The sequence below is a fragment of the Triticum aestivum genome, chromosome 1D (assembly GCF_018294505.1).
Source record: "Triticum aestivum cultivar Chinese Spring chromosome 1D, IWGSC CS RefSeq v2.1, whole genome shotgun sequence".
Classification (NCBI taxonomy): Eukaryota; Viridiplantae; Streptophyta; class Magnoliopsida; order Poales; family Poaceae; genus Triticum; species Triticum aestivum.
Genome location: NC_057796.1, coordinates 74,840,962 through 74,913,050, shown reverse-complemented (window position 1 = coordinate 74,913,050; position 72,089 = coordinate 74,840,962). Strand labels below are relative to the sequence as shown.

The 72,089-nt window shown below is 45.1% G+C and overlaps 1 pseudogene; it reads right to left on the bottom strand.

Moving 5' to 3' along the window:
- Positions 1-39,142: 39,142 nt before the first annotated feature.
- On the bottom strand, positions 39,143-69,628 carry LOC123157930 (protein FAR1-RELATED SEQUENCE 5-like; annotated as a pseudogene).
- Positions 69,629-72,089: the final 2,461 nt, after the last annotated feature.

Here is a 72,089-nt window from a genome sequence, read left to right as displayed (position 1 = left end):
ATATATACAGTAAAATAACTGCAGCATCGTGAATAAGAAAAAACCTAGACTATACAATAAAGAAATTACGGCATATTACATCCACTGGGCATCAAAGTTCGCCACTATGATAATAAAGCACAAGCAGACAGCAGATTACATACACTGGGCATCAAAGATCGCCACCAGTGCAAATAAACACGCCGACAAAATAATATACAAAACCGACAGCACTTCAATAGAGTTCAAGAAAGGTTAGCCCTGCTGGGGAGCTGCAGCGCAAGCAGCTGAGCAAGATGATGAGACTGCGCTTGTTCAACACTTATATCTTCCTCACTCTGAAAGATAAACAAGCAGACAGATGACAGGTTTTGCACATAAAAGTATCAGTGCTGACAATTCATCACATTTCTTACTGACGAATAAAGTGACACAGTTTAAAATTGCATTAACACAATATGGTATTGTTCAGGTCAAGACATGGCAGGAAATGACATTGTGAAGGAGTTGGCAGCTTCACGACACCACTGGATTACAGATCAAGAACTCATAAGTATCAATGGTTAGTGTGCTGTCAATTTATACCATTTCAGATTGGCAAATAAAGAGACGGTTTAAATAATAGTAGAATGATATGACATTGTTCATAGTTAAGACATTGCAGAATATGACATTGTGCTGTAGTGGGTAGGTTCACCACACCACTGGATTACGGATGAAGAACAGAAGCATACATGCAGTGCAAAAGAAGATCACTTGCTCTGTATAGTTTAATTTACATGGTATGAAGAAGGAACTTGGTTGTACAACTGAAAACTTAAATTGAGAAAGGACAAACTTTTGTTTATGAACTACATAATAAACTTTAAACAAGCAATTTGATGCAAACACCAAAAATAAACAGCTGTTGCAGTCATGCCTAACCAAATATATACAACAAAGTTTGAAGGCTTGAGATGGACAAACTTACATTATTGGTGAAGACAGGCTCTATAAAGGCCTTGTCCATGCTGATGGGGGGGGCAATTCAAGAAGTTTACCACAGAATCTTCTTCAAAAGCATTGCCTTTATTCTACATTTTGTTAAGAGTAAATATAGATGTGATAATATACGAAAAAATGGAGAATATTTAAGATAAGATGAAGAGTGATGCTACATAACCAAGTAGCTATAAATGTAAGTGCAGCGATACAGGCAAAAGGTACAGCCAAGAGCAATGCACAGCTAAACTTCTTCAGTACCAACCTTATGGTAAGAGTAAATATAGATCTGATGTGTAGAAAATGGAGGGCAAAGGAAAATAAGCTGCAGAGTGATGGTACATGAACAACTACCTGTCATTATAAGTACACTGATAAAGGACAACATGTACTTACAAGAACAATGCAGAGCTAAAAAAACATTGGCATTGGATATATTCTACACTAATGTAACCATTCATACAGATCAGATAATTTGGAGCGAACAATTGATAAGCAAGCTATCATGCATACTGCTGTCACATAATGAACCAGGTATGTATGCAAGTACAGTGATACAGGACAACAGGTACTAACAAGAGCAAAGCAGCGGGCAGCATATTTGCGATATCCTGTCGTTCTTGTCAAACCGGAATTCTTCTTCGAGCAGATTTCCTGCAAAAAAGATCCGTAAGGCACATGCGGAAAAGTAGAAGTTCAAATTGTCATGTGATTTCATAGACAGTACCTCATCCTGGGAACGAGACCAGTGCATAACAAGGTTTTTCCATTCAATGTCTTCTAAATTTAGCACAGGAGACTTCACCGGAAATTCGTTTATAGACTTGCCATCAAAGTGTGATTTCCTCAGGTAACACCGATACTGCTGCAATGCTTCCTTGAAAAGCACAAGCAAGCTTTGCTCGTCATGACTATCCAGATTGACCCTCGCCTAGTTACAACAATGTAATGTAAATCATTGATGTGTTCAATCAGCAGAAAACAGGAAAATAATAACCATGAATAATAGCACTTACACGTAAGTTGGACAGGAAGATGTGAAAATGGTGTTTGTCTTCACAATAATCTTCCCATGATGGGAATATATGCACGTAGTCCCTAACAACATTGAAAGCATTGTCTTTTAAACTGGGAATAAATGGAATGGGGTTCCAATCTGCAGGAATTGGCCGTCTCTGCAGTTGGGATAGGTCTTCGGCCGGTGGACTTGCTGTACTTTTTGCTGGAGTGGGATTTTTCTGTGGTACAGCTGGTGCTATGGCAAATGAAATCGGTATACCTTTTGCTGGAGTGCAGGTCCTGTGTGGTGGGGCTAGTGGTGTGGCCAGTGAAGTATGGGTACAGTCTGCTGGAGTCGGTCCTACGTTTTGTGTCACTGGTTGTACAGCCAATATAAGTGGGGTGCTGTCTGATTTCTCCGGCACCACCACGTTTTTCAAGGACTTTGCTGGTGCTCCTTCAGGTTCGGCAATCACCCTCTTCCTTTTTGATGTCTGATGCACAAGAACAGCATTTGAGTGGAAAAACATGGTATGATGACAGATGGAATATGTATTGATAATGGATGGGCATGGCATCTCGACATATATGATGAGTAAACTAAGCAGATGGCGGTGCAACAAAGTAGAAGAAATGCAAGACAACATATGCAAGATACCCGCAATCAATAAAACATTGCCAAATTAGAACAGGCACCTTGATGGGTGAACAGGACAGGCCATCTGCCTTTGACTCCTCGAGGTTAGAATAGTCATTAGGATCATATTCTGAACAAGAATCAACAGGTGGGGAGCGTATGAGTTTCATTGCATCCAGAATGGCACTCAATGCCTTGGTGCCAATTTTGTAAGTCATTGCAGTGTTTAGCTTCAAGAGTGGACTGCTGCTAGTGCGACACAAAGCAGCTACACAGATCATAGTGTAGATATAACGGGAAAACCTTAAGCATCAGAGTAAAATCAGCAAAGTGGAACTTGCTGGAATATATGTGCTAGTATTGCCGGTACGGCTAGAAAGGCTTCGGATACCAGCTCTCTTCAAGTGAAGGTGCGGTACTGTTAATATCAGTGTAACTCTCAAAGGCGACACAGCTCCCCGCATTTCCTTGCTATTCTTATAGGATTCAAGTGGGCAGGCCACTACAAATCCTATTCCTATGTTTACAAGATCCTACGAATCAAAGAGGCTCAAAGTGTCCATCACAACCGACCGTATAGACCTCTACACTGCAAATGTCCCTGCTCATCTTCAGTACAAGGAACATACTGTACTACTATCATACTCCCTCCGTTCCAAAATATAAGTCTTGGTAGAGATTTCCACTATGGATCACATACAGATGTATCCAGATACATTTTAGAGTGTAGATTCACTCATTTTGCTCCATATGTAGTCCATGGTGGAATCTATACAAAGACTTGTATTTAGGAACGGAGAGAGTACATATTAAAGAAGAACGGAAGAGGAACATGGTAAAGAAGAGCAAGCAGATTTTGGATAATAAAATGTTGGTTGCGCAGTGCCCACACATGATGAACCAGAGCGCATTAAGAATGCAACTCCCAGCTGTCTCTCGACCATTTCAGGCGGTTGGATGAAGATCCTACGTCTCCTAACCCTTCTTCTTCCTCGTCTCTGATTCTTCCCATACAGAACACCGCACGGGCCGCCGGCCGGACCACCGGCCCCCACCGCCTGTGTTCCTCCGCCACCCCACCCCCACCCCCGCCCCAACCCCCACCCGCGTCGAGTTTTCTTCGTTCGGCGAGGCCCCACAACCACCCGAGCCCCTTCGATCGCACCGGCGAACTCCGGCGAGCTCTGAAAAATCGACTGACCCAATTTTGAAATTTAGTCTACTGTGATTTAACTAGTGTGGAATATAAAAGGGGAAAACCATAAGCATTGGGAGTATAGTGTTGAGCGTGCCATGGCGGATCTGAAGGTGCAAACCGGACAAAGGCAACTTCGCAACCAAGACAAGAAATCAGAGTAAAGCAGTGGCGATCTATTTTCTTGCTGCGATAAATAAGTTGAGCAGATACGAAAGAGTACCGCCTCTGGTGCGGCGCCGTGTACGCATCTGCTGAGAATTTGACGGTGCTGCGGTAGCGATGGCTGTCGGCGGCGTGGAAGCAGATCTAGGAGGGTAGACGGTGGCGGCGGGGCGCGGTGGACGAGACGGTCGTAGGAGCGGCGCCGGCAAGGTGGACGACGGCGGGGATGAAGCGAGAGGACGGGATGCAAGGATCCCGGTCCGAAGCCGTGGATGAGAGAGGTCGATCTCTTGTAATGGACGGCGGCGTCGGGGTATCAGCTCCGGCATGGTGGAGGAGGACGGCGGTGGATGGGGTGGCGGACGGCGGCGGACGGAGGAGGGTGGGGTGGAGAGGGTGTTTTGGCGCCCACGGAGTACGAATGGGGAAAAGGGAGGTAGAGAGGAAGGGGGGAACCATGTATTCAGGGCGCGCTTGTCTCAAATGCGAGGAAATTTACAAACTTAGCCCCCGTTTCAAATTTCTACTACATCACAGCAACATTAGTCGGTTGGGGATAGGACGGTAATCTCGCATACACCGAATATTTGCCGACGAGAGTTTGTTTTTGGCGCCCACCGTGTATGAATATGAATCGGGGAGGGAGTCGATTTCGGCCGAGGACACACTGTGTTTTGGCGCCCACCGTGTATGAATCCGGGTGAGAGGCGGTTACGTCACGTTTGGGTGAAATTACAAACCTACCCCTATCGAAACCTATAGAAATCCAGCAGATAGGCTTTGCGTGGCAGGGATAGGCAGTAGTGATTTCCATCTCGCAGATTTTGGTTTCGGGCGGTTACTGCGACTTTCCCCGCTTCGTTCAAATTTTGCAGAGTGCACGTTTACCGTGCCAACTCAATTCGAATCCCGTTTGTATTCTATTTTTTTCGGGCGGGATCCATTTTCAATTGGAATTACATTCTATATACATCATTTTTTATATATACTTTCAAAAGCACAACAAAGAATTCTGCTCCTTTATATGTATAATATGATTTACAAATACAACGATCTCGAAATCTTAAGGTTGAATTCGAAAAATTTAACCAAATTATGTTCTACTAAAATGTATGGATCAGTAATATCTACATATTAAATAACATAGATGTGCGTGAATTCATATGAGTATGCATGTTTGATAGATCAATTTTGGTTCGAGTATGGATTACATGTATCATCATCTCGAATTCAAATATTTGAATCCCTTTTTTGTTCACTCCTTTCACGCCCATCTCTCTCGCATGCATGCTCCTTCAGGTAGCTATCACTCTCTTTTCTCCAGCTCACCCGCACGCTCACTTCATGTTTCTCCTATCCTCGCAAACATGGTCTCTCGACGTCTCCCTTGAGAAGTGTCACACTCTCCCTATCATTATACATTACACGGTTTTCATTATCTCTCACGTCTCTACTGTTCTCTGGTATCACTCGGTACCTAAGCTTTCTTTTTCACCGCCACACACACAGTCTCCACTCGTCTTTCACTTTGTCTTTCTCTCTATGGGATTCTCTCACACACCCTATATGTCTCTACATATGACTCATACCACTAAAATTACTCTCTCTCTCTCCTGTAGACACAACATTTGTTGCGGTCTCCTTTTCGTCTCCATCCCAGACTGACATTATTCATTTGTTTACCGATCAGACAACCCCGACTACCGTCTCCTCTCTCTCTCTCACAGACACACACACACAACTCCTGCTTCCACTCCCCTTCCCGACTACCGTCTCTCTCTCACACACACAAAACTCTCGCTTTCGCACCCCGACTCGTATTTCTCTCACAAACATTTATCGACTAGCTAGCCTCTAGATAGGTTTATACACCCGCACACTCGTGCTTCCACCATCGCATACATGTCTCTCTCCCGCTCCTTGTATCTATGTAGATTTTTCTTCCCTTCTTGAGACACGCCCTCTCGATCGTGCACACACACACTATCGCCTCATTTTAAGCTGATACCTATCGCACACACACTCCTTGTGTCTTTGTCACACATGCACTCCGTCCTCCTCCACTCTCCCTCTCTCTCACACACACATGGGCTTTTTGCAACAACTAGCAAGATGCCCATGCGTTGCACGGAACATCAAGATGCATTTGTATGAGTAGTTTATCTTGTGGGGGAAAAGGATGAACGAGGGAAGGCCTTATTTGCAAATGTGGAGAGGGGTGTGGGTATCTTTTTGCAAAATTGCCATAGTTTCCTTCCTATCCGTCAGATATAGATCGGACGGCCTATATTGCAGGATGGCAGGCACACGATCATCACCGACAATGCTTTTTATAAGAGTAGGGATAAAAAATAGAGTTGGTGATGATGGTGGGCCTGCCATCCTGCAATGTAGGTCGTCCGATTTATATCTGACGGATAGGAAGGAAAATATGGCAATTTACCCGCACTCTTCACCACATTTGCAGATAAGGCCTTCCCTCGTTCATCCTTTTCTCCCACAAGATCTTGATGTTCCGTGCAACGCACGGGCATCTTGCTAGTAAGAGTAGAAATTAGACATATACCACTTCTCGAATCTTGAAACCAACAACATTCCTCCCTTATCTCATCAAAACCGCCAAAGGAATATATTTTGAGTGAAACATAACATATTTTTAGTGATATACGTATTTCAAAACTAGACTTTTTTTCTATCAAATCGGTGAATATGTATTAATCTACTTTGATCGTGTGGCAACGCATTGGCACATTGCTAGTAGTTATTATAATTTTTTGGACACCAGACAAACGGTGGAGTACATATACGAAGAGAAGAGGCGCACGCACGCAGTCGGCCTCTCGCTGTCTCGCACACATGAGTGTTACGTAAAGGCGACGTTAACAAATAAACCCTAAAACCCTAGGTGCACGATTGCTGCATTCGCGGGTACCGGGTACGTGGTGGAGCACCTTTGTAGGAATAGTCAGCTCGCGTGATAATTTGATCCGTAGGAGTTGATGGTCGGGACCACAGGTGAACGACTTGGAGCGCGGTGGCTCGCCAGTTGCCACAGATCGAGTAGCCACGTTTAAAATATCGTTTTTTAGCGGGGTTAAGAGTTCCGATTTTCAATGGCGCGTTATAAGTAGTAAGTAGTTTTTAGAACGATTGGTATGGAGCGAAAATGGAATTCATAGTACTACGTACCTCCTTGGCGTATGGTTGTATGGTTTTTTTGCGATGGAGGTTGTATGGGTTTATGTTGCGAGATGTTGAACCTGGTAGTTCTAGGGCAAATACTATGGTTTAGATTTAGATGCTGGTTTTCAGTAATGAAAATCGGAAGGGGAAACCCTTCTTTGATTAAAAAAACTACTACCTCCATTCTGGTTTACTAGTCCCCATCGTACTTTGGGTCAAAGTTTGTCCACGAATTTTACTTGTAAAATGTGAATGGAAAACGAGATTTTGTTATACCCAAACAAAAAAGGACTGGAGGGAGTGATTGCTCTGACACGGACGCGACCTCTCATAGCGCAGGCATTGAACCGGCGCGCCGGCCAAGAGGGCCGCACTCGCTGCAGGCCCGGCTGAGCACGCCTCCTCGCCGCGTGCAACCAGCTTAAGACTGCCCCGCCTGCCTTCATTGAATCCGCGCGTGTGCCGGCAACACGTCCTTCCGCGAGCCGGCAGGCATTTTAGAACACAAAAAATGACTAAAATATAATTAATTTACGCATGGTCTTGACTTGTTGTGCTCGCACTGGTAGCAGGAACTAGTAGAGGATTTTCTTTATTTATAACTCTCCTCACATTTTTTTGGCTTTGAAGTGAATCATGGTTGTGGACATTATGTATGAATGTGCAGATATCTGTGAACATGAGTTTGATGTGGAAGTTGAACTTGGAATGTCGGGCTTGCGCGTGAACTATACCATGTCCAATGCTTCGTCTGTTATTGTTTGGAAAGTAATTGCTGTTATTAAATGACCCGAAAAAAACATTTTGTGCCACATCAGTAGATGCACGGACATCACAACAGGCATGCTGACTAGATAAACATTTGAACCTAGCTATTATGAAGGAAATTTTGTATTGACAATAGTTTTAGATAGCAGGAGACGCCTAGCCTGCTCTGCCTCTGCTAGCTTATTTTTGGCTTCTTCCATCTCTTCTTTGGCTTGGGTGAAGAGAGCATCTGATTGCTCTTTTCGCTTCTTCAGGAACTCAGCTACATTCTCAAGGGCTGCTGCACGCTTTCTTTCAGCCTTTACTAATGCCACGAGGACATGAACAGCTGACAACTCCACCTGGCTTGTGTGTAATCCAGCATCATCTGGGAATTTGCACCTTGTGTCTAATCCAGCATCATTAGGGAACTGGCACCTTGTGTGTAATCCAGCCTCATTTTGGAAACATGATCTCGAGGTTGACCATACTTCCCTCCTCATAGGAACTGCATCCTACCGAAGAATGCGTTTAACATGATTATAGTGAGGAACCCGGGGATAATGCATATAGAGACATGCTTGTTGAACAGCAAAAGAGATTTCAGGACAAGTAATGGTGAGATATTGGAGAGCACCTGTTAGGCTACGATAGAGAGTAGGATCGGAAAAGGGTTCACCGGTAGCCGAAAGTTTAAAACTAGTATCGACAGGAGTGCAAGATGATTGACAGTCAAGCATACCAGCACGATTAAGAAGATCAAGAATATACTGGCGTTGGGAAAGAAAAAGGCTGGAGGAATCTCGAACAACAGCAATGCCTAAGAAATGATGAAGGAGTCCTAGGTCAGTCATAGAAAATTCAGATCTAAGAAGAGAGACAATATGATCTAAGAACTTTTGAGAGGAGGCGGTAAGAATGATATCATCTACATAGAGAAGTAAATAGGCAGTGTCAGAAGTTTGATGATACACAAAAAGAGAGGTGTCGGAGAGAGATGGAGTGAAGCCTATTGTTTGAATGAAGGAGGAGAAGCGTTGAAACCAAGCTCGTGGGGCCTGTTTAAGACCGTAGAGAGATTTTTGAAGAAGACATACATGAGTTGGAAAGGATGGATTTTCAAAACCCAGAGGTTGCTGGCAGTAGACAGTTTCGTGAAGGGAACCATGGAGGAAAGCATTTTTAACATCAAGTTGGTGAATGGGCCATGAAGAGGAGACAGCAACACTAAGAACGGTGCGAATGGTGCTAGGTTTAACAACAGGAGAGAAGATTTCTTCGTAATCAATTCCTTGTTGCTGAGAAAAGCCACGACAAACCCACCTGGCTTTATATCGTGAGAGGCTCCCATCGGAGTGGAACTTTTGGCGAAAAATCCATTTGCCAGAAACAATATTTGTATTGGGAGGACGAGGAACAAGTTGCCAGGTGTTGTTTTGAAGTAAAGCATTATATTCTTCTTGCATGGCAGCGGCCCAATTGGGATCAAGTAGAGCAGTTTTGTAATTCTTTGAAAGAGAAGTGAGAGATACGGAGATATGAAGGTTTAGGCGGTCTTGGGGTTGATGAAATCCTGATTTGGCCCTAGTACGCATGCGATGATCATTAATCGGGGCTGCTGTAGGAATAGCACGAGAGGGTAAGGTGGGTACTGGTGAGTCCGGCGCAGCGGAAGAGTCGGACGAAGGAGTAGGGCTGGGTGGTGGAGTGGGAGCAGGGCTGGGTGGTGGAGTGGGAGTAGGGGCCGGGGGTGTTGGGGAGGAAGCAGGGGTCGGGGGTGTTGGAGACGTCTCGGGTGATTGCGGAGCTAGGGGAGACGTCTCGGGTGGGGTGAGTGTATGGTTGGGATTGGCTATGGTGGGTGTTAATGGTGGTGGTGATAAGTTGTGTTCGGCAGGTAGGGGAGTATATAGTTGGAAAGGACAGGGAGAGGGGGTGGTTGCGGAGCTAGGGGTGTTGGATGGTGTAGTAGTGCGTTGTGAGAAAGGAAAAATGTGCTCAGCAAACGTGACATGACGAGAGACATGAACGTGTCCGGTGTGAAGGTCGAGATAGCGATAGCCTTTGTGCTCGTCAGAGAAGCCGAGAAAAGCACATGGGATAGAGCGTGGTGACAATTTATTTGCAGAAGTGGCGTAGGCATTGGGAAAACAGAGACAGCCGAAAACACGAACTGCGGAGTAGTCGGGGTGGGAAAGAAAGAGGGAATAATAGGGAGTAGTGTTGGGTTTAGTTTTAGAAGGTCGAATATTTAGAAGGAAGGTGGCCATGTGTAGGGCTTCAGCCCAAAACTTGGGAGGCATAGATGATTGAATGAGGAGAGTGCGAACAATATCATTGAGGGTGCGAAGAGAGCGTTCTGCTTTACCATTTTGAGGGGAGGTGTAGGGACATGAGAACCTAAGCAGGATGCCATGTTGTAAGAAGAAAGTATGATTTTTAATGTTATCAAACTCGCGACCATTGTCACATTGGATAAAGCGAATTGGGAGGAAGAAGTGAACAGACACATAGCGTTGAAAATTAAGGAAAAGAGAATGGACCTCGGATTTGTTGCGTAGAGGAAAAGTCCAGACAAAGTGGTTGAAATCATCTAGGATAACAAGGTAGTATTTAAAACCTGAAACACTTGCAATGGGAGAGGTCCATAAATCACAATGTATTAATTCAAAGGGATAAGTGCTACAAGAACTAGAGGAACTAAAGGGAAGACGCACATGTTTGCCTAATTGACAAGACTCGCAAAACACAGAATTATGAGAGTCCCTATTACATGGTATGGTAAATTCACTAAGCATAGAAGCTAAGACGGCGGGGTTGGGATGGCCCAAGCGACGATGCCAGAGATCGACGGAGGCCAGCATGGATGTTGGAGGGGTGGCGGCAGGAACTCCATTAAGATAATAAAGATCACCGGAGCTATTGAAGCGAGCGATCTCGGCCTTGGTCAGGTAATCCCTCACAGATAAACCAAAAGGGTCAAATTCAGCCGAAACTAGATTGTCGCAAGTAAATTGGCGAACAGAGATAAGATTTTTAATGAGGGCGGGTGCAACTAGAACATCGCGAAGTAAAAGAGGTTTGGTGGAAGAGGGAAGTTGAGCCTGACCAACACAATATATAGTGATAGATGATCCATCTCCAAGGATAATGGAAGGGAAAGGAGATTTAGTGCAAGAAGATAACCAATTACTAGATGCAGACATATGACTGGAGGCCCCTGAATCAAAGATCCAATCCGTACCTGAGTTTCCTTGTGCAGCAAAGTTATTCATGGCCTGGAAAAAGGCAGCTTGATCCCAGCTCGGCGTCGCAGGTGAGGGTGGTGTCGGAAGCGGTGCCGGCGGATACGATGGTGAAGGCAGTAGGGCCGGCTGGGGAGTGTAGTAGGCATTGGCCGGCTGTGGTGGGGGTGGCGTCGGGAGCAGGGCCGGCTGAGGTGTGTAGTAGGCGCCGTTGTCGGTGCTGTAATGACCATAAGGAGCATACGTCGGGGCGGCGTGATAGGCATTGGCCGGCTGTCGGGGGTTGAGAACCCCGGGAGCACCAGTAGGCGGCCGAAGGCCGGGTTGCCAGGCACCTGAGTATGCCGGCGGAGCACCGAGGGTGGACGGAGCGGACCAGGGCATGGGCCATGCTTGAACAAGCCCCGTCCAAGGATCATGAGGAGGCCGCCATGCAACCGCAGATGGAGCACTGGTGGGTGGTGCAGGACTCGGTGCTGGTGATGTCGTAGGCGGAACCGAACGAGTCGACGGCGGCCTGTAGATAGGGCTTTTGCCGCGGTAGTTCGGACTAGGACGCCAGCCTGGGGGCGGTTCAACAGATGACGATGCGGACGGCCCGGCGGCAGGAGCCGGCCTGGAAGGCGGCGCTGGTGTAGATGACAGAGGAGGACGAGCCGCAGCATGAAAGACCTTGGGGCGAGAGTCCTTGCGAGCTTGTGTTTCCGCCGCGAGTTGTAGCAAGGAACGAACTTCAGCGGAGGTAGGAGGGGGTCGTATCATCGGTATGAACGAGGCTTGCTTGTCAAAGTCTTCGCTGAGGCCGACGATGACGATATTGATTAGCTGTGAGTCGCTAACTGTATCGCCGAGTTCGCGGAGCTCATCACCAATGGTCTTAACGTGCTGGCAGAACAGGTTCACCGGGGCGTCTCCTTGCACCATATTGCGAAGCTCGGTGTGGAGAGTGTTTTTCCAAGCGTCGGTGTTGCTTTGGAAGAGCTGACGGAGGGAGTGCCAGATGTTGGCAGCGGTGGCGCCGTCGTGATCGAGCATATTGAAGATCTCAGTGGTGATGCGGGTGTAGAACCACTGGACGATCGCAAGATCGTCTTTCAACCATTGCGGATCATCGGGGCGGGGAAGACAGTTGGCGGCGACATGCGAGCGCAGGTTGCAGCGGCCGAGGTGGAGATCGAAGAGATGTCTCCAATGGTAGTAGTTGTGGGCGGCGAGATCAAGAACTATGGGGATGTAGGGGCTGACGTCGGAGATTGTGTCAGCAAGAGATATTGGTGCGGCGAGGATGGGTGCAGGGTAGTTTTGTGGAGCTATGGTGAGGGCCGAGAGAGAAGCGGCCGCAGCGTTGGCAGCCTTGGCGATGAGCGCGGCCCGGCGCTCGAAGTAGCCGGGCGGCGGCGGTGGCGTTGGCGGAGCCATACCCTAAACCTTGGGACCGGTATCTGATACCATGAAAGCTGAATAAAACTGTTGCTTATTGATGATTTGGTGCGGCATACAAGAGTATATAAGAGGGTACAAACCGACTTGGGGTAGGGGTACAAAACTGACTTGGACTAGAAGTCGTATACCATAATGACTACTCTAACAATGATGAAACTCGTGATGAGGTTTCTTCAGTTTAGCGTATGAAGGATCAATCATGGCTGTTGCCAGGGTCAGCATTGAAGGTTGAGAGGAGGACACCAGGCTTGCCTTCTGGAGATCGAAGGGCTGGCCTACAACGAGACCTATCCGACGCAGGACATCCCTGTCGTTCTTAAAGCCTACAGTAACGAATTTCACTCTTTTGTCCTTGAGGAAGTTCTTAAAATCCTGGCACTCAATGTCGGCATGGCATATGTGGTAGACCAAGCAAACATTATGTACGCAAACCTGGATCACGGCGGGCTTCTTCCTCTCTTCGTCCTTTAGATCCTTCTCTTGTCCCAGGACTGTGGTGTACTCAACATCTAGCCCAGCGACCCACTCATCCGTTGAACTGTTGAACATGCGTAGGAAGCGAGCAAGCCATGCTTTCACCGTCTCGGATCCACGTGTGTAGATGACGATGAACTGATCGCCGGTGATGGCTCTAACCTGGTACTTAGCGGCGACCATGGAGATTTGGGAGGCCATGGATTTTGGAGGAGGGTTAGGAGAAGTTGAACTGTTGTACCCCGCAAAAAAAACTGGGAGCGAACTAATGTGAAAGGACGGGACGACTGGGAGCGAACTGTTGTAAGGTAGAAGACGGGGACGAGTAGGGCGTGCGAACGGCGTGGGGTTGCTGGCTTGCCCGGTGGATAAACGGCTGCAAGCCCCCAAAGAGTTCTCGAGAACTATGCGGGACCCACTAGATGTCATGTCTACTAGACCCATATCGTAGGCCTGACGGTATAGCTTCTGCCTGTTCGCACGCCATGCCGGCGCGTGGATGTAACTTCACTTAATTCCGTCAAACGTCGCGCCTCCCACGACCTTCGCCTCCCTCGCGCGGTCGCGCCCTTTGAGACTTCGACCGGCTATAAATGAGCAATTTTTTTGCCTTTTTTTAGACAAGCAATTTTTTTTGCCTACTCCGCATGCATGATACTCCCTCTGGTCCTTTTTACTCCCATCAACCGTTTGCAAAGTGTTTGACCAAATTTATACTTTTTTTGAACACTACCTTATATTAATTAACCAGCCACACCAGTACACTCATTCGATACAATATTCACCACACAGGGCGGTACGTTATTTACAAGAATACCATCTAATCTATTGTCAAAGCTATACTTAGCGATTAAGTGTGCCACCTTATTGGCCGAACGGCTAATCTTTGACAATTGAAGATTGTTGATCAACTTCGAGATGCTCAACGCTTTCATCTTCAGGTCACGCATAGCAGACCTGTCATAGTCCCCCGATGCAAGAGACGCTACCACAAAAGCGCAATCAGTCTCTAAAATTACAGGATTATGAAGAGAAATACCTATGTAGAGACCGGCAATGCAAGCCCTAAGCTCTGCTTCCTCCACGCTTTGACAGGCATCAATGAAATCCCACGACCAAATTTATACTAAAAATATCAATATCTACAATACTGATTATAATGAGTATAAGAGAGAGATGATTATAGTAACATAGGTAGATACCGTAACATAATAAATGTGATGCTACTATGTGTCATGCATGGCAATAAATGAGACCACCTATGATACTAATCTATGATACTATGCACTATAGAGGTAGTAACATAGACTAGTAACATATGCATGTTACTAGTCTAAGTTACTCCCCACTATGACCAGCCTTAGAGTACCACTACCTCCCTTCTAGTTTAAAGGGCTCGATTCAAAATTTTCACCTACTCTTAGCAAGATAGTAGAGGCGGTGGAATAGTTTTTGAAGTCTGCAAAAGTACTCAACTAGTGATGTCGTTCTTCACAAAAAAATGTGTTTACCAATGCATGCATGAACACTAGTTACTCTAACCCCCCTCTCTTCTTTAATTCTTTGCCACATCAGCATGTTTGCTATTCCCGTGTGCATGATACCAGCTAAGATACCACCATTATGGCCAGCCTTAATCATCGCATGCAATAATTTAGTGCACCTTGAAATATGAACATGTGTGGGGCGTGTATGTTTTTAATGACTTGAGACTATACCTAGCCCGGCATGCAAGATGACTTATTATGCACCGTTCCCCATACCTGCAGGAAGCCCGTTCGTCTCCAAATCTTTTCCTCTCCATGTGTGGAAACAATATGCCTGCCAAACTCTCCTTCTCCCTCCGGCGGTCCCACCACTCCACCCCGTGTGAAAAAATCTGCATGCATGACTCTCCTCCCCCACGCTCGTCCAATCCGTTGTGACCAGCAATATTTCCACCCCTTCGCTCCCCCGTAATTTACTCCAAAAAATATGCCCACGTAGCTATTACTTAACTGCATGTGCATTGGGTCACTGTCATATGGGCCCAACAGGGGTTTGGCCCACATGTCAGTGATGCAACTGGACCTGCAGTTAAGTCAGTGCAGCTTAGTCCATATCTTACGTAGGTGTGCCATTGCTCGCTATAAATACTGCGCCTCCCACGACATCGCTATCTCCTCCCCCTCGCGTTCACGTTCATCGATATCTCCTCCCCCTCCCTCTCACGTCGACCACCATGGCATCGCCCCTTCCAAGCCCTAGGAGCCCCTCGCTACACCGCGCGGACGGGCACGCGTTGTCGTTCTGTTCCTCGCCGCCACTAGTCGAGGAGGACGCGTCGGTGTTCCGCTCCTCGCCGCTACGCGACGCGTCGCCGTTCCGTTCCTCACCGCCACTAGTCGAGGAGGACGCGTCGGCGTTCCGCTCCTCGCCGCGACGCAACACGTCGCCATTTCGTTCCTTGCCGCCACTAGTCGAGGAAGACACGTCGGTGTTCCGCTCCTCGCCGCGACGCGTCGAGGTGGACGCGTCAGCGTTCCCCATCTCGCCAGCACGCGCGCCGGAGGACGTGTCGGCTCCCCGCTACGAGGAGAATGCCGCGCCGCCCGCCGAGCCCCCCAGCCTTGAGGAGCTTTGGAAAGAAATGGATGTCGCCTTGTGGGAGGCTTTGCCTCCAGCAGAGCGCGCCAAAATAGAGGCGGAGAAGAAGGCCGAGGAAGAGAAGCGCACCGCGGAACAAGCTGCCTGTGAGGCCTATGTCGCGTCCGAGAGAGTCAGGCAATTGGCTCTTTGGCAGAAGGCGCGTGCGAGGGCCGTGAGGGTGGCGGAGGACGCCCGTGTCGACGCCCTGAGTGCAGTCGGGCCCAAGCGCCTCATCTACGCATGGCGGTACGTGGACCGGGTGCACGCTTCCAGCAAGGAGGAGTACCTGTTGGCGCCGGATCACCACACCGGTGAGATCGTGCTCGCCCACCGGCAAGCCGCCAATCAGCACCTCGCGAGTTGCGAGGCTGAGGAAGAGGCGTTGTGTCGGCGCGCTGGGAAACGGCCGCGCATCAGCGCAGTCATGGCGCGCCTCAAGCGCTCCTGCGAGCGTCGTGGCTTTTAGGAGGAGTATAATTTTTGTTTTGTAAGGCGATCTCATTAGTTTTGGGACGCAAATGATAAATCCCGAACGTTCAGGAATTTTTAGCGTCCTTAATTAAGTATGTAAAAGGGAAAGTTTGGAAACCTTGTGTATTCGTACGCATTTTGCAAGTACGTGCATATAGCACAAACTTTACTATATACTATCGCACTACACGTCTCTCTCGATATATGCTTGCAGACTGTGCTACTCCCTCCGTCCAGGTCAATAAGTCATCTTTGGTTGTGCACCGTGACCAAGAAGGAGGGAAGACTTATACACCTAGACGGAGGGAGTACTACTATTACTTATGTACGTGCAAATGCACGTTTTAACATTACGATGCGGTTTTTGTAAAAGTAGAAAAACAGCACTAGTCAAGCTTGTGAAACGATTCAATGCAAAACAAATGCAAAAATGCTCGTTTGATTGTTTACTTTTAGCTTCCTTCTCTGTGGTTATTTCTCTGTCGTACTTTGTACGGAGTATCTCACTGGTTGGAAAGGCATGCAAATTCCCAAACCGCTTCCTACACCCTGTATCGAATTTTTTGCCTAACAAGTTGTGCCGTGCAATTGGAATTCCAACTTGAGTACTACTACTAGTAGGAGTACCAGGGGCCAGTTCTTTTAGGCTTCTAGATTAGTAATCCCATAAGAGCAAGTACAATAGAGCTGAGTCAGCGGGCTATAAGAAATAAACTAGTATATTTCTGCTTAGTTGGAGGAAAGAGAAGAGGAGAGAGAAGGTAAGCGGGCTCTTCGTGAAGAGCCAGCTCTAGCACGTGCTCCTAGGCACTTTGTGAGAATGAGAAGTGGGCCACATAATAAAAAAGTAGTACACTCTTTTGATCTATTATTGTACATGTTGGCTATAAGATGGGCTGTAGATGACATGGCACTGGCTTATAGCCAGCAGCTGGCTATACTATTAACCATGCTCTAACTACTACCTCCGTCCTGGTTTATTGGTCCCCATTGTAATCTGTGTCAAATTTTGATCATAAATTTAACTAATGAAATGTTAGTGCATGTCACATGCACTACTCCATCCGTCTAGGTGAGTAAGTCATCTTAGGCTGTGCACCGTGACCAAGGAGGAGGAGAAAACGAGAAACGTTAATGTTTATTTGCTAATTAATAGTATTGCATGCAATGAACTAACCACTGCATGTCGTGTTTGATATCTCAAGTCATTAAAAGCATGCACACTCTTTATCTCTTATTGGTTGATATGTCAAGAAACAAGAAACGAGGTAGAAGTTAATGCACCGCGCCTAAGTGTTTTGGGATTATTTGGTTTTCGTAAGATGACTTACACACCTAGACGGAGGGATTACAATGGTGAGGAATAAACCAGTTAAATCTTTGGTCAAAATTTAGCACAAATTACAATGGTGAGGAATAAACCAGGACGGAGTAGTAGTTTAGAAGCCCAAATAAATGAGTGAGGCGCCTTATTGTTACTCTCCACTGTGACTAGTCTTGTGGGAAAAGCTGGGGAAGCCGCCAAAAGAACTGGCCCTAGGAGTAGTAGCTAGGGATCGAGTGTGCGAGATGAACCGGAGAAAGTAAATGCAGAGAGATGAAATGCAAAAAAGACGGAGGGATGTGATGGTTGCTTGTCCGTTTATTTTACCAGGCCACTTATTACTGGGAGTGGTTGGGTTTTGTGATATGACGGCTTTACTGCCGCGCCACGAGCGGGGTGAGAGGTGAGACTCCCGTGCAGCGCCGCCCTCTACACTTGTACTACATCGGTCGTGGTTTATTAGTCCCCCATTGAATTTGACTGAAGATTTAACTGACAAAATGTTAGTGCATGTCAACAAAAACTATATCGTTGGATTCGTATTTGAACATAGTTTTGAATGATATAATTTTAGGTGACATGCATCAGCATTTATCGTACTATATATAATGTTAGTTCAATTTTTGGTCGTACTAATCTATAGTAGTAAGGTGCCCGTGCGTTGCACCGAAGAGTGAAATGCATTGATCGGGGAGTTGTTTATTTTGACAAAGGATGTGGGGGTCATCTCATGTGTAACGGGTATCGATAGGTTTCTTCGGATATTATTTCATCTCTAGAGCTCACAAACATCCGGGTGAAATAGATAAAAAGGTATCTTTTGCAAACAAAAGCGTTCAACTGTTCAACCTGCATCCAAAACTTGTGAAGAAATAACACTTATTGTGCTTTGCAAGAAATGATCTTTAAGAATTAGTTTTTGAGTATCGATTGTTATACATGTTGGCTACAGATGACATGGCACTTTCTTATAGTCAACAGTTGGCTATACTATTAAGTAATATTAACCATGCCCTTATACACCTAGACGGAGGGATTAAATCAGGATGACTTGCAAGCGGGCAGAGGAGATGTAAGAAATGGTTCATCGTAAGTCTTTCACCAGTACTGTAGTAAAAATTCATACATGGAAGATTCTAGACTAAACCATAAACGGATACACTTTTATTCATGCGCGATACTCCAATAGAGCAAGATCCTGCATGGAAGTCTCCACATGCTTAGACAGCGGATTACATTGAGCGAAGACTAATGATCAACATTTAACTTGATAATGCGTACTTCCAGGTGAACCTCCTTGGAGTCCCCGTGCACCGCGTCGGCGGGTAAAGGAGGCCATGGGTTTTCCAAGTCCACATTGGCGGGATAGTCCCAGCTCCCCAGAGTCCAAGTCCGTTCGATGAGGCCGGTGTCGCCGCCCACGCGACCCGGAGGGGTAGTAACACTGACCACGCACCCGTACATCGGCCTCGTGTCAGTGTCAGCGTCAGCGGCGTCGCCCCTGACGCACATTACAGAGACGGGGCGGCGGCCTGCGCGGGCCTCGCCGGTGCCCACGATCAAGAGGAAGACGCTGCCGTCCTCCTCCGAGACTAGCAGGCGGCGGTGATCCTCCAGCGACTCCGGCATGGTGAACGGGTAGCACGTCTCGTACTTGATGTTCTCCGCCAAGGGCCAGCAGTGACCGCTGCACGCATCCGTGAGGTGATGCACCATGTCCGCCGGCGAGCCACAAAACGGCATCGGGCACTCATAGCAGTGGACGAAGGGCTCCTTGGAGGCATCGACCAGGCCGTCCATGAAACGGGAGTGGCTGTAGGGGACGTTGCGCCAGTTGAATATATGAGCAAGTTACTACGAGATTTAATCCGAATAAGCACAAAATAAATCATGACGGCTATAACAGAGATGAAACTAATCATGTGGACTAGCATAGTAGTAGGATACAGAGTAGAAACATGAATTCTACCACGATTTCGAACAGGAAGGACAGAAACACATACGGTGCAACGGGAGCAGCACCGTTGGCGTTGAGGTTGTCGCCCATGTCCAAACACCACGTAGACACGGTCTTTGAGCACGGTTCGTAGTCGTTCCACGCTCGGGCATTGAAGTTTGTAACTATTTTAGATTAGAATATACTACTCCTCCGGTGCTAGTAGTAGAGCAGAGTCCTACTCTACTACTCTACTCAAGCAAGTTAGGGCATAGCACTGTAGGGAGTACCAGTACTGTGATCACTCAAGCAAGTTGTCTGGCATCGACATGACCCTACGCTGCTGGTATGTGTCTCGTAAGTCAAGCGGCGTGCTGTAGTCATCATCACCTGTCCACTTCCCGCAGCACATATTCGCTTCTCCATCTTTGTCCGCACATAATCTCGTCCAATCTTCCATCCCCGCTAACAATGGCAGAACCGAGCAGCGTCCGCCGAAAGAGTGGCTGGAATTCGCTCCCCACAGAGGTAATCAAGCTCATTGTTTCGCGTGTGGACAATCTCAGTACCATGCCGCTCGCCGCGTGCTCGTCGGGGCTGTACCGTTTACTCAAAGCCCTCAGGCCGGAGCTTTTTAAGCCAGCTCCTTGCTTGCTGATGCCGCCTGATCTTCAGAAACGGCGTGTCACGCAGCATAACGATCGTAGGGTGGCGAGCATCAACCCCCTTGACTGCGATCCGATCCCCGTCAGCCTCAACTACATTAACGGTATGTACTGGGTCGGCATGAACACGTCTTGGATGGTGCTCGTCGACGGTCGCGGCAGCTGGATGCTCGTGGAGGTCTACACCCGGCGATTGATCCCCCTTCCTTCGATTAACACTGCACTGCTTTGGCACCGCGGCCCAGAATACTCGGAATCTTACAGTAGCCAACATGATACCAAGTTTGATTTGCTCAAGGTTGTAATCTGCCAAGTGCCCACAAGATCTGCGAATTATAAAGACTTCAGGCTAATTGCGTTCTTCAACCGCGGTCTCGCCTATCTGACAGGTCACTGCGGTAAGTGGATAAATCTGCACGTCCATCGCAGGATCATACATCCTCCATGGTTCTCTGATGCCATTGAACACAAGGGCTTCATTTACGCTGTCGACTCCTTCTATGGCTGGACGTATTGCTGGCCTACTCCAGTCATCGCTACAAACGGCTGTTACAGCAGTATGTTACTTTCCTATGATATCATGATGGCTTGCTTATATTACTGTCAACATTTGCTGAAAAAATATTCATGCTCATAACATGCTGTTCTTAAGATTGACTAAATCAAGAGCCCTTTTTTATTTGACTCCAACTTGATATGATGTTGTAGGCCGCCTGGTGTCCCTACCCTTCCTAATCCCAGAACCTTTCAAAGAAAAGCGGCATGGCAGTTGCAGGTGGTTCCTGGCTCGATCAGACGACGGCGAAAGATTGATGATCGTTCGCACGTACCGGACGTGTTGTTTCGCGGAATACAATCACAGTCACTGCAAGGTCTTTGAGCAGGATCCCAGCTTCTCTGGGCCTTCAGGAATTTTTGACTGGAGGCTGGTAAGTAGCCTTGGTACACGCTCTCTGTTTGTCGGACTGAATTATCCGATTAACCAGGAGATAACCGACGGCAAGGATCATGATGGCAGCGCGGTTTCGTTCATCAGGCAAAACTGTGTGTACACAGCGTACCATGCGTCTCTGCATGCACCATACCCTGATATGTGCCGCCACGCTCTGCAGCCCAAAGTAGGAGAGAGGGTCGCAAGTATCAGACTTCGACCTGCTGGCTGGAGTTTCCCCCGTCAGGCACCCATCTGGTTCAAGCCGTCAGCCAATCTCCACAGCTTAATAAATAGTAACGTCTAACTGAGCCAGTTAGTTAGATGCGTACACTTGGTGTAGTAGGATCTTTATTTAGTTTGATGCATACACTTGTTCTTTTTTGGTAGCCCTTTTGTAATGATGGCTGATGTTTGGTTTGGAAGAGAGAGCTGCGTCTTCACTCTTCTGGCCTGCTTACTGCTTCTGTTGCACCCCCAGCCCTGGTTGCTGCTGCTGCTGTTTTCAATGTACAATCAGTAGTATATTTCGTCTGTTGGTTGAATAAATGTGTTGTTAGAACGACAAACACAATGTTTTGGAAGTCGTTGCACGGTTCGATCCTTTAGTGCCCCGTACCGTACGTAGCGCATACTATTTTTCGTACGGAACACATTTTCCACTTGTTGATAACATGCAGCCCACTGATGAAGGCCCAATAGAGAAGCCCATAATTAACTGGAAGGGAGGCTCTCACATGAATCCGGCCCAGGTACATGCTCATGGTCCCCTAAACATAAATAAGTAAATAAATAAATAAAGCTAAATGCTCATGCACCAGTTCTTTGGGAAAATAGGTAGCCCAGTATTTCTTTTTGAAGAATACCCAAGCTAGGCCTATTTGTTTTCTCCGAATTACTGGGCTGCAAATCTTTCAAGACGAGGAGGGATGCATTCCGGCCTGGCTTAAGAGTATGGTCAATGTCTGTTAAAAGTAATATCAAAAGGGGTTGAAAATTCCAAAAAATTATAGCAAATGGGATATAAGTTTCTTTTTTTGTTTTTGTTCTTCACTGATATCTTATACGTATTTCATTGGATTTAACATGACATAGTACTAATTTATTTTTAAATTTGTTTTAGTATGGCTATTAATTTTTGGATTAAGAATATTTCGTTCCCCAGCAAAAATTTGCGAATTTTCAAAATTTCCCACATATTTAGTTAATTTTTTGACCCTGGTACTGACCAGAAAATGGCCAGCAATTCTAAAAATGGAAAACGGGCTGCAATAAATTCCATATGAATTAGAAAATGAGTAAAAATTATAAAAATAATAGCAAATGGGCTGTACACGCCACAGATTTCGAGGCTGACTTGTTTACGCAAGGCTTTGTCAGTGAACACACGATTCTAGCAGCAGTGACTGTTGGATGTCCATCCAACGGCCGACGTGCTTCTTCAATCTCTGATCTTCCTGCTCCAGCCGCCTAAACTAGCGCCGGCGGGACTGCCTGCTCCCTCCTCTTGTGGCCCGCTGTGATGCCGCGCAGGCTTCCCCGGCCCACCCTACTCCCTCCGCTGGCCTGGCCGCACGCAATCAACTGCCTCCTTATTACGCGAAAAAAATGATTCCTCCCACTGACATCTGGGGCGCACCGGTTGGGAGGCTGACCTGTGGGCCTACTAAGTTGACGCGTACGCAGGGCTTGTCAACTTAGTCAACAAACGATTCTAGCAGCAGTAACCGTTGGATTTGAATCGAACGGTCCTGCTGCTTCTTCAATCGCTGCTCTTCTTGCACCAGCCGCCCAAACCAGCGCCGGGGAGACCGCCTGCTCCTGCCTCCAGTGGCCGGCTGTGCTGCCGTTGAGGCCTCATCGCCCCCTACTACTCCCACCGCTAGCCAGGCCCTGCGGCGACGGCAGCCTCACACCGCAGCCGAACCAGTGAACCCTCGTACTCCTCTCCGCGTGGGCATCCACTGCCGCGTCTTCCCCGGCTCCGCGTCGTCCCCTTCCTAGGCCTCGCCGTCGTCCACCGCCTTGGTGCTCTCGGCGCGGCGTGGTCAACGTGGTCAACGACATTCCATCGGAAGAGTACTGTACGTGGAGAGGCTGACAGCTGGGTCCACGGCCACAGCCCAGTTTTTTTGTGATTTGCCAAGTAAGTCGCTTTGTCAGGCCTGTTGGGCTGCAAATCTTTCAAGACGAGGAGAGCTTTCATTCGGCTGGCCGAGAAAATGGCCCATCAGTAATGAGAAATGGGCTGTACATTTTTAAAACACATCAAACCGGCAATTAGTTTCAAATATCTTTTTTTTCATTTCGAGATTTTAAATTACATTAATTTTTATGCGTGGAGAATTTGTTGGATTTTATATTGATATACATTTATTTTTAAAATCAGTTTGAATGTGAGTCGAAATTTCGGGATTAAAAACAGTTCGGACCGCACCGAAATATGCAAAATTTCGTATAATTTTTTAACCGTGGCCACAATATGGCCTGTAATGCTAACAAAAAGAATATGGGCTCCAAAAAAACCTTAATAATTAGCAAATGGGCTGTAAATTATTAGAAATAATGGCAGATGGGTTGTATGCTGTTTTCCACAGATTTGAGGCTTTCCTAAAAAAAGGTTGACGCACAAGCACTGACTGTTGGATGTCCATCCAACGGCCGTCGTGCTTCTTCAATCTCTGCTCTTCCTGCTCCAGCCGCTCAAACAAGCGCCGGCGGGACTGCCTGCTCCCTCCTCCCCGCGGCCGGCTCTGCTGCCGCGCAGGCCTCACCGCCCCACCGTACTCCCATCGCTGGCCTAGCCATCCCTCTACTCACCCACACCTGCTGTTATTCTCCGGCGACGGCAGACGAACCAGTAAACCCTCGTACAGTCGTACTCCCCTCCGCGTGGGAAACAACTGCCGAGTCTTCCCTGCCTCCGTGTCGTTCCCTTCCTAGGCCTCGCCGTCGTCCACCGCCCTGGTGCTCTCGGCGCGGCCTGGTCAACGTGGTCAACGACCGACATGCATCTGAAGTGGACTGTACGTGGAGAGGCCGACAGCTGGGTCCACGGCCGCACGCAAGGAAATGCCTCCTTATTACGCGCAAAATAATGATTCCTCCACCTGACATCAGGGACCCACCGAAAGGGCCTCTGTATTTCGCGAAAAAAACGTTACCGCCGCTGACAGCTCGGACCCACCAGCTATATCTTCGCACGCAAGGAAGTGCCTCCTTATTACGCACAAAAAAATGAATACTCCCCCTGTTAGCTGGGACCCAGTATAGTGGCAGGCTGACTTGTGGGCCTACTAAGTTGACGGGGACGGAGGGCTTTGTCAACTTAGTCAATATGCACGATTCTAGCTCCAGTGACCGTACGATGTCCATCCAACGGCCGTAGTGCTTCTTCAACCTCTGGTCTTCTTGCTCCAGCCGCCCAAAGCAGCGCCGGTCGTGCCGCATGCTCCTGCCTCCCGTGGCCGGCTGTGCTGCCGCGGAGGCCTCACCGCCCCCTACTATTCCCACCGCTGGCCAGGCCCTGCGGCGACGGCAGCCTCACACCGCAGCCGAACCAGTGAACCCTCGTACTCCTCTCCGCGCGGGCTTCCACTGCCGCGTCTTCCCCGGCTCCCCGTCGTCCCCTTCCTAGGCCTCGCCGTCGTCCACCGCCCTGGTGCTCTCGGCGCGGCGTGGTCAACGTGGTCAAGGAACGACTTCCATCGGACGTGGACTGTACGTGGAGAGGCTGACAGCCGGGTCCACGGCCGCAGCAAGGAAGTGCCTCCTTATTACGCGGAAAATAATTATTCCTCCACCTGACAGCTGGGACCCACCGGACGGGCCACTGTATTTCGCGAAAAAACGTTTCCCCCTGACTGCTGGGACCCACCAGCTACATCTTCGCACGCAAGGAAGTGCGTCCGGACAAAAAAAACGATTCGCCCCCCTGACTGCTGGGACCCACCAGCTACATCTTCGCAGGCAAGGAAGTGCCTGACAGTCGGGACCCACCTGGTCGAAGCGTACGTAGCGTTGTCATTCTGGTCGCGAACGTGTACGTACATATATACTGGTGGATGTAGAGGCGCGCACGTGTCGTAGTAGAGGCGCGTACGTGTCGTAGTAGAGGCGCGCACGTAGCATGTACACGTACGTACAGCGGCCAGGGTGCAAGAAAGAAAATACGGCCACGTATGTGTACATACGGGCGGGGTCTCGAACGCCTACTCGCGCATACGTACGGCCAGGGCTCGTGTACATGGCTGGGTCGGAACGGAGAAACAGCGTCGTCGTCGTGTTCATGGGGAGCCAACCGGCTGGGTCGGAACGGAATGCGTCGTCGTGTTCATCGGGAGGGCTTGGACGGAACAGCCGATGGAAACGAGGCCTGGCGTACCGCAGAACGGAGGAAACGGCCTTGTGTTCGACCGGCCACGTTTGAAACGGGATCCTGTTCATCGGGAGGGGTCTGGCGTACCGCAAAACGGAGGAAACGGACCTCCTACGGTCGAAACGGGGGTCCTGTTGATCGGGAGGGGTGTGGCGTACCGCAAAACGGAGGAAACGGACTTGTGTTGGAGCGCTACGGTCGAAACGGGGGTCCTGTTCATCGGGAGGGGTGTGGCGTACCGCAAAACGGGACTCCACGGGATACTGTTCATCTCCACCGTCGACCCCCTCCAGCCTCCACGGGCTACTGTTCATCCACCGTCGACCTCCTCCAGCCTCCACCTGCGACTGTTCATCCACGGGCTCCTGTTCATCCAGCCTCCACCACGCGCTACTCCACCGGCTACTGTTCAACCAGCCCTCTCCACGGGCTCCTGTTCAACCACCCCTCCATGGGCTACTGTTCATCTAGCCCTCCACCGTCTACTGTTCATTCTGCCCTCCACGGGGTGGTCCTGTTCATCCTGCCCTCCACGGGGTCCTGTTCATCCAGCCCCAACCGGCTCGATCGATCGGGGTCCTGTTCATCCAGAGGCAACACCACGGGGTCCTGTTCATCCACCCCCACCGGGAACTGTTCATCCAAACCCCCCCAGCAACGCTCACTGTTCATCCAGAGGCAGCATCGATCGGCTTCAGTTAGCAGCAGTAGCGAAGGAATTGCTCGATCGGGTTCAGTTAACAGCCATCGATCGATCGCTCGGGTTCAGAAACGCGTAGCCTGCAGTGCAATCGCTCGGGTTCAGTTAGAGCCCAACGCCTCGCTCGGGTTCAGTTAGAGCCACCGCCTCGCACACGCACGCGTACGTGTACGAGAGAAACGCGCATCGCTCGGCCCCCGACCTCCCACCGTAACCGGGAACTCCCCGAAATTTTCCTCACCCTCGCTTCTACTACGGTTTTTTCCGTCATGGACGGCCCAAAGAATGTCATGCAGCTGCGTCTCCGGCCCGCCCAGGACAAAAAGCCCATTTTCTGTCATGATTTTTTGTCATAGAAGTAGGAGCCCACCACATCTATGATGATACCGGGTTTTGTCACAATTATCGTCATAGAAGTGTCATATGTATGACAGAAAAAAATTCGTTCGGCCCAAAATGTCACGGATGTGTCTTTTTTTTGTAGTGACAGTAGCAAATTTCCCTCAAGTGGATGACCTAAGGTTTATCAATCCGTGGGAGGCGTAGGATGAAGATGGTCTCTCTCAAACAACCTGCAACCAAATAACAAAGAGTCTCTTGTGTCCCCAACACACCCAATCAATGGTAAATTGTATAGGTGCACTAGTTCGGCGAAGAGGTGATACAAGTGCAATATGGATGGTAGATATGGTTTTTGTAATCTGAAAATATAAAACAGCAAGGTAACTAATGATAAAGTGAGCGTAAAAGGTATTGCAATGCGTTGAAGCAAGGCTAGAGTTCATAACTTTCACAGTGCATTCTCAACAATAATAACATAGTTGGATCATAAAACTATCCCTTAACATGCAACAAAGAGTCACTCCAAATTACTAATAGCGGAGACAAACGAAGAGATTATGGTAGGGTACGAAACCACCTCAAAGTTATCCTTTCTGATCGATCTGTTCAAGGAGTCCGTTAAAATAACATGAAGCTATTCTTTTCGTTCGATCTATCATAGAGTTCGTACTAGAATAACACATTAAGACACAAATCAACCAAAACCCTAATGTCACCTAGATACTCCAATGTCCCTCAAGTATCCGTGGGTATCATTATACGATATGCATCACACAATCTATATTCATCTATTCAACCAACACAAAGTACTTCAAAGAGTGCCCAAAGTTTCTACCGAAGAGTCAAGACGAAAACGTGTGCAACCCCTATGCATAGCTTCATGGGGGAACCCGCAAGTTGATCACCAAAAATACATCAAGTGAATCACGTGATATTCCATTGTCACCACAGATAAGCACGGCAAGACATACATCAAGTGTTCTCAAATCCTTAAAGACTCAATCCGATAAGATAACTTCAAAGGGAAAACTCAATCCATTACAAGAGAGTAGAGGGGGAGAAACATCATAAGATCCAACTATAATAGCAAAGCTCGCGATACATCAAGATCGTATCACCTCAAGAACATGAGAGAGAGAGAGAGAGATCAAACACATAGCTACTGGTACATACCCTCAGCCCCGTGGGTGAACTACTCCCTCCTCGTCATGGAGAGCGCCGGGATGATGAAGATGGCCACCGGTGAGGGTTCCCCCCTCCGGCAGGGTGTCGGAACAGGGTCCCGATTGGTTTTTGGTGGCTACAGAGGCTTGCGGTGGCGGAACTCCCGATGTATTCTGTTCTCCGATGTTTTTAGGGTATATGGACATATATAGGCGAAAGAAGTCGGTAAGGGGAGCCACGAGGGGCCCACGAGGGTGAAGGGCGCGCCCAGGGGGTGGGCGCCCCCCTGCCTTGTGCCTTCCTCGTTGCTTCCCTTACGTACACTCCAAGTCTTGTGGATTGCTTCCGTTCCAAAAATAACTCTCCCGAAGGTTTCATTCCGTTTGGACTCCGTTTGATATTCCTTTTCTGCGAAACACTGAAACAAGGAGAAAAACAGAAACTGGCACTGGGCTCAAGGTTAATAGGTTAGTCCCAAAAATAATATAAAAGTGTTTAATAAGCCCATAAACATCCAAAACAGATAATAAAATAGCATGAATACTTCATAAATTATAGATACGTTGGAGACGTATCAGCATCCCAAGCTTAATTCCTGCTCGTCCTCGAGTAGGTAAATGATAAAAGAAATAATTTATGAAGTGTGAATGCTAGCAGGTGCACAAGTTTGATCAATGATAATTTCAATCACCTTTTCTAGCATCCTTATATATCATAACATTGGCTCAACTCATAGAACTTTGCATGATCAAGTAACAAACTATTCACATGTTAAAGTATAGATCATAAACTTTCTTGAAAACTAACAAACCGTGTTATTAGTCATCAAACAATTACAATTCATCTTATTTTCAGGAAGAGTCTATGTCAGAGCTTTGATTCAGAAAACTTCACATACTCAACTATCATTTAGTCTTCCATGATTTCGACCACTCAAAGCATATTTTTAGAACAAATGGTATTCATCGAACACAGAGAAAGATAGGGGCTTAATGTTTCGCCTCCCAACCTTTTACCTCAAGGGTAATGTCAACAGTAATAATTCATGCTCAAAATATTTGAATGGCCATATATGCTTAGATCTTTCCATCACATGATGCTTTTAATAAGAGGGTGATGACTCAAACATGAAAAGTAAATAGATAGGCCCTTCGCAGAGGGAAGTAGCGATTTGTAGAGGGTTGCCAGAGCTCGATTTTGAAATAGAGATCAATAATATTTTGAGCGGCATACTTCATTGTCAACATAACAACAAGAGATGGCGATATCTTCCATGCTACACACATATATTCGGTTCCCAAACAGAATGGGTAAAGTTTTAATACTACCGCGTCCACCACAAGCATCAATCCATGGCTTGCTCGAAACAACGAGTGCCTCCAACTAGCAACAGCCCCGGGGGAGTTTTGTTTGCAATTATTTTGATTTAATTTGCATAAAGCATGGGACTGGGCATCCGGTGACCAGCCAATTTTCTCGTGAGAGAGGGCGGAGTCCACTCTTCTTGAGAATAACCCCGCCTAGCATGGAAGACTACGGACAACCCTAGTTGACACATGAGCTATTCGAGCATACAAAACAGATTATTATTTGAAGGTTTAGAGTTTGGCACATGCAAATTTACTTGGAACGGCAGGTAAATACCGCATATTGGTAGATATGGTGGACACTCATGGAAGAAACTTGGTTCAAGGAATTTGGATGCACAAGCAGTATTCCCGCTTAGTACAAATATTTTGGCTAGCAAAGGATTCTAAATAGCAAGCACCACATGTTAGAGGATCCATAACAATATAACTTCTATACAAATATACCCAAGCATAACTCATTATGTTGTCTTCCTTGTCCAACTTCAAGTAATTTGCTCAGGTTCGTAAATAATTAATGGGGCTCACAATCATAGAAGATGTCCAAGATAGTATATTTATATGTGAAATCTCTCTTCCCTCAATATTCTTTCATGAATTGTTCAAGTGACCAATACAATGTTTGCTAACCTTCAAAAAATTACCACCTCTACTTCTTATATGTGAAGGCATTACTCCCCATGGGAAAGGCATATGAAACATATATGATTTCAGATTTATGACATTCAAATCATTCAACCATTTACTCATAGGATATAAGTGAAGCATATGAGTAAATGACAAACTTCTCCAAAAAGATATAAGTGAAGATCAATGAGTAGTTAAATAATTATGTAGCTATGTGAAGACTCTCTCTCATTTAAGAATTTCAGATCTTGGTATTTTATTCAAACAGCAAGCAAAACAAAATGACATTTCAAGGATAGCAAACATCACGTGAAGAAGCAAAAACTTAGGATCAACCGAAACTAACCGATAGTTGTTGAAGAAGAAAGGTGGGATGCCAACCGGGGCATCCCCAAGCTTAGACGCTTGAAACTTCTTGAAATATTATCTTGGGATGCCTTGGGCATCCCAAAGCTTGAGCTTTTGTGTCTCCTTAATTCCTCTCATATCACGGTCTCCATAAATCTCAAGAGCTTCATCCACACAAAACTCAACAAGGACTCGTGACAAGCCTCATCTTTACTGTTAATGCATCTACCTATGAAGAGAGCAAAATAATGTATAGCAGGAAAATGAATACTCCCTATGGTAGCTTGTGTTATGTCTCTAGATTCACCCACAGTTATAACTGGCAAGAAAATCTCTAAATTCGGATTTGCGAGGTTCAAGAGGACTACCCATTGTGGAAGTTTGCAAGCAGTGGTAAAATCCTCTAAGTCCATGGTATAAGAATTTTCATAAAGATCAAACAGGACAGTTTGAGAATTACGTGAAGATGAATATTCAAACCTCCTCACAAAGGAACTAGTGAGATAGTGGTACTGGGGGCACTTTTCTGCCTCGAAGCTCACAAGATCGGCGTTACGCAAATATGCGTTAAATTCTTCCTTGATTTTTGCTCGATCCATAAAGTTTTCTGAAGGCCATTCACAAGGCCGCACTGGGGCGTCCCTTGGTGGTTCATCATCAACATCACGCATTGCAAGCCTGGGTCCTTGCTTCCTTGAAGGACCACCTTGGTACATTTTCCTAAACATATTTCTTCCTCTGAAAAATTTCTGAAATTTTTAGTAACTTCAAATAAAAGTAAACCAAGCTAAACAAAATTGATAGCAACTACTCCTACAAGTGCCTAGAGCTATATCATGCATTAGAACTACTTGGAACCATATAAATTTGACATGCAAGCTCAAGAACATGGTCACCTAGGTAGCACAAATTTGCAATGAATAAAGCACTAGAACAAAAACTAATTGGACCAATGGAGGAGTCACATACCAAGGAACAATCCCCCAAGCAGTTTTGTGAGAGGTGCTTTGAGCAAGGAGATCGAAAATCGCAGCAAAATGAGCTAGAACTCGTGCTTGAGCTGGTTGCTGATTTTTTTGGGAGGAAGAAGAAGTGTGTGGGTGCAGGAATAAGTGGAGGGGAGCCACCGTGGGCCCATGAGGCAGGGAGCGCGCCCTGTAGGGGTGGGCGCGCCCTGGACCCTCGTGGCCAGGTGCTTGCTCCCCCTGCTGTGTTCTCAGTGCTAGATATTCTCAAATATTCCAGAAAAAGTCATATTTCGTTTTCGGGACATTTGGAGAACTTTTATTTTAGGGGTATTTTTTATTGCAAGGATAATTCAGAAAACAGACAGAAAATACTAATTTTGCTTTATTTAATCTAAGTAACAGAAAGTAAAAGGAGGGTACAGAGAGTTGTGCTTTCTAACTTCATCCATCTCATGCTCATCAAAAGGAATCCACTAACAAGGTTGATCAAGTCTTGTTAACAAACTCTTTTCGAATAACATGAAACCGGAGAAATTTCGAATAACACTAAGTTACCTCAACGGGGATATGCACGTCCCCAACAGTAAGAATATCATATTTCTTCTTGACGGTAGGAAGAGGAAATTCAAAACCTCCACTAACAATCGTTGAAATTTTTCAAATAGAATTGATACTATGAACTTGAGGTTGTTTCCTCGGAAAGTGTACCATATGCTCATTAGCATTAACATGAAAAGTGACATTGCCTTTGTTGCAATCAATAACAGCCCCTGCAGTATTCAAAAAGGGTCTACCAAGAATAATAGACATACTATCATCCTCGGGAATATCAAGAATAACAAAGTCCGTTAAAATAGTAACGTTTGCAACCACAGCAGGCACATCCTCACAAATACCGACAGGTATAGAGTTGATTTATCGGCCATTTGCAAAGATATTTCAGTAGGTGTCAACTTATTCAAATCAAGTCTACGATATAAAGAGAGAGGCATAACACTAACACCGGCTCCAAGATCACATAAAGTAGTTTTAACATAGTTTCTTTTAATGGAGCATGGTATAGTTGGTACTCCTAGATCTCCTAGTTTCTTAGGTATTCCACCTTTAAAAGTATAATTGGCAAGCATGGTGGAAATTTCAGCTTCCGGTATCTTTCTTTTATTTGTAACAATATCTTTCATATACTTAGCATAAGGATTCATTTTAAGCATATCAGTCAAACGCATACGCAAAAAGATAGGTCTGATCATTTCAGCAAAGCGCTCGAAATCCTCATCATCCTTTTTCTTGGATGGTTTGGGAGGAAAAGGCATGGGTTTCTGAACCCATGGTTCTCTTTCTTTACCGTGTTCCTAGCAACAAAGTCTCTCTTATCATAACGTTGATTCTTTGATTGTGGGTTATCAAGATCAACAGCAGGTTCAATTTCTATATCATTGTCATTGCTAGGTTGAGCATCATCATGAACATCATCATTAACATTATTACTAGTTTCATGTTCATTACCAGATTGTGTTTCAACATCAGAAATGGAAATATCATTAGGATTCTCAGGTGTTTCAGCAATAGGTTCACTAGAATCATGCAAAGTCCTATCATTTTTCTTTTTCTTCTTTTTAGAAGGACTAGGTGCATCAATATTATTTCTCTGAGAATCTTGTTCAATTCTCTTTGGGTGGCCTTCAGGATACAAAGGTTCCTGAGTCATCTTACCAGTTCTAGTAGCCACTCTAACAGCATAGTCATTATTCTTACTATTCAATTCACTGAGCAAATCAGTCTGAGCTTTAAGTACTTGTTCTACTTGAGTGGTAACCATAGAAGCATGTTTACTAATGAGTTTAAGTTCACCTTTAACTCTAGACATATAATCACCCAAGTGTTCCAGCATATCGGAATTGTATTTCAATTGTCTACCAAAATAAGCATTGAAGTTTTCTTGTTTGACAATAAATTATCAAACTCTTCTAAGCATTGTCTTGCAGACTTATAGTGAGGAATATCACCTTCATCAAATCTATAGAGAGAATTTACCTTTACTACCTGTGTCGGGTTATCAAGACCATGAGTTTCTTCAATAGGTGATGAATTAAGATCATATGTTTCTTCAACAGCGGTAAATTAAGACCATGTATTTCTCCAATAGGTTGTAAATTCTTAACATCTTGGCTTTAATACCCTTTTCTTTCATAGATTTCTTTGCCTCTTGCATATCTTCAGGACTGAGAAATAGAACACCTCTTTTTTCGGAGTTGGTTTAGGAATAGGCTCAGGAGCTGGCTCAGGAAGTGTCCAATTATTTCCATTTGTCAACATATTATTCAATAGAATTTCAGCTTCATCCGGTGTTCTTTCCCTGAAAACACAACCAGCACAACTATCCAGGTGGTCTCTGGAAGCATCGGTTAGTCCATTATAAAAGATATCAAGTATTTCATTTTTCTTGAGAGGATGATTAGGCAAAGCCTTAAGTAATTGGAGAAGCCTCCCCAAGCTTGTGGGAGACTCTCTTATTCAATTTGCACAAAATTATATATTTCCCTTAAGGCAGCTTGTTTCTTATGAGCGGGGAAATATTTAGCAGAGAAGTAATAAATCATATCCTGGGGACTATGCACACAACCAGGAGTAAGAGAATTAAACCATGTTTTAGCATCACCCTTTAATGAGAAAGGAAGTAACTTAAGGATATAGTAGTAATGAATTTCTTCCTCATTAGTGAATAGGGTGGCTATATCATTTAATTAAGTAAGATGTTCCACAACAGTTTCAGATTCATAGCCATAAAAAGGATGATTCAACCAAAGTAATTAACTCAGGATCGATAGAAAAATAATAATCCTTATCAGAAATACAGATAGGTGAAGTAGCAAAAGCAGGGTCATATTTCATTCTAGCATTCAAAGACTTTTCTTTCAGCTTAACTAACAGTTTCTTAAGATCATATCTATCTTTGCATGCAAAAAAGTCTCTAGCAGTTTCTTCATCCATAACATAACTCTCAGGCACATCAGGCAATTCATATCCGGGGGAGAATCTTCATCATCACTTTCATCAATATTATCAGTTTCAATAATTTCATTCTCTCTAACCCTAGCAAGTTGTTCATCAAGAAATTCACCTAGTGACACAGTATTTTCAAGCATAGAAGTAGTTTCATCATAAGTATCATGCATAGCAGAAGTGGCATCATCAATAGCATGCGACATATCAGAATCAATAACAGGTGTATGTGTCGCAAATTTACTCATAACAGAAGGTGAATCAAGTGCAGAGCTAGATGACAGTTCCTTACCTCCCCTCGTAGTTGAGGGATAAATCTTGGTTTTTTCGTCTTTCAAGTTCCTCATAGTGATCAACAGATATAAACCCCAAGTGACTCAAAGAATAGAGCTATGCTCCCCGGCAACGGTGCCAGAAAATAGTCTTGATAACCCACAAGTATAGGGGATCACAACAGTTTTTGAGGGTAGAGTATTCAACCCAAATTTATTGATTCGACACAAGGAGAGCCAAAGAATATTCTCAAGTATTAGCAGTTGAGTTGTCAATTCAACCACACCTGGAAGACTTAATATCTGTAGCAAAATATTTAGTAGCAAAGTAGTATCGAAGTAATGGTAACGGTGGCAAAAGTAACAGTAGTAGTTTTGTAGTAATTGTAACAGTGGCAACGAAAAAGTAACTAAGCAAAGATCAATATGTGAAAAGCTCGTAGGCAATGGATCAGTGATGGATAATTATGTCGGATGCGATTCCTCATGCAACAGTTATTACATAGGGTGACACAGAACTATCTCCAGTTCATCAATGTAATGTAGGCATGTATTCCGAATATAGTCATACGTGCTTATGGAAAAGAACTTGCATGAAATCTTTTGTCCTACCCTCCCGTGGCAGCGGGGTCCTATTGGAAACTAAGGGATACTAACGCCTCCTTTTAATAGAGTACCGGACCAAAGCATTAACACTTAGTGAATACATGAACTCCTCAAACTACGGTCATCACTAGGAGTGGTCCCGATTATTGTCACTTCGGGGTTGTCGGATCATAACACATAGTAGGTGACTATTGACTTGCAAGATAGGATCAAGAACTCACATATATTCATGAAAACATAAGAGGTTCAGATCTGAAATCATGGCACTCGGGCCCTAGTGACAAGCATTAAGCATAGCAAAGTCATAGCAACATCAATCTTAGAACATAATGGATACTAGGGATCAAACCCTAACAAAACTAACTCGATTACATGGTAAATCTCATCCAACCCATCACCGTCCAGCAAGCCTACGATGGAATTACTCACGCACGGCGGTGAGCATCATGAAATTGGTGATGGAGGAAGGTTGATGATGACGATGGCGACGGATTCCCCTCTCCGGAGCCCCGAACGGACTCCAGATCAGCCCTCCCGAGAGAGATTAGGGCTTGGTGGCGGCTCCGTATCGTAAAATGCGATGAATCCTTCTTTCTGATTTTTTCTACCCGAACGTGAATATATAGAGTTGGAGTTGAGGTCGGTGGAGCCTTGGGGGCGGCACGAGGTAGGGGCGCGCCCCAGGGGGGTGGGCGCGCCCTCCACCCTCGTGGACAGGGTGTGGGCCCACTGGTGTTGATTCTTTCGCCAGTATTTTTCATTAATTCCAAAAATATTCTCCGTGAAGTTTCAGGTCATGCCGAGAACTTTTATTTCTGCACAAAAATAACACCATGGCAATTCTGCTGAAAACAGCGTCAGTCCGGGTTAGTTACATTCAAATCATGCAAGTTAGAGTCCAAAACAAGGGCAAAAGTGTTTGGAAAAGTAGATACGTTGGAGACATGTCAAATTCCCACTCCAAAAACCCGTATACTACGTATCGGTGGTTCTCACACCATGCAAATCTCGATACCCGCACTATCAAAAGATAGCATATGCGGTTTTTATGGCATCTCGGAAGCTGCGACACTACTTTCAAGAATGCTCAATCACGGTGGCCTCTAAGGTGCCACTCAATGACATCATAAACAATCGAGATGCCACCGGCCGCATTGCAAAATGGGCCATCGAGCTCCTACCATTTGAAATAACATACAAACCACGCCGAGCAATTAAATCTCAGGTGTTGGCCAACTTCGTCGCTGAGTGGACAGAAGCCGAACTCCCTAAAGAGTACGACACATACTCCAACTAGGTGATGTACTTTGACGCCTCTAAAATGTTTGTCGGACTAGGGGCCGATGTCATCCTAACATCCCCTACAGGGGACATAGGCTGTTACGTACTCCAAATCATGTACACGGACTCCAATAACGCGGCCGAATATGAGGCCCTACTGCATGGTCTCCGGATGGCTGTTTCTATGGGCATACAATGCCTACAGGTGCGAGGGGATTCAAATCTCGCAATATCCCAAATAAACGGAGAATTCGACGCAAAAGATCCAAAGATGGCAGCTTACCGCAATGCCGTGCTCAAAATATCAGCTCGGTTCGAGGGGCTTGAGTTCCATCACGTGGCCCGAGACAGTAACCAAGCAGCGGACATCCTTGCTCGAATGGGCGCTAAACGCGACCCCGTTCCGCCTAACACCTTTGTGGAGCGGCTCTTTAAGCCATCCGTAGTATGGCACGACGAGAGCGGAACCACCAGTCCGGCGCCGATCATATCCCAGATGCCGAACACGATTCAGACATTATCGGGGGCCCGAGCACAGAACCAACGCCTTCCGCTCATGTAATTATGGCAGTAATCACCCCATGGACCGAACCCTCTTCCTGGCTTACCTTAATAGGCGGGAGCTCCCTAAGGACCGGAATGAGGCTCGTTGTATCTTTCGACGATCGAAAGCCTTTAAGGTTCATGAAGGAGAACTCTACAAGAAAAGTGCTACTGGAGTCCTTCAAAGATGTATCTCCGAAGAAGAGGGCGGCAACTCTTGGCCGAAATCCATGCTGGTCTTGGTGGCCATCACGCCGCAGCTCGGGCCCTTGTAAGCAAGGCCTTCTGTACTAGTTTTTTCTGGCCTACGGCCCGAGCAGATGCACAAGACCTTGTCCAACGTTGTGTAGGATGCCAGCTTTTCGCCAATCAAAGCCATATGCCGCCTACCGCCTACGAACAATCCCCATGACTTGGCCTTTTGCGGTCTGGGGGCTTGACATGGTCGGACCCCTTAGAGGGGGAAGCCATAAGAAGAAATACCTACTAGTCATGGTAGATAAATTCATTAAGTGGGTAGAAGCCAAACCAGTTAGGACTGCTGAAGCCAGACCAGTGATAGATTTCATATCCGGTGTCGTACACCGTTACGGTGTCCCTCACAGCATAATCACCGACAACGGCTCTAACTTTACAGCCGACGAGGTAAAAACTTGGTGTGCAAATCTGGGCATTAAGCTCGATTACGCCTCCGTATATCACCCTCAAAAAACGGTCAAGTCGAGCTGGCCAATGGCCTGAAATGAGCGGCATTAAACCCAGACTAGTGCGATCCCTAAAGGAGTCAGATAAACACTGGGTTGAGGAGCTCGACTCTGTACTCTGGGGGCTGCAGACCACACCCAATCGCACGACCAGATACACACCGTTCTTCATGGTGTATGGCGCAGAGGTCGTCTTGCCCTATGATATTATTCATGACTCACCTCGAGTGCGCATGTACGAAGAGAGAGAGGCCGAGCTCGATCAGCAAGATGATTTAGATAGCCTGAAGGAGGAGCGCGACATCGCAAAAGCTCGTTTCACATTCTACCAACAACAAGCTTGAAGATACCAAAGCAGAGAAGTGCGGGCCAAGACATATAATGTTGGTCAACTCATTCTACGCCTACCAGAGAAGAAAAAGGACAAGCTAAAGCCCAAATGGGAGGGTCCCTTCATTATAGATGAAGTTCTCACTAGAGGAGCCTATCGCCTTCGTAATGCATCGGACAATCGCTTAGAGCCGAACCCATGGAACGCTGCTAGACTCCGAAGATTCTACGCCTAAATCCAGACACATTGTTCATTACCTTTTTTCTCTTTCTTATTTTTGTTTGTTTCACGACTTCTAGCGTGTGTTCGGGTAAGCCGCACACTTGCGGGGAATACACCTTTAAATGTACACACCCGACTATAACTGGGGGCTTCTTTCTATAGAAGCTTATTATTATTATTCTTTTTCGAGCATCAAGCTCACCGTATATATGTGTTGTCTTCTCATATATGTCTTTCCTTCGCCATTATATGCACCTTTATGACTTAAGTTTTTGCCAAGCTGGGTTGCCTGGCTCCTGTGCTTATGCCCTACGTTCCCGCTTGTTCGGCTAGGGCATAAAGGGAGCACCTCTGCGATTGTTACAGCCGGGTTATTCGGACGTGTACCTCAGATGGGTGAAGCCGAAAGCTAGCGTTCTTAAGGGAATAATAGGTCGGTGGACAAAAGATAAACTGCCTTCGTTGCAATACAAGCCCCCAAAATATAACGTGTACTGTGATTTTTAGCATCACAGCTTAAGCATGCAAAACAACACATGCTGGCCCAGGGAGAGGAACCCTTAACAGAACTATTCTCTCTGGAAGATGTTTCTTACAATCTAATGTAATATATCATAACTCCCCGAATACAACTTGTCTGTTCAAGCAACTATGACCAGACCGTCTAGTTTCCAAACAAACTTTGGTGTTTACCTACGGTATAGTATTCGGAAACACCCCAAACCTTGGGTTTCAGAGGAAAAAGCAGACGTTCTGCCATGACAATCGTTTTATAATTCGGCTGGAGATTCGTTTGCCGATAAAAGTACATTACTACTTGGACTCGACAACTTCTTCCTCCTCTAGACCATCTAACAGGTTGTCTAGTTTACATTCTTGTTGTGAAAACTTGGTGGCTATCTTTACTTGGTCATACACCAAACTAGTAGGAATTTCCTGTCCATCTGGTCCCCGAGGCCCGACCCGGGCCATATGATTCGGATCAAGACCAGTGTACCACGTTTTCACCATAGCCCAGGCCTCTCTTGCGCCTTCTCGGCATGCTGATATCTTCCATAGCCCAAAGCGGCGACGATATCCCTTGAATAAATTCATGAGTTCCTCCATACTTCCTGGAGGAGAATCGGTTGGCCATAAAGCCTTCGCAATGCTCCCCATTGCCTTCTGGGCTTGCTCATGCACTTTGGACAACTCTTGTAGCATATCACCCTAAAATCTGGACACCTCTCCTTCGGGCCGCCCAATCAGCACACCTCCAGAAACAAACTTGTTAAAACTTCCCATTAGGGGACTGTACGAAAGTAAGGTTAAAAAGCATAATGAATATGTCACCTTTCAGCTTTCTGTTCTCTTTCAAGGCATCCGCCAGTTGGGCTCGGATGTCCTTCAGCTCTTCGGCTTGCTTGGTATTGGCATCCTGAAGCTTGTTCTTCTCATCCCTGGTCCGTGTCAGTATACGTTGACCGGCGGCTTCTTGCCTTTCGGCATGTTGTTTATCCGCCTGCGCGGCCCTTAGTTTCTCTTCCAGCTGATCCGACGATCCTGTTGCTGTAAACACAACAATGCTTCTGTTAAAACACGCTAAGCACATAATCGTATTTTCGGACAGTAGTCGACATTACCAGCCGGTGCCTTCTTGGATTTCTCCAGTTCGGCAGTAACAGCAGTTAGCTGGGTCCGACACTTTTCAAGCTCCTGAGACAGCATGTTGTTCTTCTCCGTAAGAACCTAATTATACAACGATCCTCAAATCTGTTGTGTCAACTGCTTTTAGTCTCGGGGGCTACTGGTGCACGGGATTATTGAAGCTAAACGAAGCCTTACCCGCATTTCCTTTGCAAGCTGATGTGTAGCTCCGGCAAGTCCATCTCGAGCAGCCCGGATGTATGTATCCGCAGAGCTGAAGGCATTGAACGCCTCTTCAGTGAAGCTTGGGTCGCGCATGGCCTCTTTTCGCCGCCGATGGACCATAGCGCTCTCCAGTTCAGAATTGGTGACGGATACATTATCCGAATCCTCGTGGAGATGACTATCCGGCATGACACCCGTACCAACCCTAGTACTAGTGGCAGGGTCCGGGGCCGGATTGGCCGATGCATGGCCGACGAGGTCCCCGGATATGGTTCGGTGTACGCTCTTCCTGAAATATAACACAGCGAAGCACATTACAATCCATGATATTTGCCAAGTGCAGGTTGAAAATTCTACCTCTTCGGTTGACGAGGGGGCTCGATGGTATCACTGCCCGTCTTTCTTTTCAAAGACTCGCCCTGCGAGAGCGTCGCCTTCTTGGAGGGCGCCTTCGATGTGGTTTGGCGGGACGAGCGCCGCCCCTTTGGAGGATGAGGTAGTGCGGTGGGTGAGGCGCAACGGGAAGGCTCTTGTTGAAAAGATGTCTCCTGGGCACTTACGTGGGAGGAGGGGAGAAGGCCGGGATAATCGGCTGTGATGGCCACTTCTGTGCCGTTGTAGCTCGCCTGATAAAATACCCCCTCCTTGAACTCTATAAATATGTCCGGATCCTCTTCAAATCCGGGATCCAGGTCTCGAATATGGTCCTCCGCCTGCGGAGCGGGGCTATAGATGCCCGCGACAACCTTTCTCCATTCCTGTTAAAAATAGTCAGATTAAAGTCCAAACTAGGTGCGACTCAGGAAGAGGATTGAGTAAGGTTACGGAGCAAAAGCTCACCAAGCTAGGAGGGTTGTACATGGAAAAGCCCTCTCGGCACTTAAGGTAAGTAAAATCTTCTTTCCCCCCTCTATAAAGATCAGCCAACATGGCAGCCAAGGCGGCAAAGTTGTCTGGACCTTTGCGCCCACAGCGTGACGTGTCATCTTCCCCGTCGTAGTGCCACATGGGGAGTCCTCTGGATTAAAGTGGTTGAACGCCTCGCGTTATTGAAATCGCCATTACCTCAATTATAGATAGTCCGGATTGGACGAGTATCTTTATCTTGCTCATTAACTTCTTAATCTCCGCACTATCTTCCTCTTCGAGGCTCCGGGGGCGCCAGCTGTGGTGCTTCTTTAACAGAGCGTTGGAAAATTCGGGAAGGCCTCGTCGGATTGGGTCTGGAAGAACAACGTCTTCAATATAAAACCACTCTGAGGGCCACTCTTCGGATGCCATCTTCATAGTGCCAGACAGGTATCCTGTCCAGGCTATACGCCATACTTCGGCACCGCCCACCTCAAATATAGATCCCTTTTGGGAGCGGGGAGCGAGGCAGAAAAGTTTCCTCCATAATTCAAAATGGGCCTCGCAGCCTGCGAACAGCTCACAAAGACCAACGAAACCCGCGATGTGCAGAATGGAGCCTGACGTGAGATTGTGCAGCTGGAGGCCATAGTACTCCAGGAGACCTCATAGGAAAGGGTGGATTGGGAATCCAATGCCTCTTAGTAGGAAGGAAACGAAGCACACTCGCTCCCCTTCAGTGGGATTGGGGAAATTTTCCACCAGCGCTTCGCCATTTATGGAAGTTAATCCCGCCCGAACGGGAACCAGGTCCGCGGGAGGAAGATATCCCTGCGTCTGGAGCTTGGTCAACTAGGCGTGGGAGACCGAGTAGCTCTCCCAATCACCTTTTTGAGGGTCGTGGGGCGTGAGGAAGAACTGGGAGCGCCAACCATGTTTGCGCGGTTCTCTGGCCAGCTCTAAGGATTTTTGCCTGGTTTGGAATGGCATCTGAGATCCAATCTCTTTAAATAGACGCCTTCCCCCATGCCGTCAGGGTGTTATCTATAAAAACACTTGGACCCTTCATATTCGACTGACACGTGGAAGTCGAGGCGACGGTAGTGTAGAAGCCGAAGGATATGATATTTAACATGAAGCCAAAGCTGTCCGGAGTATCATGGAGGGCCCACCTAACGGAACCGAAGATATAAAAGCCGTATATTGCGTCATCGTTGAAAATTCGGATATGGTTCTTTTGTTCAAATTGCTTTGGAGTATTCGGAGGAGGAACCCGCCTTGCAATGCCGAAGACAATCTGCGCGCCGGACACATCGTCATTGAAGCCTGGTTCGGGGGCTACCGAGGGAGTCCTAGACTAGGGGGTCCTGGGGGTCCGGGCTATGTGATATGGGCCGGATTGATGGGATGTGAAGATGCAAGATCGAGGACCTTCCCCCGTGTCCAGTTGGGACTCTCCTTTGTGTGGATGGCAAGCTTGACATCCGGATGTGTAGTTTCCTTCTGCTGTAAACCGACCTTGTGCAACCCTAGCCCCCTCCAGTGTCTATGTAAACCGGAGGGTTTAGTGTGTAGGGCGATCATAATCATACAGGCTAGACATCTAGGGTTTGGCCATTGCGATTTCGAGGTAGAACAACTCTTGTAATCTTCATATTCATCCAAGTCAATCAAGCAGGAAGTAGGGTATTACCTCTATTAAGAGGGCTCGAACCCGGGTAAACATCGTGTCCCCCGCCTCATGTTACCTTCGATCCACAGACGCACAGTTCGGGACCCCCTACCCGAGATCGGCCGGTTTTGACACCGACAATGATCCCTCACTAAATTTCAAGGTATAAGTGTTCTCCCTGAGTATGCACCATTGCTACAGTTCGTCGTGCCGAGGCACCACGTGATGATCGTGTGTGATAAGCTCTACGTTCACATACAACAGGTGCAAGCCAGTTCTGCACACGCAGAATACTCGGGTTAAACTTGACGAGCCTAGCATATGCAAATATGACCTCGGAACACTGAGACCGAAAGGTCGAACATGAATCATATAGTAGATATGATCAACATAGTGATGTTCACCATTGAAAACTACTCCATCTCACATGATGATCGGACATGGTTTAGTTGATTTGGATCACGTGATCATTTAGATGACTAAAGGGATGTCTATCTAAGTGGGAGTTCTTAAGTAATATGATTAATTGAACTTTAATTTATCATGAACTTAGTCCTGATAGTATTTGCAAACTATGTTGTAGATCAATAGCTCGCGATGTAGTTCCCCGTTTATTTTTGATATGCTCTTAGAGAAAAATAAGTTGAAAGATGATAGTAGCAATGATGCGGACTTGGTCCGTGATCTGAGGATTATCCTCATTGTGCACAGAAGAATTATGTCCTTGATGCACCACTAGGTGACAGACCAAATGCAGGAGCAAATGCAGATGTTATGAACATTTGACAAAGCTCGGTATGATGACTACTTGATAGTTTAGTGCACCATGCTTTACAGCTTAGAACCGGGACTTCAAAAATGTTTTGAACGCCATGAAACATATGAGATGTTCCAAGAGCTGAAAATGATATTTCAGAGTCATGCCCGTGTTAAGAGGTATGAGACCTCTAACAAGTGCTTTGCCTACAAGATGGAGGAGAACAGCTCAGCTAGTGAGCATGTGCTCAGAATGTCTGGGTACTACAATCGCTTGAATCAAGTGGGAGGTAATCTTCCAGATAAGATAGTGATTGACAGAGTTCTCTAGTCACTATCACCAAGTTACTAGAACTTAGTGATGAACTATAATATGCAAGGGACATGACGAAAACGATTCCCAAGCTCTTCGCAATGCAGAAATCAACGAAGGTAGAAATCAAGAAATAGCATCAAGTGTTAATGGTTAACAAGACCACTAGTTTCAAGAAAAGGGGCAAGGGAAAGAAGGGAACTTCAAGAAGAATAGCAAGCAAGTTGCTACTCCCGTGAAGAAGCCCAAAGCTAGACCCAAGCCTGGAACTGAGTGCTTCTACTGCAAAGGAAATGGTTACTGGAAGTGGAACTACCCTAGATACTTGGCGGATAAAGACGATGGCAAAAGTGAACAAAGGTATATTTGATATACATGTTATTGATGTGTACTTTACTAGTGTTTATAGCAACCCCTCGGTATTTGATACTGGTTCAGTTGCTAAGAATAGTAACTCGAAAACAGGAGTTGCAAGACAAATAGAGACTAGTTAAGGACGAGGTGACGATGTGTATTGGAAATGATTCCAAGATTGATAAGATCACCATCGCACACTCCTTTTACCTTCGAGATTAGTGTTGAACCTATAATAAATGTTATTTGGTGTTTGTGTTGAGCATGAATATGATTGGATCATGTTTATTGCAATACGGTTATTCATTTAAGTCAAAGAATAATAGTTGTTCTGTTTACATGAATAAAACCTTCTATGGTCATACACTTAATATAAATGGTTTATTGAATCTCGATCGTAGTGATACACATATTAATAATATTGAAGCCAAAAGATGCAAAGTTAATAATGATAGTGCAAATTATTTGTGGCACTGCCGTTTAGGTCATATTAGTGTAAAACGCATGAAGAAACTCCATGCTGATGGACTTTTGGAATCACTTGATTATGAATCGCTTGATGCTTGCGAACCATGCCTCATGGGCAAGATGACTAAGACTCCGTTCTCCGGAACAATGGAGCGAGCAACTAACTTATTGGAAATAACACATTCTGATGTATGCGGTCCGATGAGTGTGGAGGCTCGCGGCGGGTATCGTTATTTTCTGAACTTCACAGATGATTTGAGCAGATATGGGTATATCTACTTGATGAAATATAAGTATGAAACATTTGAAAAGTTCAAAGAATTTCAGAGTGAAGTGGAAAATCATCGTAACAAGAAAATAAAGTTTCTACGATCTGATCGTGGAGGTGAATATTTGAGTTATGAGTTTGATCTTCATTTGAAACAATGTGGAATACTTTCGCAACTCACGCCACCTGGAACACCAAAGCGTAATGGTTTGTCCGAACGTCATAACCGTACTTTATTATATATGTTGCGATCTATGATGTCTCTTACTGATTTACTGCTATCGTTTTGGGGTTATGCATTAGAGATAGCTGCATTCACGTTAAATAGGGCACCATCTAAGTCCATTGAGATGACACCTTATGAACTGTGGTTTAGCAAGAAACCTAAGCTGTCGTTTCTTAAAGTTTGGGGCTGCGATGCTTATGTGAAAAACTCCAACCTGATAAGCTCGAACCCAAATTGGAGAAATGTGTCTTCATAGGATACCGAAAGGAAACTGTTGGGTACACCTTCTATCACAGATCTGAAGGCAAGATATTCGTTGCTAAGAATGTATCCTTTCTAGAGAAGAAGTTTCTCTCAAAAAAAGTGAGTGGGAGGAATGTAGAACTTGATGAGGTAATTGTACCTTCTCCCGAATTGGAAAGTAGTTCATCACAGAAATCAGTCCAGTGATTCCTACACCAATTAGTGAGGAAGCTAATGATGATGATCATGAAACTTCAGATCAAGTTACTACCGAACCTCGTAGGTCAACCAGAGGACGGTCTGCACCAGAGTGGTACGGTAATCCTTTTCTAGAAGTCATGTTACTAGACCATGACGAACCTACGAACTATGAGCAAGCGATGATGAGCCCAGATTCCGCGAAATGGCTTGAGCCCATGAAATCTGAGATGGGATCCATGTATGAGAACAAAGTATGGACTTTGATTGACTTTCTCGATGATCCACGAGCCATTGAGAATAAATGGATCTTCAAGAGGAAGACGGACGCTGATAGTAGTGTTACTATCTACAAAGCTCGAATTGTCGCAAAATGTTCCCAAAGCCCGGTGCGCCTCGCCGCCGCCGCACCTCGCCTTGCCTCCATGGCCGCCGTCGCCCTTGCTCGTCCGCGCGCCGCCCGCGCCTCCCCGTCCCCGCCGCCAGCGCCTCCCGCTCGCGTCCCGGGCGCCCCGCGCCGCCGGAGCCATCGGGCTCGCCGGAGCCGCCCGTGGCCGCCGCCCTCCGTCGCCTTCACACCGCCGCCGCCCGGGTGGATGAGATCCACCCACTCCAGCAACCAAACGCGCCGCCCCGCCTTGGACCTCCTCGTCCCAGACCCTCCTCGTCCCGGTTCCCGCGAGGTCTAAATTTCCCCAAGTCCTAGAGTTTTCATCATATATGCTCCTGTTCATTGCATCATAACTCTCTGTATATAGCTCTATTTCGTGCGTGTAATATATCAAAATGTTTGCCTCGAGATCCTCTTCACTTTGTTCCATTGTGACATGTTCATTTGAGTCCATCTTGATGCCCAAATCTCTGGTTCAAGAGTGCTAATTGCTGTTAACTGCTGTTACTTATCAGAACTTGAGGATTTGTTATTTTTGTTGCATTTGTTGTGTGCACCTTATGGGCATGAGCTCTACATGTGTTTTGATGTATGCCATGCCATATTTACAGAGATGTATGCCATGTATTTTTGTGATCTCTGTGGTGACTAGCACAAGCATGCAAACTAGGCTTCGTGATGTTTCTGATTTCAGGGACTTAGTAATTTTACTGTCTGTGACTGCTGTTATTTTGTTGCTATGTATCCATGTGTCTACAGAGAGATCCATGCTCCTTTTGGAGATGTTCAGTAAGGATGTTTTGTAGATATAGTTGTGCTCTATCCATTCAGTCCCTTGTTTGCAATTATGGAGTGCCCTAGCATGACTCAATCTTGCTCTACTTTTGCTATAAAATGTTCCTGGCAGATTGTTTACGTGTTATTCAATTTTGCCAAGGTTGTTGTAGTTGTTTCATACATGCTATGTATTTGCTCTTGCCATGGATAGCTTCATAAACATTACATATTGCTTTAGGTATGCTTGTTTTGTCATGCGTTGCTTTGTGATGAGTGCATCAAGCTCACAAAGATGCCTTCGTATTACTGTTTCTGCCATGCTCTGTTTTCTGCCAAGTCTGAAACCTGTTAACGAAACTTGCTATGTTTACATGGTTGCCATCATATCTTCTGGTCCTTTTTGGCTCATCGTCATTAAGGGACTTTTGTTCTATGCATTTATTAAATTAATGACATGCCTTGTTTTGTTATTTTCAGTTCCTATAGCATGTTGATTTCTTACTCTGAACATTGCTACCTGATGCTGTTTCTGCCATATCCAGTAATTTCACCAAGTCTGTGAACCTGATATCTTTTGCACTTTTGCCATGCTTGTTTGAACCTGTTATGTTGTGATCTAGCCGTAGCTCAGTGTTCATCTTTTGTCAAGCATCTCCTGTAGATTACTGCCATATTCTTTGTTGGTATGTTGGAGTGCTGTAGCATAGCTACTTGATGCATTTTATGTGCTATCATGCTGTTAATCGCAGAATCGTGTCATTCTTGTTTTGCTTGCCATTTGCAAACCGTGCATTCGTTACCAGTGATCTTTATATCGATTTCGACCGAAATCATCTCATCTTTCCAGTGGCATGCTTGGTTTGCCAAGTTACTGCCTTGTTCATCATTTTTCTTCCAGAGCACGCATATGCATCGCATATCACATCTCGCATATCATACATGTTTTGCATCATGTTGCTTGTGCATTTCCCGTGATTGATTGTGGTTCCATTGCTTGTGTTCTTGCTGTGGGTAGAGCCGGGAGACGAGTTCGTGAACGAGGAACCTGTTGAGTACGCTTACGAGGATCAAGCTTTCGACAACTCTAAGAACCTTGCAGGCAAGATGACCATACCCTCGAAATCACTTCTATCTTTGCTTTGCTAGTTGACGTTCTATTGCCATGATGCGCTACCTACCACTTGCTATATCATGCCTCCCACATTGCCATCTCAAGCCTCTAACCATCTTTTCCTAGCAAACCGTTGTTTGGCTAAGTTACCGCTTTTTCTCAGCCCTTCTTATAGCGTTGCTAGTTGCAGGTGAAGTTGAAGATTGCTCCATGTTGGAACATGTTTATGTTGGGATATCACAATATCTCTTATTTAATTAATGCATCTATATACTTGGTAAAGGGTGGAAGGCTCGGCCTTATGCCTGGTGATTTGTTCCACTCTTGCCGCCCTAGTTTCCGTCATACCGATGTTATGTTCCTTGATTTTGCGTTCTTTACGCGGTTGGGTGATTTATGGGACCCCCTTGACAGTTCGCTTTGAATAAAACTCCTCCAGCAAGGCCCAACCTTGGTTTTACCATTTCCTACCACCTATCCCCTTTTCCCTTGGGTTCTGCAGACTCAAGGGTCATCTTTATTTTAACCCCCCCCCCCCCCGGGCCGGTGCTCCTCCGAGTGTTGGTCCAAACTAGAGCCCTTTGCAGCGCCACCTCGGGGAAACTTGAGGCCTGGTTTTAGTTGTACGGACTGCTCATCCGGTGTGCCCTGAGAACGAGATATGTGCAGCTCCTATCGGGATTTGTCGGCACATTCGGGCGGCTTTGCTGGTCTTGTTTTACCATTGTCGAAATGTCTTGTAACCGGGATTCCGAGACTGGTCGGGTCTTCCCGGGAGAAGGTTTATCCTTCATTGACCGTGAGAGCTTATAATGGGCTAAGTTGGGACACCTCTGCAGGGTATTATCTTTCGAAAGCCGTGCCCGCGGTTATGTGGCAGATGGGAATTTGTTAATATCCGGTTGTAGAGAACTTGACACTCGACTTAATTAAACGCATCAACCGCGTGTGTAGCCGTGATGGTCTCTTCTCGGCGGAGTTCGGGAAGTGAACACGGTTTCTGGGTTATGTTTGACGTAAGTAGGAGTTCAGGATCACTTCTTGATCATTACTAGTTGACGACCGTTCCGTTGCTCCTCTTCTCGCTCTTATTTGCGTATGTTAGCCACCATATATGCTTAGTGCTTGCTGCAGCTCCACCTCGTTACCCCATCCTTTCCTATAAGCTTAAATAGTCTTGATCTCGCGGGTGTGAGATTGCTGAGTCCTCGTGACTCACAGATTCTACCAAAACAGTTGCAGGTGCCGACGATACCAGTGCAGATGACGCAACCGAGCTCAAGTGGGAGTTCGACGAGGAACGTGGCTGTTACTATGTTTCTTTTCCGGATGACCAGTAGTGGAGCCCAGTTGGGACGATCGGGGATCTAGCATTTGGGGTTGTCTTCTTTTCTTTTGGTTCCGTAGTCGGATCTATATGTGTACTCTGATTGATGTATGAATTCATTTATGTATTGTGTGAAGTGGCGATTGTAAGCCAACTCTTTATCCCATTCTTGTTCATTACATGGGATTGTGTGAAGATGACCCTTCTTGCGACAAAACCACAATGCGGTTATGCCTCTAAGTCGTGCCTCGACACGTGGGAGATAATTTTAGTCAACAGGTCTGTCACATTCAGATCCGTAAGTATTTTGCAAATTTCTATGTCTATAATGCTCTGCACGGAGCTACTCTAGCTAATTGCTCCCACTTTCAATATGTATCTAGATCGAGACTTAGAGTCATCTAGATTTAGTGTCAAAACTTGCATCGACGTAACCCTTTACGACGAACCTTTTGTCACTTCCATAATCGAGAAACATATCCTTATTCCACTAAGGATAATTTTGACCGTTGTCCAGTGTTCTACTCCTAGATCACTATTGTACTCCCTTGCCAAACAGTGTAGGGTATACAATATATCTGGTACACAGCATGGCATACTTTATAGAACCTATGGCCAAGGCATAGGGAATGACTTTCATTCTCTTTCTATCTTTTGTCGTGGTCGGGCTTTGAGTCTTTACTCAATTTCACACCTTGTAACACAGGCAAGAACTCTTTCTTTGACTGTTCTATTTTGAACTACTTCAAAATCTTGTTAAGGTATGTACTCATTGAAAAACTTATCAAGCGTCTTCATCTATCTCTATAGATCTTGATGCTCAATATGTAAGCAGCTTCGCCGAGGTCTTTCTTTGAAAAACTCCTTTCAAACACTCCTTTATGCTTTGCAGAATAATTCTACATTATTTCCGATCAACAATATGTCATTCACATATACTTATCAGAAATGCTGTAGTGCTCCCACTCACTTTCTTGTAAATACAGGCTTCACCGCAAGTCTGTATAACACTATATCCTTTGATCAACTTATCAAAGTGTATATTCCAACTCCAAGATGCTTGCACCAGTCCATAGATGGATCGCTGGAGCTTGCATATTTTGTTAGCACCTTTAGGATTGACAAAACCTTCTGGTTGCATCATATACAACTCTTCTTTAATAAATCCATTAAGGAATGCAGTTTTGTTTATCCATTTGTCATATTTCATAAAATGCGGCAATTGCTAACATGATTCAGACATACTTAAGCATAGATACGAGTGAGAAATTCTCATCGTAGTCAACACCTTGAACTTGTCGAAAAACCTTTTTGCGACAATTCTAGCTTTGTAGATAGTAACACTACTATCAGCGTCCGTCTTCCTCTTGACAATCCATTTATTCTCAATTGCTTGCCGATCATCAGGCAAGTCAACCAAAGTCCACACTTTGTTCTCATACATGGATCTCATCTCAGATTTCATGGCCTCAAGCCATTTTGCGGAATCTGGGCTCACCATCGCTTCTTCATAGTTCGTAGGTTCGTCATGGTCTAGTAACATAACTTTCAGAACAGGATTACCGTACCACTCTGGTGCGGATCTTACTCTGGTTGATCTACGAGGTTCAGTAATAACTTGATCTGAAGTTTCATGATCATCATCATTAACTTCCTCACTAATTGGTGTAGGTGTCTCAGAAACTGGTTTCTGTGATGAACTACTTTCCAATAAGGGAGCAGGTATAGTTACCTCATCAAGTTCTACTTTCCTCCCACTCACTTCTTTCGAGAGAAACTCCTTCTCTAGAAAGGATCCATACTAAGCAACGAATGTCTTGCCTTCGTATCTGTGATAGAAGGTGTACCCAACTGTCTCCTTTGGGTAGCCTATGAAGACACATTTCTCTGATTTGGGTTTGAACTTATCAGGATGAAACTTTTTCACATAAGCATCGCAACCCCAAACTTTAAGAAACGACAACTTTGGTTTCTTGCCAAACCACAGTTCATAAGGCGTCGTCTCATCGGATTTTGATGGTGCCCTATTTAACGTGAATGTAGCAGTCTCTAATGTATAACCCCAAAACGATAGTGGTAAATTGGTAAGAGACATCATAGATTGCACTATATCCAATAAAGTACGTTTATGACGTTCGGACACACCATTATGCTGTGGTGTTCCAGGTGGCGTGAGTAGTGAAACTATTTCACATTGTTTTAACTGAAGGCCAAACTCGTAACTTAAATACTCTTCTCTACGATCAGATCGTAGAAACTTTATTTTCTTATTACGATGATTCTCCACTTCACTCTGAAATTCTTTGAACTTTTCAAATGTTTCAGACTTGTGTTTCATCAAGTAGATATACCCATATCTGCTCAAATCACCTGTGAAGGTGAGAAAATAACGATATCCGCCACGAGCCTCAATATTCATTGGACCACATACATCTGTATGTATGACTTCCAACAAATCTGTTGCTCTCTCCATAGTTCTGGAGAACGGCGTTTTAGTCATCTTGCCCATGAGGCATGGTTCGCAAGCATCAAGTGATTCATAATCAATTGATTCCAAAATCCCATCAGTATGGACTTTCTTCATGCGCTTTACACCAATATGACCTAAACGGCAGTGCCACAAATAAGTTGCACTATCATTATTAACTTTGCATCTTTTGGCTTCATTATTATGAATATGTGTATCACTACGATCGAGATCCAACAAACCATTTTCGTTGGTGTGTATGACCATAGAAGGTTTTTATTCATGTAAACAGAACAACAATTGTTCTCTAACGTAAATGAATAACCGTATTGCAATAAACATGATCAAATCATATTCATGCTTAACGCAAACACCAAATAACACTTATTTAGTTTCAACACTAATCCCGAAAGTATAGGGAGTGTGCGATGATGATCATATCAATCTTGGAACTACTTCCAACACACATCGTCACCTCGCCTTTGACTAGTCTCTGTTTATTCTGCAACTCCCGTTTTCGAGTTACTACTCTTTAGCAACTGAACCAGTATCAAATACTGTGGGGTTGCTATAAACACTAGTAAGTACACATCAATAACATGTATATCCAATATACCTTTGTTCACTTTGCCATCCTTCTTATCCACCAAATACTTGGGGTAGTTCCGCTTCCAGTGACCAGTCCCTTTGCAGTAGAAGCACTTAGTCTCAGGCTTAGGTACATACTTGGGCTTCTTCACTTGAGTAGCAACTTGCTTGCCGTTCTTTTAGAAGTTCCCCTTCTTCCCTTTGCCCTTTTCTTGAAACTAGTGGTCTCGTCAACCATCAACACTTGATGTTTTTCTTGATTTCTACCTTAGTCGATTTCAGCATCACGAAGAGCTCGGGAATTACTTTCGTCATCCCTTGCATATTATAGTTCATCACGAAGTTCTACTAACTTGGTGATGGTGACTAGAGAATTCTGTCAATCACTATTTTATCTGGAAGATTAACTCCCACTTGATTCAAGCGATTGTAGTACCCAGACAATCTGAGCACATGCTCACTAGTTGAGCAATTCTCCTCCATCTTTTAGCTATAGAACTTGCTGGACACTTCATATCTCTCAACTCGGGTATTTGCTTGAAATATTAACTTCAACTCCTGGAACATCTCATATGGTCCATGACGTTCAAAACGTATTTGAAGTCCCGATTCTAAGCCGTTATGCATGGTGCACTAAACTGTCAAGTAGTCATCATATTGAGCTAGCCAAACGTTCATAACGTCTGCATCTGCTCCTGCAATAGGTCTGTCACCTAGCGGTGCATCAAGGACATAATTTTTCTGTGCAGCAATGAGGATAATCCTCAGATCACGGATCCAATCCGCATCTTTGCTACTAACATCTTTCAACATAATTTTTCTCTAGGAACATATCAATAATAAACACAAGGAAGCAACAACGCGAGCTATTGATCTACAACATAATTTGCAAAATACTATCAGGACTAAGTTCATGATAAATTTAAGTTCAATTAATCATATTACTTAAGAACTCCCACTTAGATAGACATCCCTCTAATCCTCTAAGTGATCACGTGATCCATATCAACTAAACCATGTCCGATCATCACGTGAGATGGAGTAGTTTCAACGGTGAACATCACTATGTTGATCATATCTACTATATGATTCACGCTCGACCTTTCGGTCTCCGTGTTCCGAGGCCATATCTGTTATATGCTAGGCTCGTCAAGTTTAACCTGAGTATTCCGCGTGTGCAACTGTTTTGCACCCGTTGTATTTGAACGTAGAGCCTATCACACCCGATCATCACGTGGTGTCTCAGCACGAAGAACTTTCGCAACGGTGCATACTCAGGGAGAACACTTATACTTTGATAATTTAGTGAAGGATCATCTTATAATGCTACCGTCAAACAAAGCAAGATAAGATGCATAAAGGATTAACATCACATGCAATCAATATAAGTGATATGATATGGCCATCATCATCTTGTGCTTGTGATCTCCATCTCCGAAGCACCGTGCTTGTGATCTCCATCTCCGAAGCACCGTCATGATCACCATCGTCACCAGCGCGACACCTTGATCTCCATCGTAGTATCGTTGTTGTCTCGCCAACTTTTGCTTTTACTACTATCGCTACCGCTTAGTGATAAAGTAAAACTATTACATGGCGATTGCATTTCATACAATAAAGCGACAACCATATGGCTCCTGCCAGTTGCCGATAACTCGGTTACAAAACATGATCATCTCATACAACAAATTATATCACATCATGTCTTGACCATATCACATCACAACATGCCCTGCAAAAACAAGTTAGACGTCCTCTACTTTGTTGTTGCATGTTTTACGTGGCTGCTACGGGCTTAGCAAGAACCGTTCTTACCTACGCATCAAAACCACAATGATAGTTTGTCAAGTTGATGTTGTTTTAACCTTCGCAAGGACCGGGCGTAGCCACACTCGGTTCAACTAAAGTGAGAGAGACAGACACCCGCCAGTCACCTTTAAGCAACGAGTGCTCGCAACGGTGAAACCAGTCTCGCGTAAGCGTACGCGTAATGTCGGTCCGGCCGCTTCATCTCACAATACTGCTGAACCAAAGTATGACATGCTGGTAAGCAGTATGACTTATATCGCCCACAACTCACTTGTGTTCTACTCGTGCATAGCATCAACGCATAAAACCAGGCTCTGATACCACTGTTGGGGAACGTAGTAATTTCAAAAAAATTCCTACGCACACGCAAGATCATGGTGATGCATAGCAACAAGAGGGGAGAGTGTTGTCCACGTACCCTCGTAGACCGACAGCGGAAGCGTAATCACAACGCGGTTGATGTAGTCGTACGTCTTCACGATCCGACCGATCAAGTACCGAACGTACGGCACCTCCGAGTTCTACACACGTTCAGTTCGATGACGTCCCTCGAACTCCGATCCAAGTGTTGAGGGAGAGTTTCGTCAGCACGACGGCGTGGTAACGATGATGATGTTCCACCGACGCAGGGCTTTGCCTAAGCTCCGCAACGGTATTATCTAGGTGTAATATGGTGGAGGGGGGCACCGCACACGGCTAAGAAATCTCAAGGATCAATTGTTGTGTCTCTGGGGTGCCCCCCTGCCCCCATATATAAAGGAGCAAGGGGGAGGCAGCCGGCCAAGGGGAGAGGCGCGCCATAGGGGGGAGTCCTACTCCCACCGGGAGTAGGACTCCTCCTTTCCTTGTGGGAGTAGGAGAAGGGAAAGGGGAAGGAGAAAGAAGGAAGGGTGCGCCCCCCTTCCCTAGTCCAATTCGGACCAGGCCATGGGGAGGGGTGCGGCCACCTTTTGAGGCCTTTCTCTCCTTTCCCGTATGGCCCATTAAGGCCCAATACGAATTCCCGTAACTCTCCGGTACTCCGAAAAATACCCGAATCACTCGGAACCTTTCCGAAGTCCGAATATAGTCGTCCAATATATCGATTTTTACGTCTCGGCCATTTCGAGACTCCTTGTCATATCCCCGTTCTCATCCGGGACTCCAAACTCCTTCGGTACATCAAAACTCAATAAAACTATCATCGTAACGTTAAGCGTGCGGACCCTACGGGTTCGAGAACTATGTAGACATGACCGAGACACGTCTCCGGTCAATAACCAATAGCGGGACCTGGATGCCCATATTGGCTCCCACATATTCTACGAAGATCTTTGTCGGTCAGACCGCATAACAACATACGTTGTTCCCTTTGTCACCGGTATGTTACTTGCCCGAGATTTGATCGTCGGTATCTCGATACCTAGTTCAATCTCGTTACCGGCAAGTCTCTTTACTCGTTCCATAACACATCATCCCGCAACTAAATCATTAGTCACAATGCTTGCAAGGCTTATAGTGATGTGCATTACCGAGTGGGCCCAGAGATACCTCTCCGACAATTGGAGTGACAAATCCTAATCTCGAAATACGCCAACCCAACAAGTACCTTTGGAGACACCTGTAGAGCACCTTTATAATCACCCATTTACGTTGTGACGTTTGGTAGCACACAAAGTGTTCCTCCGGTAAACGGGAGTTGCATAATCTCATAGTCATAGGAACATGTATAAGTCATGAAGAAAGCAATAGCAACATACTAAACGATCGGATGCTAAGCTAACGGAATGGGTCAAGTCAATCACGTCATTCTCCTAATGAGGTGATCCCGTTAATCAAATGACAACTCATGTCTATGGCTAGGAAACATAACCATCTTTGATTAACGAGCTAGTCAAGTAGAGGCATACTAGTGACACTCTGTTTGTCTATGTATTCACACATGTATTATGTTTCCGGTTAATACAATTCAAGCATGAATAATAAACATTTATCATGATATAAGGAAATATATAATACTTTATTATTGCCTCTAGGGCATATTTCCTTCACACGCGGGTATCTTAGAATCGTTCCGATGGTTTTGTGACGAGAACATTGTTCTTGGTGCCTCCTGACATTTAGGGGTTGTGGCAGTGTCCCGGGGAGTTGAGCTCCGAGGTGTTGTCGTCACAATTTTATCGTTGCAGTTCTGGAATACCTGAGTTTCGCCGACATCGAAAATCTCTTTTATGCAGTTGTTGGTGAGATCACCTCGACGCCACCCAGTACTGGGGCGGGAGTTCGGGAGTATTGCCATAACTCGTATAACGGATGCTTTTCGAAGGTTGAGGTAAACGATTTCCGAAGATTTCTTGGTTATGTGTTGACGGATGGATACAGCTGGATCTAGGTATTGTTAGTTTGGGTGATATATTTTGTGTCCCCTGTATCCCCAACACCTGATTGCATAATCAAAAAGTTTTGGGAGTTTATAAGTGGGAATTCAAGTAGCTCCTAGGATATCTTTCCGACAGATGCATGATATGAGATTGGGGTTCGACGTCTAGTGGTCCGCCTTTCCACGGTTGGTTTTACAGTGGTCTCGTAGTGTCTTAAAGAGTCCTTGGCTATGCCGACTCGGGGACGCTTCGTATGTCATGTGCACTGCCTTGTACATGATGGTGCTGTACGATCGAGCCCGTGTGGGCCCCACCACGAAAACTTCGGACGAAATCTCTATCATATGTTTGTTTCCAGCTTATTCTGCGAGCCAATCCTTTGTTTTGTTTTAATTTGTGGTATTCGAGTTGCTTCAATGCCAAGTGTTGATTCCATACCTTCCCTAAGCGGTGTTCCCCTATTTCTATGTGGATACTAAGCCTTCTTGATCATCGAGATTGTCATGCTAATTCTTTTCCAACCGACGTGCTTCTCTTCAAGTGGATCTGATCATTTCAACATTCGCGAGATCAATTCTCAGTTCTTTGCAATGGTGTTTATTCCATCTGCCCCAAGTTGCCTTTGTTTTCCCGCCCTCCCACCCTCTTTCTTCAAGGATTCAGTTTTCTTAATCATGTATCCATCTTATGGATGTGAAGTTTCTCCATTCTTTTCCATCAATGTTCTTATCTGGTGATTCTCAGGAAGATGCTCAGGAAGCTTCAAGGTCATCATTCTTCATTCTCGTATTCTTTTTTGGTGGATTCAATTGAAGCTTTCAGTGTTGATTATAGCCCTTTCCTCCTTACAAATGATTTCTCATGTCGGTGCATCTCTTAATCATTCCCCGCTTGCTATTCAATTGTTCCGGAGTGCTGAAGATATCTCTGAAGATTCGTGTTTCCACTCTGCATCAATTCTAACTATTTCGAGGTTGTTACCTCATTCAAGCCATTTAATTCAACCGGTGCTGTCTCCTTTTCAAGTAATCATTTCAACGGTGTTTCTTTTGAGTGGACCCTAACCCATAGGTCTTTTTCCAGGATCTTACCTGACTCTTCTAATTCTTTCCGGAGATATTCTTAAATTCTTTTCAAATTTGACGTAAGAATTTTCATCAGTCATATGTCTTTGTCCAAGATCTTTGAAATTCTTTCATCGTTGGTTCATCATTTCTATTATCCATTGTTCCGGAGTGTCTCAATAATTTATGGTGGTGTTTCTTGTCTTCATTCTCAACATTTGAAGACCGAAGAAGAGTTTCCCTTAAATCAGGTCCATTCTCTTGAGGATTCATGGTTCTAGCTTGATGCCATCCTCTCATAATTATTTCGATTGCGAGAATTCTTTTCACCCATCCGGAGCAATTCAGGAGTCTTTTCAGTTTGATTCTCTAGAACTCATCATCTCAGAATTATTCATTCTCAGCTTTCAGCTCTCGTTCTCGAATTCTTCCAGTGCATCATTCAAGTATTATCTAGTCAGCTCGGGATCTCTGCGTTCACTTGTATCTAAATTCTCTTAAGTATCTTCGTTCATTTTCTAATTCTTCCCGATGTTTCTTTATCTTTTCTTCGTTCATTTTCAATTCTTACGGTGGTTCGTTGAAGACTTTTCTAAAGTTTGCGCCATATCTATCTTAATCCTTTCTACGAGAATAAGTAGTATGACAAATCCATTGCTTGTCATCAATTAACTGGTGAAGGATGAGCATAATGTAATTCTTATTCTTGTTTCATCGAGTAAATTCAATTCCTTATTCCGGAGGTTCATCAAAATTCTTGATTACATTTGTTCATCTTTCTTTCCGGAGTTCCAAGTTTTCTCGGTTATATCATTTCAAAGCTTCATCTTATCACCGCAAGGCTTCACCTGGTGTTTTCAAATTCTCTTTCTTTCTATCATCCTTTTATTATTGAAGTTCTTCATGGAGGCTCTACATGATGGTTCATCAAGGATTTAATTCCTTCTCGAAGTGTTCATCGAGATTATTTTCAGAGGAGCTCAAGTATTCTTCATCTTGCAGTCCGAAGTGCAATTCGTTCTACCTTATCATTTGAGGTGGTGTTATGTCATTCTTGACAATTTGAGTTCGCTTTTCATGAGTCCCATGTTGCCAAGAATGAGATATTTTAAATCCACCAATCTCTTCGTTGGATTTATCTTGTGTCATGTTTCACCTAAAGCCTTCCCTAAGGAATGTTGCTATTATGGTGCTTATCAATGATCCAAGTTTTCTCCTACCCTCTTGGTGAAAGAAGTTTTTCATCGCCTTGGTGCTCTCACTCAAATCAATGGCTTCCTTTAGTGGCCGTTTGTCACCTCATAATTTTGAGATGTGTTCCATAAGCCCTCAACAAGCTTGATCTTTTCGTTGTTGATTTTCCAACAACTCCGTTATAACCTTCTTGGAAGGGTGCTTCCCAAGCTCATTTGTGGCAGAAGTTTTCATTTTCTTCTCCATTCGTTATTCCAAGGATCTATTTTCTTTTACTTATTTCTTCCGGAGGCATGGTGATGTTGCTCTCTTCGCTTATCATCTCGAATTGTGAAGATCGTGTTCTTTTCGTGCTTATCCATTTAACCGGAGTGTTGTGTCATCTCCTCAATTTCTTTTCATCTTGTCAAGTTTCCTTCTCTTTTTCAACCGGAGTGCTGTCAAAATTATGTCATTCTTGTTCCTTGGCTATCCCGTTATATCGGTGTGGTTTCATATTTTTTTTGGTTCGTTATGCCCTTGTTTCATGTCTTTCAACCCTCAAGGTTCTTTGGTTTCACTCGTTTGTCAAAGAAGCAACTTTGTTTTACCTTTTCCTCTTCCGTTTCTCTCCGGTGCCATCCTAGATCTCGGGACGAGATCCTCTCGTAGTGGTGGAGTGTTGTAACACCCCGGATGTAACTTTCCATATTTGTAACTCCAACTCTTGTCATTTTCGGCTATGTGTTATGATTTTCCCTTCGTGGTTGGGTTTTGTCTTTCGTTTTGCATTTTGTTTTGTCATGCATCTCATATCATGTCATCATGTGCATCTCATTTGCATACGTGTTCGTCTCATGCATCCGAGCATTTTCCCCGTTGTCCGTTTTGCAATCCGGCACTCCCACCTCCTCCGGCGCACCCCTCTTGTTTCTTTTCGTGAACGGGTGTTAAATGTTCTCGGAATGGGCCGAGGTTTGTCAAGTGGCCTTGGTATACCACCGGTGGACCACCTGTCAAGTTTCGTGCCATTTGGAGGTCGTTTGATGCTCCAACGGTTAACTGGGTAACTGCAAAGTCCTTTTGTGTGTTGCAGAAAAAACCCCTCCAAACAGCCCAAAACACCTCTAAGTCACCGCCATACTCTCGGTCGTTCGATCATGATCGTGTGGGCGAAAACCGCACCCCGTTTGGACTCTCCTAGCTCCCTCTGCCTATATATTTGCACCTCCCCCCGAAATTTCGCGGATGAACCCTAGTCTTCTTCCACCTCCCGCCGCCGGACAAAAATTCCCCCACGCCGGACATGTCCGCCGCCGCCCTCCAACCAATCCGCCGCCGTCACGTCATCCCCGCCCCTCCTCTCCCTCCTCCAGCGCGCCGCCGGCCCGCGGAGCCCATCCGGGGCCCGCGCGGGCCCAGATCCCACCGCCGCTGGGCCGCGCTCCCCCGCCCGCGCCTCCGCGTCCGCCCCGCCGCCTTCGCCGCGCCCCGCTCCCGCGCGCCGCCGCCGCACCTCGCCTCGCCTCCATGGCTGCCGTCGCCCTTGCTCGTCCGCGCGCCGCCCGCGCCTCCCCGTCCCCGCCGCCAGCGCCTCCCGCTCGTGTCCCGGGCGCCCCGCGCCGCCGGAGCCATCGGGCTCGCCGGAGCCGCCCGTGGTCGCCGCCCTCCGTCGCCTTCACACCGCCGCCGCCCGGGTGGATGAGATCCACCCACTCCAGCAACCAAATGCACCGCCCCGCCTTGGATCTCCTCGTCCCAGACCCTCCTCGTCCCGGTTCCCGCGAGGTCTAAATTTCCCCAAGTCCCAGAGTTTTCATCATATATGCTCCTGTTCATTGCATCATAACTCTCTGTATATAGCTCTATTTCGTGCGTGTAATATATCAAAATGTTTGCCTCGAGATCCTCTTCACTTTGTTCCATTGTGACATGTTCATTTGAGTCCATCTTGATGCCCAAATCTCTGGTTCAAGAGTGCTAATTGCTGTTAACTGCTGTTACTTATCAGAACTTGAGGATTTGTTATTTTTGTTGCATTTGTTGTGTGCACCTTATGGGCATGAGCTCTACATGTGTTTTGATGTATGCCATGCCATATTTACAGAGGTGTATGCCATGTATTTTTGTGATCTCTGTGGTGACTAGCACAAGCATGCAAACTAGGCTTCGTGATGTTTCTGATTTCAGGGACTTAGTAATTTTACTGTCTGTGACTGCTGTTATTTTGTTGCTATGTATCCATGTGTCTACAGAGAGATCCATGCTCCTTTTGGAGATGTTCAGTAAGGATGTTTTGTAGATATAGTTGTGCTCTATCCATTCAGTCCCTTGTTTGCAATTATGGAGTGCCCTAGCATGACTCAATCTTGCTCTACTTTTGCTATAAAATGTTCCTGGCAGATTGTTTACGTGTTATTCAATTTTGCCAAGGTTGTTGTAGTTGTTTCATACATGCTATGTATTTGCTCTTGCCATGGATAGCTTCATAAACATTACATCTTGCTTTAGGTATGCTTGTTTTGTCATGCGTTGCTTTGTGATGAGTGCATCAAGCTCACAAAGATGCCTTCATATTACTGTTTCTGCCATGCTCTGTTTTCTGCCAAGTCTGAAACCTGTTAACGAAACTTGCTATGTTTACATGGTTGCCATCATATCTTCTGGTCCTTTTTGGCTCATCGTCAGTAAGGGACTTTTGTTCTATGCATTTATTAAATTAATGACATGCCTTGTTTTGTTATTTTCAGTTCCTATAGCATGTTGATTTCTTACTCTGAACATTGCTACCTGATGCTGTTTCTGCCATATCCAGTAATTTCACCAAGTCTGTGAACCTGATATCTTTTGCACTTTTGCCATGCTTGTTTGAACCTGTTATGTTGTGATCTAGCCGTAGCTCAGTGTTCATCTTTTGTCAAGCATCTCCTGTAGATTACTGCCATATTCTTTGTTGGTATGTTGGAGTGCTGTAGCATAGCTACTTGATGCATTTTATGTGCTATCATGCTGTTAATCGCAGAATCGTGTCATTCTTGTTTTGCTTGCCATTTGCAAACCGTGCATCCGTTACCAGTGATCTTTATATCGATTTCGACCGAAATCATCTCATTTTTCCAGTGGCATGCTTGGTTTGCCAAGTTACTGCCTTGTCCATCATTTTTCTTCCAGAGCACGCATATGCATCGCATATCACATCTCGCATATCATACATGTTTTGCATCATGTTGCTTGTGCATTTCCCGTGATTGATTGTGGTTCCATTGCTTGTGTTCTTGCTGTGGGTAGAGCCGGGAGACGAGTTCGTGAACGAGGAACCTGTTGAGTACGCTTACGAGGATCAAGCTTTCGACAACTCTGAGAACCTTGCAGGCAAGATGACCATACCCTCGAAATCACTTCTATCATTGCTTTGCTAGTTGACGTTCTATTGCCATGTTACGCTACCAACCACTTGCTATATCATGCCTCCCACATTGCCATGTCAAGCCTCTAACCATCTTTTCCTAGCAAACCGTTGTTTGGCTAAGTTACCGCTTTTGCTCAGCCCTTCTTATAGCGTTGCTAGTTGCAGGTGAAGTTGAAGATTGCTCCATGTTGGAACATGTTTATGTTGGGATATCACAATATCTCTTATTTAATTAATGCATCTATATACTTGGTAAAGGGTGGAAGGCTCGGCCTTATGCCTGGTGTTTTGTTCCACTCTTGCCGCCCTAGTTTCCGTCATACCGGTGTTATGTTCCTTTATTTTGCGTTCCTTACGCGGTTGGGTGATTGATGGGACCCCCTTGACAGTTCGCTTTGAATAAAACTCCTTCAGCAAGGCCCAACCTTGGTTTTACCATTTTCTACCACCTATCCCCTTTTCCCTTGGGTTCTGCAGACTCAAGGGTCATCTTTATTTTAACCGCCCCGGGCCAGTGCTCCTCCGAGTGTTGGTCCAAACTAGAGCCCTTTGCAGCGCCACCTCGGGGAAACTTGAGGCCTGGTTTTAGTTGTATGGACTGCTCATCTGGTGTGCCCTGAGAACGAGATATGTGCAGCTCCTATCGGGATTTGTCGGCACATTCGGGCGGCTTTGCTGGTCTTGTTTTACCATTGTCGAAATGTCTCATAACCGGGATTCCGAGACTGATCGGGTCTTCCCGGGAGAAGGTTTATCCTTCGTTGACCGTGAGAGCTTATAATGGGCTAAGTTGGGACACCCCTGCAGGGTATTATCTTTCGAAAGCCGTGCCCACGGTTATGTGGCAGATGGGAATTTGTTAATATCCGGTTGTAGAGAACTTGACACTCGACTTAATTAAAATGCATCAACTGCGTGTGTAGCCGTGATGGTCTCTTCTCGGCGGAGTCCGGGAAGTGAACACGGTTTCTGGGTTATGTTTGACGTAAGTAGGAGTTCAGGATCACTTCTTGATCATTACTAGTTGACGATCGTTCCGTTGCTCCTCTTCTCGCACTTATTTGCGTATGTTAGCCACCATATATGCTTAGTGCTTGCTGCAGCTCCACCTCATTACCCCATCCTTTCCTATAAGCTTAAATAGTCTTGATCTCGCGGGTGTGAGATTGCTGAGTCCTCGTGACTCACAGATTCTACCAAAACAGTTGCAGGTGCCGACGATACCAGTGCAGATGACGCAACCGAGCTCAAGTGGGAGTTCGACGAGGAACGTGGTCGTTACTATGTTTCTTTTCCGGATGACCAATAGTGGAGTTGGGACTATCGGGGATCTAGCATTTGGGGTTGTCTTCTTTTCTTTTGGTTCCGTAGTCGGATCTATGTGTGTACTCTGATTGATGTATGAATTCATTTATGTATTGTGTGAAGTGGCGATTGTAAGCCAACCCTTTATCCCATTCTTGTTCATTACATGGGATTGTGTGAAGATGACCCTTCTTGCGACAAACCACAATGCGGTTATGCCTCTAAGTCGTGCCTCGACACGTGGGAGATATAGCCGCATCGTGGGTGTTACACTATGTCTGAACGTCGTAATCGTACTTTATTAGATATGGTGCAATCAATGATGTCTCTTGCCAATTTACCACTATCGTTTTGGGGTTATGCATTAGAGACAGCTGCATTCACATTAAATAGGGCACCGTCTAAATCCGTTGAGACGACACCATATGAACTGTGGTTTGGCGAGAAACCTAAGATGTCGTTTCTTAAAGTTTGGGGTTGCGATGCTTATGTGGAAAAGCTTCATCCTGATAAGCTCCAACCCAAATCGGAGAAGTGCGTCTTCATAGGATACCCAAAAGAAACTGTTGGGTACACCTTCTATCACAGATCCGAAGGCAAGATCTTTCTTGCTAAGAATGGATCCTTTCTAGAGAAGGAGTTTCTCTCGAAAGAAGTGGGTGGGAGGAAAGTAGATCTTGATGAGGTAATTGTACCTTCTCTCGAATTGGAAAGTGGTTCATCATATAAAACCGTTCCCGTGATGCCTACACCAACTAGAGAGGGAGCTAATGATAATGAACATGAAACTTCAGATCAAGTTACTACCGAACCTCGTAGGTCAACCAGAGCACGCTCCGCACCAGAGTGGTACGGTAATCCTATTCTGGAAGTCATGTTACTAGACCATGATGAACCTATGAACTATGAAGAAGCGATGATGAGCCCATATTCCAGTAAATGGCTCGAGGCCATGAAATCTGAGATAGGATCCATGTATGAGAACAAAGTGTGGACTTTGGTTGACTTGCCCGATGATCGGTGAGCCATAGAGAATAATTGGATCTTCAAGAAGAAGACTGACGTTGATGGTAATGTTACTGTCTACAAAGCTCGACTTGTCGCAAAAAGGTTCTCGACAAGTTAAGGGAGTTGACTACAATGACTTTCTCACCCATAGCACTGCTTAAGTCTGTCCGAATCATGTTAGCAATTGCCGCATTTTATGATTATGAAATCTAGCAAATGGACGTCAAAACTGCATTCCTTAATGGATTTCTTAAAGAAGAGTTGTATATGATGCAACCAAAAGGTTTTGTCGATCCTAAAGGTGCTAACAAAGTGTGCAAGCTCCAGCAATCCATCTATGGACTGGTGCAAGCATCTCGGAGTTGGAATATACGCTTTGATGAGGTGACCAAAGCATATGGTTTTATATAGACTTTCGGAGAAGCCTGTATTTACAAGAAAGTGAGTGGGAGCTCTATAGCATTTCTAATATTATATGTGGATGACATATTGTTGATGGGAAATGATGTAGAATTTCTGGATAGCATAAAAGGATACTTGAATAAAAGTTTTTCAATGAAAGACCTCGGTGAAGCTTCTTATATATTGGGCATCAAGATCTATAGAGATAGATCAAGACGCTTAATTGGACTTTCAGAAAGCACATACCTTGATAAAGTTGTGAAGATGTTCAAAATGGATCAGTCAAAGAAAGGGTTCTTGCCTGTGTTACAAGGTGTAAAGTTGAGTCAGACTCAATGCCCGACCACTACACAAGATAGAGAGGAAATGAAAGTCATTCCCTATGCCTCAGCCATAGGTTCTATCATGTATTCTATGCTATGTACCAGACCTGATGTGTGCCTTGCTATAAGTCTAGCAGGGAGGTACCAAAGTAATCCAGGAGTGGATCACTGGACAGCGGTCAAAACATCCTAAAGTACCCGAAAAGTACTGAGGATATGATTCTCGTTTATGGAGGTGACAAAGAGCTCGTCGTAAATGGTTACGTCGATGCTAGCTTTGACATAGGTCCGGATGACCTAAGTCACAAACCGAATACATATTTATATTGAATGATGGAGCTGTCAGTTGGTGCAGTTCCAAGCAAAGCGTCGTGGCGGGATCTGCGTGTGAAGCGGGGTACATAGCTGCTTCAGAAGCAGCAAATGAAGGAGTCTGGGTGAAGGAGTTCATATCCGATCTAGGTGTAATACCTAGTGCATTGGGTCCAATGAAAATCTTTTGTGACAATACCGGAGCAACTACCTTAGCGAAGGAATCCAGATTTCACAAAAGAACCAAACACATAAAGAGACGCTTCAACTCCATCCGTGATCAAGTCAAGGAGGGAGACATAGAGATTTGCAAAATACATACGGATGTGGCAGACCCATTGACTAAGCCTCTTCCACGAGCAAAACATGATCAGCACTAAGACTCCATGGGTGTTAGAATCATTACAATGTAATCTAGATTATTGACTCTAGTGCAAGTGGGAGACTGAAGGAAATATGCCCTAGAGGCAATAATAAAGTTGTTATTTTATATTTCCTTATATCATGATAAATGTTTATTATTCATGCTAGAATTGTATTAACCGGAAACTTGATACATGTGTGGATACATAAACAACACACAGTGTCCCTAGTATGCCTCTACTAGACTAGCTCGTTAATCAAAAATGGTTAAGTTTCCTAACCATAGACATGTGTTATCATTTGATGAACGTGATCACATCATTAGGAGAATGATGTGATGGACAAGACCCATCCATTAGCTTAGCATTATGATCGTTCAGTTTTTATTGCTATTGCTTTCTTTATATCATATACATATTCCTTTGACTATGAGATTATGCAACTCCCGGATACCGGAGGAATACCTTGTGTGCTATCAAATGTCACAACGTAATTTGCTGATTATAAAGATGCTCTACAGGTATCTCCGAAGGTGTTTGTTGGGTTGGCATAGATCGAGATTAGGATTTGTCATTCCGAGTATCGGAGAGGTATCTCTGGGCCCTCTCGGTAATACACATCATAAGAAGCCTTGCAAGCAATGTGATTAATGAGTTAGTTGTGGGATGATGTATTACGGAACGAGTAAAGAGACTTGCCGGTAACGAGATTGAACTAGGTATGAAGATACCGACGATCAAATCTCGGGCAAGTAACATACCAATGACAAAGGGAATAACGTATGTTGTCATTACAGTACGACCGATAAAGATCTTCGTAGAATATGTGGGAACCAATATGAGCATCCCGGTTCCGCTGTTGGTTATTGACCGGAGAGGTGTCTCGGTCATGTCTACATAGTTCTCGAACCCGTAGGGTCCGCACGCTTAACGTTCGATGACGATTTTGTATTATATGACTTATGTGATTTGGTGACCGAATGTTGTTCGGAGTTCTGGATGAGATCACGGACATGACGAGGAGTCTCGAAATGGTCGAGAGGTAAAGATTCATATATAGAACGATGATGTTCGGACACCGGAAGTGATTCAGGGTGTACCAGGTACATATCGGAGTACCGGGGGGTTACCGGAACCCCCCGGGGGATTAATGGGCCTTATGGGCCATAGGAGGGGAGCATGCCAGCCCATAAGGGGTGCCCCCTAAGGAAGGAGGCCGAATAGGAGAAGGAGGAGGGGGTTCGCCCCCCCCCCCTTTCCTTCCTCCCCCTCTCTTCCCTTTCCCCCCTTTCGGTAATAAGGGAAGGGGGGCGAATGGGACTAGGGGCCCAAGTAGGATCCCTCCTACTTGGGGCGCCCCATGACAGCTCCCCCTCCCACCTATATATACGTGGGGAGGGGGCGCCTAGAACACACACCAACAATTGTTAGCCGTGTGCGGCGCCCCCCTCCACAGTTTACGCCTCCGGTCATATTGTCGTAGTGCTTAGGCGAAGCCCTGCGTGAATCACTTCGTCATCACCGTCACCATGCCGTCGTGCTGACGGACCTCTCCCTCAACACTTTGCTGTATCAAGAGTTCGAGGGACATCATCGAGCTGAACATGTGCAGAACTCAGAGATGCCGTACGTTCGGTGCTTGATCGGTCGGAACGAGAAGAAGTTCGACTACATCAACCGCGTTGTCAAACACTTCCGCTTTCGGTCTACGAGGGTACATGGACACACTCTCCCCCTCTCATTGCTATGCATCTCCTAGATAGATCTTGCGTGAGCGTAGGATTTTTTTTTTGATATTGCATGCTACGTTTCCCAACATGAAGCACTTAGCATAGCATTGTAGTGTAATTGATATGCAGCCGTTTGAGTCGTGAAAAAATCTATAGGGAAATAATAGAGAAAGGTTAGTACAGTTGAGGTTTTATAAGAAACAAGCGACATAGTATTATTACCGTTGATGGGTCATGAGGCTGTTGTTGTATAATATCATTTGTGCTTTTTTCCTTCTTTGAAGTTGCTTTCTTCAAAGGACCCTGTCGAAAATGATATAGAAACGTTAGCACATTGAATGTTTTATACTAATTGAGTAACAAAATATTATACCGTTGAGGGGCCACGATGCCTCTAGTTGCATAGTATTATTTGTGTTCTTTTTCTTCTTTGAAGTTGCTTTCTCAAATCCACCAACGGGTCTTTTTGATCCTTTCGCAGTCTTCTCCTTGATCTTCATACCTTTTGGTTTTGCAAGCCCCACATCATGTTTTGAAATTCTACTAGAGGCGATCTTCACTCCTACCACTATAATGCTAAATATCATTCTTTCTTCAACAATAGTCTAGGCAATTATTGTTAGTATAGTTTGTACTCCCTCTGTAAACTAACATAAGAGCTTTTCATCACTACTTTAGTATTCTAAACGGTCTTATATTAGTTTACGGAGGGAGTGCCTTCTTTAGTACAGGAGGTACCCAAATCAGTATCAACAGTAACCAAATCTTTATCAACAGTAAACAAATCTGAATCAGCACTAACAAAATCTAGATCAGCGTGAACCAAATCTGCTCACCAAATCTGGATCAGCTCTAATCTTCAAGCATTTCTCCACATCCTGTGCTAGTTGCTTTGAACACTTAGCAGCCTTATAGTATGACTCTTCTGACTCAGGGGCACGAGCAGCTATTTTCACAAATATTCCGCAGTTCCTTGTAGCGGTTAGACATTCTTGCTTTTAGGTTATCATGCGGGTTGCATTTGCTTGTTATATCTAGAACTTTGGCATCAATTGTCCATCTTTTCAAGACATATTCCCCAGGGATATGCTTGATATTGTTAATATCAAGTACCTTTAAGCAATGAGAGCAAAGAATTCCAACAAACTCAAACCTTTTGCAATTGTAGCTAACCTTTTCTTCTTTTGGAATGAATCTAACAACATGTTCACGTTATGTGCCATGAAATTTTACTACATAAATCTTCAGCTCTATGTCACATTGATCACAAAGCATTGTGTCGTAGTTCAGAGTCTGAAGCACTTGATCTTGAACCATCTTGAATATTGCTAGAGTATATGTAGTTGCAGCTTGTTTTAACATATAGCTAGATTCAACCTTCGACTGGGAGTAGTCTGTGTTGCTTTAAAGTCATACTTCACCTCTTTACATCTTTTATCCGAAACTAGCCATTCAAAATGCTCAAAGAAAGTAAGCATTTCATATTTAATACTAATGTATCTCTTCAGTTCATTATTCATGCTTTCATTTCTTTGGGTGGTGCTCATGTGGGCAAAGAACGTACTTTTACCGTACACTAGTGCCCAATTTTCCTTTTTCTCAAATAGCCTTTGCAGCCATTCATTGTCATGCAGTTCATACTTGTCAATCATTTTATCCCATGCATCTACAAATTCATCCTCCTCTTCTATATCATAAATATAGTGCTGAAAATCAAAATTGAACTTCTTATATTCATTAACAACTCGGGCGAGGTGCTTGCAAGCAGTTTGATTCATATGCCACACACAAAGTCTATGGTGAGAGTGAGGGAAGACATCACGAATTGCCTTCGCCATTGCTGCATCTTCATCGGTGAGAATTGTACGTGGATGTTTTCCTGACATAACTTTTAGGAAAGTTCTGAAAACCCAACCAAAACTAGCAGTGGTTTCATCATAGAGAAGTGCAGCACCAAAGAAAATAGTTTTCTGGTGATTATTCACCCCGACAATCAAACCAACTGGACGTCCATCATCTAGTTTCTGTATGTGGTGTCAAAGCATATAACATCGTCGAATATTGCCGAATATTGCATAGTCTGAAACCATTTTGAGTCAGCCAAAAAAATATTAGTTATCAACTCATCCTCATCCACTTGAATTGAATAATAAAAGTTGACATCTTCCGAGACCTTTTTCTCCATGTATTCTAATAATCCCCCTGTGTCATCTACCTGCGCTTTATTGTTCTCTTTGAGTGCAAACAATTTTTCATATCTTGAGGTCTAAAGCCAAGGTTTTCACTTCCACCTGCTTCTTTGGCCATCAAACCGATTGTTGCTTTACTTGAAATGCCAACTGACTTTGCGACCTCTGCATTTGCTATCTGTGCTTCTATGACTTTTCTCTGGGATCTCAAGTATCGGTCCATGATTCCATGAGCAAGAGTGTGGTTATGTGACGCCTTGAATGCATACACATAATAAAATCCATTTCTAAGGCTGATCTTCATACGGGCATCACAACCACATCTTGTTTCAGGCCAGAGTTTGTCACTTTATGGCCACTGCTTCTTCTGATGCTAAAACCCATGGTTTTAGCATAGTTGTTATAAAATAAATAGGCTTCCTCTTTAGATAAAAATTTCATGCCAAGCTTTGGTACCCTTTCATCGTTGTGATCTACTTCGGTTTCTTGCTGATCCTATATCAATTAGGATTTGATTTAATTATTACTTTCCAGGAGCTATATGCATTGTAAAAGGAATAGAAAAACCGGTACTGGATGCTTTCCAGGAACTGAAATCAGAGATCCTACAAGAACGTCCGCACATGCAATTAAATTTGAAATGGGGGTACTTTACATGGTACTGCTTTATTTTTCTAAATGGAAAAGAACTAACTTTCCATCGTTGTTTGGCAGATTGTGATCACGGTTTCTGTAGAAGTTCTACAAGGGTGCAGCATGCTACTTTTTTTGTCCAACACTCAGGATCGTGTCTCAGTTAATGGAAAGATTCACCAACAAGAACTGAGTCAGGTTTCTTACTTTTGGGGTGTGAGATTGATCGTCACCCTCCTAGTTCCCTGGACCACTCCTCGAAGAAGCCATGGAGGACGCTAGTCTTGGAGATGCCATCAGGGACGCGGATTACTTTGCTGCTCAATTCAATAGAAGTCGCTATTGATTGTTGTGCGCCCTCAAAGATTATAGGTCGCTCATGCCTCCTATGAGCAATAGATTTGCATTTTGGCACGCTTTTGTATATGTTGTGGATATGTTCATGGGACGGCGGGGGACTGGATTATTCCCTCCAGTTTTGCTTTCTGTTTTAATGATGGGAATATTACAGAAGGGAATCTGTATTAGGATGTGTATTTTGTTTTTTTTTCATAGAAATTCTGGAGCAGGGCATGTGTGGAGCCACAGCTATGCGATGGTCGGGTCACACGTATGGTCGCACACAGCGGCAGTAGGCAAGTCGCTTCCAGCAGGATTGCATTGATCTTGTGCGAAACAATCCGCAGAGTTATATATTCTCTTAATGATACTTACCTTCCTTTATACGTACTTCTTTAAATAACATGTGTTGTGTTTTTTCCCAGTTGTATTGTTTTGGCCGGGTTACTTCTGTCCTTTTCCTTTTCTTTTTCTGTTATTTTTTCAAAATTCATGAACTTGTTTCATCGATGAACTTTTTCAATTGCACGAGCCTTTTTTCAAATTTGATGAATATTCCTTTAAAATCGATGAACCTTTTCAAATTTGATGAACTTTTTTCAAATATGATGAATTTTTTTTAAAATCGATGAACTTTTTTTGGATTTAATGAATTATTTTTTCAAAATTGATGAACTTTTTTCAAAAATCATGAACTTTTTTCAAAATCTGTGAACTTTTTTCAAAATTTGATGAGCTTTTTTTAAATCGGCGAACCTTTTTCAAAATTTGATGAACTTTATTCTCAATATCTGTGAATTATTTTTCAAATTTGATGATTTTTTTTAAATTTGATGAAGTTTTTCTCAAAATTGATGAACCTTTTTCAAAATCAATGACTTTTTTTGTAATTCATGAACTTTTTTCTGAAATGTTTCCAACTAGTTGAAAAATCAAATGCTACAGTAAAATGGTAGATGTGCAATAAATTGCACGGCTGTAAATGTTCTTATATAATTCGCCATGTACTTGGTCGCTAGCGCGTACTTAGGTCAGGTGGTTAGCCATGTAAAGGTCTATGTTTATCTCTTTTATCGTTAACAAATATCTTTTTTTCCTCTAGGGTTTCCCTAGGGTCTACCCATCCTCCGACGGCGCCGCCGGAGTCCACATAGTTTCTACGTCGATCTCATCGGAACTCGATCGCGGGCAGAACAATAGACGCCCGCGCCACGCTGACACGCGTTTGCATGGAGGAACGCGAAGGCCATAAGGAGATGGGGGGACTGAAGGAAGCGAAAGAGAAGATGCAGGCGGGAGCAGAGAGGCAGGAAGGAGATGGATCGGGGAGCTACCAGGCGGCAACCTTGGGGGTTGAAACTTCGGCGGCGGCGCCGGAGGGCTTGCAGGAGGGTGATCTGGAGGTTGATGATGAGGAGGACTGGGCTCACCGCGGATCGGGGCCAACCCTGGAAGATGCTTTTGATGGTATGAATTTGCATGAAGAAGAGGAAGAAGACCTAGATTTATCAGGGGAGGTTGAGGATCTGATCAGGGAGGTTCGGTGGCTCGCGCTTTTTAGGGTTCATACCATGAGGCCCTTTAGCCATGCGTCTCTCTTGAATTCTATGAGGAACGCATGGGCTTGTGCGCAAGGCGTAACTTTCAACATTAAGGGGCCAAACCTATTTTTGGCTCAGGTTCATTGACTGGGTGACTGGAAGCGTGTGATGGACGGGGGGCCGTGGCAATTCAGAAGAGATCTGGTGATCCTGGTGGAGTATGATGGATTTACAAATGTGGACGAGTATGCCCTAGACATGTATCCATTATGGGCGAGAGTTAAAGGGTTACCGGATGGTTTAACGAGGAAGAAGGAGTTAGCAGAGAAGGTGGCGAAGAAAGTAGGCAATCCACCGTTCACGGTTATCGTTAATGAGGGTAGGATAAATCCCTCGAATCATCTACGAGTCA